Genomic DNA, 72,089 nt, shown 5'->3' with positions numbered 1-72,089 from the left:
GATGGGATTAAAGAAGTGAGCCATCACACCTAAGAGGTTTTAACTCTAGAACAGGTTCACAATATCAGTGTGGCCACGGACCCCTGAACAATGAGCTTTCAGGGGTTTCTCTGTCCAATATCAGATTAAGTCCTTTGGTGTCTCATGCTCAGAACTGAGGGTGACCCTGTGAATGAAGCTCTGTGAAAGAAATCCCTGAGAGGATCTCCACCCCACCCAGAATCCCTTCCCCTTCCGGCCTGGAGATCTGCTAAAACCAATCAATAAGCTGAAAATCCAACCAGGATTAATTGGATGAGATTCAATAATCTAGTCAGATATGAGCTTCTGATTGGAAGGGAGGGGTTTGGAGAGTAGGAATAAGAGCTTCAGAGCAGCCAGAGAAGGTTCCAGAGAATCCTGGACCAAGAGTCACTGCCTGGATCTGTTGACACTTGGAGAGCCAGACCGTTCCATCCAGACGTGCAGAGAGGGTAAGTGACAGCCCCCCCCCCCCTAAGGATGCGCCACCCTGTCTACCACAGCCAGTCTGCCCTGGTGACTGCAGCCCAGTTTGCCGCCACTGGTGCTGCTGATTCTTAGGGATTGAACCCAAGGATGATTTACCACTGAGCCTCATCTCCACAGACCTGTTTTTTATTTTGAATAAAATAAGTTGGTCAACGTCTTGCTAAGGTGCTGTGGCTGACCTGCAACTTGACATTTTGTGGACTGGGGATTGAACTCAGGGCTGCTTAACAAATGAGCCACATCTCCAGCACCTTTTACAATTTTTTGGACACAGGGCCCCAATAAGTTGCCTAGAATCTCCCTAAATTGCTAAGGCTGGCCTTAAACTTTTGATGCTCCTGCCTCAGCCTCCTAAATTGCTGGGGTTAGCAGCACGCACCACCGCACCCAATGATATATATATATATATATATATATATATATATATATATATATATATATATATTTTTTTTTTTTTTTTTTTTTGGCATCAAAGATTGAACTCAGGGGCACTTGACCATTTGAGCCACATCACCAGCCCTAGTTTTGTATTTTATTTAGAGACAGGGTCTCACTGAGTTGCTTAGTGCCTCACCATTGCTGAGGCTGGCTTTTAAGATCCTCCTGTCTTAGTCTCCCGAGCTGCTGGGATTACAGGTGTGTGCCACTGCACCTGGCCCAGTGCAACATTTTTAAGCGAGAGCTATCTATTTGATTTTGAATTGTCTTGACAATTTTCATATATAGTCTATATTCCTTTAAATGACAGTTCATGGAATTTGTGTATTGTGGTTTTACTAGTCATTTTATACTTAGAGCTTAAAACAGGGTGAGGGTGATGCTCAGTATTACAGGACTTCCCTAGTACGAGGACCTGGGTTCAAACCTTATCACCACAAAACAAAGGAATATGTGCGCATGTATGTGATGTATACATTTTATATCAATGTTTTATTACTGGATTTTGGTGTCACGGTTTGGATAGGATGTATTCTCCCAAAGGTTCAAGTGTTAATGCAAGGGGTGAGACGATTGGGTTATAAGATCCATAATAAGTACATTTATCTATTTAACGGATTTGATAGGACTACATACTGGGTGATAAACTCTAGGCAGGTGAGGTGTGGCTGGAGGAGATAGGTCCCTGTGGGTGTGTCTTTGGGCTTATATTTTTGCAACCAAAGGCTTGGTCCCCATCCTCCAGGCTGATCAAATAGCAATGACAAGATATTGAGAAAAAGGAAAAAGGTTTATTGTTTTGCTAGCAAAGAAGAAACACAGGGACTAGTGTCCCAAAGCCTGTGCTTCTGCCTATCCTCAGGAACAGGGGGCTTTTATACAGGTGATTCAAGAAAATGGGATTAGGCAGGAGATCAGGGAGATCATGAACGAGAAGGTTAGAGAAAAGAAGATGCAGGGGTGGGGGGAGAAACATGTAAGTTTCAAAGCCACAAGGGATATAGTGAAAGCATCCCATGGACCCCTGTTAAAGGTTCTTGGCACCGTGCCCACCACCTCCAGGCTGCCCGGTACTGATCAGCTTTTCTGAGGCTCTGTTTGGTCATGTTCTTCTGCCTCTTGAGCAATGGAGCTGGCTGTCCATGGAATGAACCTCTGAAACCAGGAACCCCAAAGAAACTTCCTCTAAGTTCAGCAAGCAAAAGTTCAGATTTTCATTTTTGGGGTCCAATGGGGATCTCACCCAAGGCTATATGTGGGCTCAGTAACCTCCTATATCACTGAGCTACCACCCTCAGCACAGCTCCTAAGCTATAGCTATATCTAGATTTACATCTGTACATGTCCACATATGTTTATGGTTTTGTGTGTGCATGTGTGGTACAGGGAATTGAACCCAGGGTCTCACATGCTTGGCAAGCTCGATACCACTGAACCCCATCTTGAGCCTCGGACAAGGTCTTGCTCAGTTTCCCAGTCTGCCCTTGAACTTGAGGTTCTCATTATTTAAAAAATTATTTTTTGGTAATGGGGATTGAACTCAGGGTGCTTTACCACTTAGCCACATTCCAGCCCTTTTAATTTTTTATTCTGGTTGGATCTTTCACGAGGGCCTTGGGTTTGTTAAGTTGCTGAGGCTGGACTTGAATTTGTAGTCCTACCGCCTCAGTGTCCCAAGTTGCTAGAATTACAGGCTTGTGCCACTAGGCTGGGCATTGGCCCTGTGACATTTCCATTCTCTTTAAGGGGGTCCTAAGTGAGGTTCAGGTTTGGGATGTGGATCAGTGGTAAGGCACTTGCCTGGCATGCATTCAGCCCTTGGTTCACTCCCCAGGATCTCAAAAGTGAGGATGAGTCACCTGTCCATAGAGGGACTGGTGAACCTTCAGACTCCTTGATAACCAGTGGGATTAGTGTTGAGGACCAGAGGTGGACCTGTATACTGGGGATTTGATCCCCACCACCACAGAGCTGTGGCTTACCAGGATTTGGATCTCAGATGGTTGAGGAGGGGTTTTTCAGGCTTGGCCTGAAAGGGTGCTTCTGTTCCCTGCAGATTCAACAGGATGAGCATCAGAACTGTACCCACACTCCAGGACCTGGTGATACAGAATGTACTGCGCAACGAGGCATTGCCCATTCCCAATGTGGAGTACCTGCCCAGGGTGCTTACCCTGCAGTTGTACAAGGAGGCTATAAAGGGAGGTCACATGGAGATGGTAAAGAAGATGGTGCTGTCCTGCCCCTTGGCCTGTCTGCTTGTGGAGTACCAGCTGAACACAAGAGATGTGAAGGCCTTAAAAACCCTACTGAATGGGCTAGACTTGCTGATTTCCCAGAACGTTTACCCCAGGTGAGGGGGGGCCAGGAAGAGACATCTGGGGGAGGCAGGGCAGGGTGAAGGGTGGACCAGGTGGTGCCAGGGAGGAGGCTGCCCTGCCCCCTCCACAGGAAGGGTCCCTGGCTGGATTCAAGGAGAAAGGACATGGAGAAAAATTGGAGAGCAGAGGAGCAGCCACCCAGAACAAGGGGTTCACTGGGGTCTAACGCACAGGTTGGAAGTCGGCGGGTCTTTGTCTATTTTTCCAGCCTCCTTCCCATTTTCTCCATAGGAAATGGAAACTGAAAGCAATCGATTTTCGGGAAGTGAATCAGGACAGCCCCAATGAGTGGTCCAGAGCCCCACTGGGTGCCTGCTCACAAGAGGCCACGTCTCCAAAGGAAAGAGAGAAATGTAGCCAAAGAGCAGTGAAGCCACGCTTGAAGATCTTCATAGATTTCGATCTGGACAAAGTCTTCCAAAGATTCCTTGGCAGCCTCAGGGAGTGGGTGGAGGAGAGGAAGGGGGTGGTCCGTATATACTGCGAGAAGCTACAGATAGGGGGTTTCTACTTGAAACTCTCTAAATTCCTGAGGACTCTGCCACTGTACTACGTGCAGGAACTGGAGGTGAATGCTTAGCACTGGACTCGAGAAATAATGGAACATTTTTGTTTTGTCCTGATCGAGATGAGGAACCTTTGCGTCCTCCATCTCTCCGACTTGAGCCCGCAGGTCTTCACAGGCCGCTCCATAAACAGGTGGTTTTCCCGTAGATTCAGCCTTCAACTGCGGAAGGTGAACAAACTCCGCGAGCTCTACGTGAACAACGTCTTCTTCCTCTACGGAGCGCTGCACAAAATCCTCCTGTAAGCATGAGGGGTGCACATTGCCGCAAATTTTTGCTTACCAAGCAGTTAAAGGGCTTGTGCCCTGGCCACTGGCCATGTCAGGGAAGGAGATGCTGGAGAGTGACCGAGTGACCTCAGGTTCTGGTCCCCTGCTCAGTCCTGAAGGATGGTCTCATCACCACCCACACAGAAGCAGAGGGCTAAACCGGGGTGCATGGTCTGGGAAGTGCCACCATGTAGGGAAGCCAGCTGGGGGGACAGGAGCTAGTGAGGGTGGGTGAGGTTCCTTCCCTGGGAGGCCTGTCCAGCAAAGGAGGTGGGAGACGGGGTAGAGGAGAGGGCGCTGGAGGAGGGAAGCCCCCTCACCTGCACCTTGCGACAGGGAAGCTCTGTGCTCTCCAGCGGGGAGCAGAGGAGCCCCTCCCCCAATAACCCCTTGGGGAAGGCTGCTCTGAGACTCAGGTGGTGATTCTGGAGTTGAGGGTCAGGAGGAGGGATGGAGGGTACAGGGTGTGAGCCTCCCCGGTGGATAACTCCTTTTGGTTTCCTTCATTTTGCCTGGGATTGTCCTTCATACATGACTCCCCCTGACCTCCTGTGGCCAGAGCTGTGGCCTTGGGCTTGGCAGTCAGGGGAGGAGCCTTAGAGATGATGGACCCACCTGATCACTCAAGTGGTGGTGGAAGGCTCACCCTGAAATGGGTGAGTGTAGGAGCAGATTCTGCAACCCACAGTGTCCACCATCATCAGAAGGACAGGGCTACCTTGGGTGTGGGATTAAACTGTTCTCTCCTACAATATCCCAGTATATCCACTTGGTGCCCTCATTCACCAGAAGTAACTCTTTGCTTTCTCTCCAGGAGTCAGACCTCCTTGAAAACACTCTCGCTGAGAGGTTGTCCACTCAAGGAGAAGGATTTAAAGCATCTGTCCATGTGTCCGAGCACTGATCAACTGAAGTGTCTGGATCTCAGCTCTTTTTCCATGAAAGGTATGAGTCCTGAGCCCCTCCTGGTCCTGCTGGAGAAGGTGGCACACACCCTTGAGACCCTGGTCTTAGAGTTTTGTGAGATAACAGAGTCCCAGCTAAATGCCATCTCACCAGCCCTGGGTCACTGTTCCCAGCTCAAAACCTTCAGTTTCTGTGGGAACCAAATCCCCCTGACTGCTCTTAAGAACCTGCTGAGCCACACCGCTAGCCTGCCGCTGGAACAAGTGAAGTACCCTGCCCCTCTGGAGAGCTTTGACGAAATCCTCAGGGATTTTTGGACTGAGATCAACCCCATGAAATTTGACCAGGTTCAGAAGGAGCTGATGCAGCTGGTGAAGGACATCAGGCCTGTCCACTACATCCAGATTTATTCTTACGATTGTGTTCTTCACCTCAAACATACAGATTTTATTGTCTGAAACCCAGTGGCAATTCGGTAGGCAGGGGATTATTGACATGCACAACACATTAGCTTTCTTGGCCTAGGGGTGAGGCTCAGGTAGAGTGCACCCTGCAGGCATGAGGCCGTGAGTTTCATCTCCAGAACCTCAAGAAATGCTTCTTATAAATTTCTGATGGGTTTCATGTGTGCATATGGCCTCAAATTTGAGTCCAGTCTTGACAACTCAGGAAGACCATCTCTAAATAAGGGCTGGGGATGTAGCTCTGGTCAAATGCCCTGGCTTTAATCCCCAGTACCCCTGAAAAATGGGTTAGGGTTGGCCTTCAGGAAGATAGGTATAAGGGCCTTCATTTATTATGCTACTTGGTTTTGGGCTCTATTATTCCATAATAAAAATGTACTAAATTTTCACTGTTATGATGATTTGTGTGTGTGTGGGGGGGGATTTGAATCAAAGGGTGGTCAACAATTAGGCCACATCCCCAATTATTTTTAAGTTAGTTTCCAAGTTGCGCAGGACATAATTAAGTTGCTGAGGGTAGCCTTGAACTTGATACTCCTGCCTCAGTCTCCCAAGCTGCTGGGACCACAGGTGTGTGCTACCACACCCGGCTGCTAATTTGAAATCCTTTGTAAGCATGGGACATAACTGCCATACCTGCCTTGCTGGATTTGAAGCCCTGCTTTTTATCTGTGCCTCTGCTCAGGGCCAAGAACCAAGTCTGAGCTACCAAGACAGACAGCAGTCCTGTAAGCCTGGTGCTGCTTGCTGATTTGTTCAGGGAAGGGAAGGGGGAGGTTAACTCAGAAAGATCAGACAACCGTAGCCAAAGTCAGAGGACAGAAATCACAGGTACTTTAGAATTTTAGTCTACACTATGTGACCAGGCTATTTAAAAGGACTTCCAGTTGCCTAATTCAGACACCACTGGAGGTTCAAGGTTACCTTCTGGCATAACTGAGGAACAGGATTCAAGACTAGGATTGTTTTCTGTTTGGTGGGGGCTCAAAATGGATTTTTTTATTTGGTCATTTGCTGACAATCTGCCCAGTGTGATCCATAAAGCAAAACACTCCTGGACCCCATTCCTGTGGATTTAACCAAACCTTTTCTCCACTATTCTTTTTGTGATCAAATAACTCTCTCCTTGCTCCAAGCATCTGCAGCTTCCAGAAGGAGCGGATGTGTGTTCCGAAGGGGCTCAGATCTGTACAATTATGGCCAGGCCACCATTTGGGAGGAGTGTGGAGAAAGATCAAAGTGCTGTCACCTTCTGCAGCCACAGCATGTTGCCGAGGTCGCTCTCCTTCAAGCAGACTGGCTCTCTCTCCCTCTTGGGGTGAACATCTGCTACTTGCCAGGCAGGAGCAGCATCTGGAGCAGGGGTTCAACAGCTGTGGTGACTAGTTCTGGCTGTGGAAGGGGCAGGCAGGGGGCTCTCTGCTGTCCCCATATGCCCCCTGCTCCCCAATACTAGACTGGCTCCTCCTCCAGGTCTCAGTTGGCATCACCTCAGAGGCCCTCCCTGAATACCCCGTTGACCACCCATGGTTGTTCCATGGAAGGAATGGATCACAGTTGGCCACATTGCACATTCTTGCTTCTTATAGATGGCCAGCCCCAGAGACAGGGACTCACCTGCCATCTTAATCCATGTGACCCTTCCTGACCCCCTGCCTAGCTGCACAGGTGCTTAATACATAGTGTTATGACTGAGCTACATCCCAGTCCTTATTTTTTAATTTGACACAGGGTCTCAAGTTACTAAGACTGACCTCCAACCTGTGATCCTCCCGCCTCAGCCTCCTGAGTTGCTGGGATTACAGCTATGTACCACAGTGCCCTCTGGTCTTCTCTGTATGTGGCCTGTTGCTCATCAGGGCCTCCCCCTGTTGGGTGCACTTTTCAGCCTGGTGGTCTCAGGAGGGCTGAGCTACATGACAGTGGATTCCAAGGGGCAGGAAGCACAGCCTGCCAGATGTGTTAGGCTCCTCTCCAGGGCCCAGTTCAGCAGCACTCCGGCATATTCATATTTTATTCCTCAGAGCAGGGCTGGGGATGTAGCTCATTGTAGATAGGCTTATTCAAACAGCTACCAGAGTTTTTGGGAATACAGAACAAGCAATGCCATTACTAAAACACCTGGCTTATGAGCAAGCGAATCGTTGGTGCAGAGATATCATTAGACCATGGAAGCATGAAGATTTAAACACATATATTAAATTATGTAGAGACATTAATGAACAAGAGCAAGTCGTGGCAGCTGCAGTAAAACAGGCTTTAGATGCCAGAGACATTAATGAACAAGGGCAAATTGTGGCAGCTGCAGTAAAACAGGCTTTAGATGCCAGGCCAAGAACATGCTACAATTGTGAACAAACAGGACATTTTAAAAGGAATTGCCCCATTGGAGGAGGGTTTAACAAAACTAGGTATCAAAGGAGTAGAATACCAGGTATTTGCCCACGATGCCGTAGAGGGAGTCATTGGGCTAATGAATGCCGTTCTCAAACCACCATAGAGGGTACTCCATTATCAAAAAACGAACAAGGACCAGGTGTTTATCCACAATATCGTGGAGAAAGGCATCGGGCTCCATTGCCAAAAAACGGACAGGGGGGCCCAATGCTCCGGGGCCCAAAACCACAAATATACGGAGCACTGGAGGAACCCAGCAACCCCATCAGGGTAGTGCCCAGGACACATTGTCCATCAGATCCCTCATCAGACAAACCAGAGGGAGCGCAGGGTTGGACATCTGCGCCTCCGCCAGAGCAGTACTAACTCCAGAGATGGGAGTTCAAATCATTCCCACAGGGGTGAAAGGACCTCTTCCCAAAGGAACAGTAGGCTTATTATTGGGACGCAGCTCTTCTACTCTAAAAGGACTTATGATAAGTCCTGGGGTAATTGATCCCGATTATGAAGGTGAAATAAAAATTATAGCCAGTTCTCCAAAGGGTATATCAGTAATTTCACCAGGAGATAGAATAGCACAGTTACTAATAATACCCAGCCTACATGATAAATTTTCCAGTCGTACTGTAGAAAGAGGTTCCAAGGGATTAGGCTCCACAGGTGTAGATTGGGCTATGCTTTCTTTAAATTTAGATTCTCGCCCCATGCTAAAACTAAATATTCAAGGACATGAATTTAATGGGCTACTGGATACAGGTGCAGACCTTAGCATCATCTCTCGTCAAGAATGGCCAAAACATTGGCCATTACAACAAGCCACTCAAACGCTTCGAGGCCTAGGAGTGGCGACTAATCCCCATAGAAGTGCAATGGTATTAGATTGGAAGGATCCTGAAGGATGTGAAGGAACTATACAGCCATATGTATTGGATCATCTTCCTGTAAATTTATGGGGACGAGATGTCCTAGATCAATTAGGTTTGACATTAACAAATAACATCAACCAAAATGCACCCACTATTATGACTAGACAAGGTTTTAGGAAAGGAAAAAGATTAGAAAAACAAGAACAAGGTATAGCAGCACCGATACAAATAGATCAAGGAACAGACAGACATGGGTTGGATTTTCAGAAAGGGCCACTGAGACAATAAAAATTACTTGGAAATCAGAAAGACCAGTATGGGTTCCTCAGTGGCCCCTGACTAAAGAAAAGATACAAGCAGCCCATGACCTGGTCAAACAACAATTAGCGGAAGGACATATACAACCTTCTGTATCTCCCCATAATACTCCCATTTTTGTCATCAAAAAGAAATCTGGTAAATGGAGATTATTGCAAGATTTAAGAGCCATTAATAATGAGATGGTTATTATGGGACCTGCTCAATCAGGGATTCCTCAGTTGTCTGCTTTGCCAAAAACCTGGTATGTTTTAGTTATAGATATTAAAGATTGTTTTTTTTCAATTCCAATTCATCCTGAGGATAGTCCACGTTTTGCATTTACTATCCCTGCACTGAATCATGAAGGTCCTGATCAGAGATATGAATGGAAAGTACTCCCTCAAGGGATGGCTAACAGCCCAACTATGTGTCAAATTTATGTTAACAAAGTAATCCAGCCACTTAGAAATCAAAATCCTGAACTACAAATATTTCACTATATGGATGATGTATTATTAGCACACAAAGATAAAAACACATTGCTAGAACGTTATGCCACACTTACAAACTTATTAAAAAATTATAATCTAGAGATAGCAATAGATAAAGTACAATTAAATTTTCCAATTAATTATTTAGGAGTTCTATTATCCTCAACCATGGTCCGTCCACCAAAAATTCAAATACGAGTAGATCAACTCAAATCACTTAATGACTTTCAAAAGTTATTAGGAGACATAAATTGGATAAGGCCTTATTTAGGTATACCAACAGGAGAGTTGGGACCTTTATTTGATATCCTAAAAGGTCCATCAGATCCAAATTCACCCCGAATGTTAACGCCTGAAGCAAGAAAGGCATTAAAAATCATTGAAACATATATGGAAAATATGCATTTGGATAGAATTGATATAAGTTTGCCTTTATTATTTATTGTACTACCAACAAAAAATATTCCTACAGGAGTATTTTGGCAAGAAGGTCCATTATTATGGATACATTTATCTTATTCTCCTAACACTATTCTACTAGGTATCCTGAGGCTGTAGGACAATTAATACTCAAAGGAATAAAAGCAGCAAAGGGAGTGTTTGGAATTTCTCCCAATAAAATTATTACTCCATATACTATGAATCAAATTGATGAGTTAGCTAATGAGTTAAATACTTGGGCAATAATCATGTGCAAATCTAATGTTTCATTTGATAACCACTTACCATCTAATCCTTTATTGTCTTTTTGGTCATTGCATCCTGTAATTTTTCCAAAAATGACAAGAAAAACACCTATCATGAATGCTCCAAATATATTCACTGATGGGTCAAATAATGGTACAGCAGCAGTCATTACCCCTGATCAAACTTTTACATTTTTAGTACCCAAACAATCAGCTCAAAAGGTAGAGCTTAATGCAGTTTTACAAGCTTTTGTGATGTTTAAAGATTCTGTATTTAATTTATTTTCTGATAGTCAGTATGTAGTTAATGCTATAGTATCTCTTGAAGATGCTGGTAGGATTTCCCCTTCTTCTACTGTTTTCTCTTTGCTTTCCACTATACAAAGTCTAATCTGGGACAGAAAAGATCCATTCTTTATAGGACATATCAGGGCACATACAGGATTGCCTGGAGCCCTTAGTTTGGGCAATGATTTAGCAGATAAAACTACACATGACATACATATTTTCTCTACACTAGAAGAAGCTATAAATTTTCATAAAAAGTTCCATGTCATTGCTAATACTTTACAAAAGCGTTTTAAAATAACTAAGGAACAAGCTAGACAAATAATAAAACAATGTCAAAATTGTGTGACCTTTTTACCACAAGTTAATCTTGGAGTCAATCCTAGAGGATTGATACCTAACCATATTTGGCAGATGGACGTCACACACTTGAGCTTCCTACATGACAGTGGCTCCCAAAGGGCAGGAAGCACAGCCTGCCAGGTGTGTTAGGCTCCTCTCCAGGGCCCAGTTCAGCAGCACTCCAGCATATTTATATTCTATTCCTCAGTGCAGGGCTGGGGATGTAGCTCATTAGCAAATGCCCCAGTCTCACTCGCTTATACCAGGCTCAATTCCTTATAAATAATAATAATAAGGAGCGCTGGGTGTGGTTGCACATGCCTGTAATCCCAGTGACTGTGGAGACCAAGACAGGAGGACCTCAAACTCAAGGCCAGCCCCAGCTATTAGCAAGGCCTTAAGCAATAGGGAGACCCTATCTCATTAAAAAATTAAAAGGCCAGGACATGTGGCTCAGTGGTAGAGAACCCCTGGGTTCAATCCCCATTACAAAAAAAGAAAAAAGAAAAGTCATTGTCCTGTGGATGCCAGGGAACCACTGTGAAGCTTCCTGCCCGTCCCATCCAGAGCCCTTGGACTGGCTGTGTCTCACTGGGCACATGATTTCCCTCGTGAGCACCAGTGTCCACAAGGGAAAAGCAGCTAGTAGGACCAGTCTGGCGTGGAGATTTGAAAACTATGGAAAGTACTTGGCCTGCGCTAGGAGCTCCCAGTGGCAGCAGGGCTTCCCTGGCAGGTACAGGGATGTGGCCATTAAGCTGTAGCTCTCTAGGTCAAGGGAAGGACACATTGCCACGTGGGTCTGGGCTCAGCGCTGCCTCCACCCATCCCATCTTCTCTACTTTGAAAGTTCTAAGGTTCCAGCTGTAACTTGTTTCCTTAATCCACCCTCCCTGATCCCAGGGCTGAGATGGAACCCAGGGCCCTGTGCATGCTGGGCTGCCCCACCACTGAGCACCCTCACCAGCCATGTCTATCCAGGACTTGCTCTGGGCAAGGAGGTTCACCACCTGCCTCCTCCCCTGCCCAAACAGACGTGCTGTGGAACCACTGGGAACGAAACTCGGGGCCAGGGCTGCCCATGAGATGTGGAAATGCTTCTTGTTTCTGTTTCTTCTCCTTTTAACATATTTCATTTCTTTTCTGGGCTAGGGGTTGCTCTCTGGTTGCCTTCCATCCTCGGCTGTAACCCCACACACTATCTATAGTCCTCACTCAAGATCCCAGCAGAAGGGAGGGCAGAATTGACGGTGAGCTGACTCTGGGCTTTCAGCGGATCCTCTCTGTGTCCGCAACCCTGTCCTCCCAGCCCCTGTGGCTGCTCAGGCCACGAGAGAGTTGCCCATTGACGGAGGGCTGCGGTCGGAGGCCCCTGCCTGATGTAGAGGGCTGCAGAATCCTGGAGACTCCGACACTCACTTTCCAAATCAGGAACTAACAGATTTCTTTTTTTCTTTCTGATGCTGAGGCAGAAACCACACAGGCTCTAGCATACAAGTAAACAGTTGCTGCACCTGGTGCCATGAGTTCTGAACTCAGGAAGAAAGACACAGAGGTATCCAGGTAGCATTTCCTCAAGAGTCCATTGTCCATTTGCCCCTTTGGAGAAACAGGCCTGGAGAGATCAAAGGACCTGATCACTGTCAGAGCCCTCAAGTCTATGCAACAGTAAGGACAGGAGGGGGGCTCAGGGGTGGGGGGCTTGCCTAGCAGGATGGAAGCCCTGGGTTCTGTCCCCAGCACTGAAAAATAGACACAAAAGCTCCTTAGCAATAAAAAGAATGAACTTTTAATATGTGTAATAAGGATGAACCTTGAAACAGTCATACTGAGTGAAAGAAGCCAAACCAAACAGAACAGGAAAGTTCTAGAAAATGCAAGTTATTTTAAAGTGACAGAAAACATACATCTTTGATAACAGCAGCTTTGAAGTCCATGAGGCATTGGCAATAAATTCCCACTGAGTGTATCTGCAATATCCATTGAACTTGTGTGATGTTAGTAAGGTCATTAACTGTTTCAAGTTCATTATTTCTGTGCCCTGTCTGTGCTTGCTCTGAAGGATCAAGACACATTACCCCAAAATATGCTGCACTGGCCTAAGGACTAAGTGGAGGAGGACTAAGGGCAACTCAGGCGCCCAGATGCAGGTAGAGTTCTCTGCAAGACAGGGCTGTCCTGGGAGGAAGGCCCCAGGCCTGAGGCCAGCAGGGCAGAACTGTTGTTCTCATGGAAGACAGGGCCAACGCCACTGCCGAGAGGAGTCTGCATCCCCAGCCCTCCTGGCAAAATCCCTCTCTTCCCTTACTTCTGTCCTGTATTTCCATCCTTCCTACTCACCACTCTGAGCTCACAAGATTCTTGGCAGAATTCATTTCCCAGGGCTGGGGATGTAACTCAGTGGTAGAGCACTTGCCTAGTAGTGTGATGCCGTGGGTTTCAAGGCCCTAATCAACTTAGTGGGAAACTTTCTCTAAATAAAAAGCTGGGGATCAAATAAATTTAAACAAAGTGTTCACCCATATGTCCTGTTCTCTTTGGTAAACCCAAAGCCAACCCTTCAACTGTTTTTTTTTTTTTCTTTTTCTTTTTCTGTTTTGGCATGCTGGGTTGAACCCAGGCACACTCTTCCACAGAACTACATCCCCTGCCCTTTTTATTTTATCTTGAGACAAGTTCTAAATTGCTGATGCTGGCCTTGAACTTGCAATCCTTCTTCCTCAGCCTCCCAAGTAGCTGGGATTATTTCAAGGTTGAAGAGTTCAAGTCTTAGGGTGGGGCATGGGTGAAGGCCAATCCTCCCCTCAGGGAACATTGGGCAGGTTTTGGAGACATTGTTGGTTGTCTCATCTGGGGAAGGATGCTACTGACATCTGGTGGGCATAGGCCAGGGATGCTGGGTGCCCAGGACAGCCTCCCCACAAAGAATGATGCAGCCCTGGGGAGAAACCAGAAACAGAGTGAGGGAAGCAGGAGAGGAAGAAATGAATACCAGCGGGGTTCCAGGAGCCTCCAGGCTCAGCCCTATCCCTGGGGGACCCTGGAGCATGCACTGTCTCCCAGGACTTGTCCCACCTTAAGTCCAAGGAGTGGGCTTTTGTACCCCAGTCGCCCCTACCCTTAGTCTCTGGCATGGGCTTGAGAGAATGCCAGGAGAGGGCACAGGCCTGTGGACACGGCTCCCCCCTGTGGCTGAGTCCAGTTATGCTCCTGTCTTCCTGAGTCTGCTGTAACTTCACGTTGGCAGCCTGACATTGGCCAAGACACAGAGAGGGTCGAATACTACAAACCAGGGGCATTTTTTTCTCCTCTCGCCCCTGTGGGAAGGGGTGTCAGCCTGGTGGACACTGTGTTGGCTTGAGGGCAAGTGCCATAGAAGGCTGCCCCTGGGCACTGTGAAGCTGGGCAGCGGTGGCGGGGTGGGCGGAGCCTGACCCAGGGAAGTCTCCTCTTGCCAGGCAACTTGGCTGCCTTGGGAGGCCAGTGCCCATCTCACTAGTGGGGAGTGCAGTAGAGGATGGGGGCCGGCAGTGGAGGCAGCACTGGTATAAAGAGCCGGGAGGGAGGGAGCAGCTCCCTCCTGCAGCTTCCTGCTGCCCCCAGCCTGCTCCTTGCCCCACTGTCCCTCCTGACCCCTGTGGGGTGTGGTTGAGGACAGGGCCACACTGAGGAGAGGCTGGGATGGTGGAGGCTGGAAGCACCACAGCGGGAAGACTCATGGAGCCTCTTACCAAGTAGATTTTGAATGGAAGGAGCCCAGCTGGCAGCCTCAGGCCTGGGAGCCAGGCAGCTCTGGTGACCTGCCCTCCCTGGAGCTTTAGAAAGGAGTGGCAGTTCCTTGAGAGTCCTTGGTAGGAGTGTGCTCAAGGGCTCAGGAGGCCTTCTCCCCAGCTCCCAAGGGAGCTCCGCGGCAGCTCGCACCACCCCAGGCCACACCAGACCACATGCCACCTCACACCCCCGGAGATGGCAGAACACAGCAACAAGGGCCACTGAACACACAGAGAAATCGGAACCCTTGTCTGTGGCTAGTGGAAAAGGGCACAGATTTTGTTCCCAGAGGCACCTCCGGGAGTCACCAGGGGACCCAGAGATTCCACCCTCACAGATTCACCTGGGGGGACTGACAGCGTGCTCAGGAGACACTCCAGTCCACGGGCGTCCTCAGCAGACCACTCACAGCTGCCCAGAGGCCGAGGCATCCCATGTCCAGGTCCCACTGAAGGGATAAACAAGGCGTGGGCTCCGCATACTGAACGCTGAGGAAAGAGCTCCTGGGAACTGTCCAGAATAGGAAGTGGACACAGAGGTAGCTGCCAGGGGTTGGGGAAGGGGCATGGGGGTCACTGCTGTTGGGCATGGAGATGAAGTGTTCTGGAGCTGGACAGTGGGGACAGCTGCATGATGATAAGGGCCCCTGGCTGCACCGCTGTGAAGGCTGAGCTTCCAGGCTGGCGAGTGGCTCTCGGGGACAGCACAGCAAGCTCCGGGTCCTGGGCTCCATCCCCAGTGCCACGGTGAACAGAAGAATGAGCGTTAGGTGTGTGACCACATCCCAGTTTTTAAGAGAAGGAAGAAGCCCTGTGGTTTGCATCCTCTTGGTCTCCAGAGAGGGTTGGACAGCCCCAAAGCAGCCCAGCAGAGAGGGGGCGGGACCCTGGTAGGGCAGATCCAGGAGGGAAGAGAAGCCCCAGGGAAGCAGGAGGCGCCCTGTGCCCCTGAGAGGCGGTGATGGGGATGCGTGGACAGGCTGCCCACAGGGCAGAGGAACACCCGTGCCAGGGGGGACCAAGGGCCCCAGCGACCCCCTCCCCTCTCCACTCCAGCTCTTCTGAGCCTCCCTTGGTTTCCCTGGTTCTCTCCTAGAACATCCTCCCCCTGCCCCCTTGCTCCGAACCCTCCCACTTAGCCTGGGCAGCCCATGCTCTCTTCACAATGTCCCTCTCACAACATCAAAGAGAAACAAGAACAGGCTTAGTTAGACAAAGCAGATTTTTATTGCGGGGCAAAAGCGGACCTCCATTCTGGCTTGTGCAGAGGTCACCGGGCATTTTATTTTATTTGCAGTCCTGAGGATTTGAACCCAGGGATGCTCAGGTTTTGGGGTTTTTTCTTTTTGTTGTTGTTGTTGTTGTTGTTTTAAAGCAGGGTCTCACTAAAAGTTGTCCAGGCTGGCCTTGAACTTGCGATCCTCCTGCCTCAGCCTCCTGAGTAGCTCACACCACTGGGCATTTTAGAGGCTGCACAAAGGAGGGGGCGGTCGAGGGCTCAGGGGAGTCAAAGAAGTAAAGAATCACGCAACGTTGGCCAAGGAGAGTGTGATTAGCCCAGGGTCTGCAGCTGGCAATGACAGAAGTTAGGGTCCCACCCTCCTGTGAGGCTTGGAGGCAGAGGCCCCACCTTTCCTGAACACATGTCAAAGAGCTGGTGCCCAAGTCCTTGACAGAGACACACTTGAGTTGCAGGCATGAATTTCACACACATCTCAAAGGGACAGAGGACACTATGCTAAGCCCTTTATGTAGATGCTCTGAGGGGGGTCGGCTTCGGGGCAGGTGCTGTCCCAGTGCTCAGTGTCTCCACCACCCCTGGGCCTGGCCTCCCGCTACTGGAAGGCCTGCTGGAGTCTGGCCATCTCCAGACATTTGGACGGACCCCTTATTGCTGAGTATTCCACAGATCTCACCAGTGACTCTTTCCCTGACCCCTGAGCCATGACCCTGGGATGGCTCCTGCTCTGGGACCCCCTGATGTCATCATACCCATGACAAGGGGTTGCTCCTGTACTTGTCTTCTCTGGCAGGAAACCACCACAGTGGAGGCCTGATGGCCTGCTGCCTGACCAGAGCCTGGCCTGGGGTGGCCACTTAACAAATCCTGAATGAACGAGCGAACCGGTCTTGCATACGAAGCCTCTAGGACAGGGAGGGCTTAGGCAGGAAAAGTGGAGGGAATGAGAGGAAGGAACAGACCAAAGAATCTGGTACCCATAGGTAGTGGCACCTGCCCTCCACAGAAAACCTTAACTAAGCTTCTCTAGAAATCTTCACCATAATTGATTTAAAACTAAGAGCAAGAGTCTCTACAAAAGAGTTCAATGGAGGTAAACTTCCTATTTTCCTGCTGCTCTATTACTTGGCCACTGGCCTGGGGGAGATCAGCACCCAGGTACTCGAGGCCCCTTTACTTCTTTTCCACAAACATGCATCCAGTATAGTAGTACAGTATAGAAGTGTGTCCGCAAATGCAAAATGTGATAATAAAAAGATAAATCCTTTAACAAGGCCTCTGGCCTTGAGCTGGGCTTCACAGAGATGCTACATTTCTAAGATCAGAGAAGTTACCACCTGGGCTCCATGGTAACAGCTGGCAGGGGAGGAGAGAAAAGGGAGAAGAAGCTCTCCCCTTCTCAGGTGTTGTCCTTGAAGGGTTAACTTGCCCAGCACAGGGAAAGAAAAAGCTGCTTTTATGTGAACTTCTGAGGTCTTCCCCTTACATGCTGGGTGTAAAGTTCTGAAACTGCCTGAACTCGGGGTTCAGGAAATTAATTGATTACAGTGAAAGCTGTGCCCTCTGAACTTGGCTGCACCAAATAAAACTGTTTCCTGCTATCTTTGGGGCCCTGCCTTTCTGCACTAGAGGAGGGGCCAAGATAGTAGCCCTGTGCATCAGGAGATGTTTGAGGGGTGGTAGGAGCTGTAGGCTTTTGTTCTTGTGAGTGTGAGTGTGTGTGTGTGTGTGTGTTGGGGAGAGTGCTGGGGATTGAACTCACGCATTCTGGTGAGTGCTCTACCACTGAGCGACCCCCTATGTCCCCCGTGGACTTCTGTACAGGGTCAGGGCTGCTATAGGCGGACCTTTCCTTGGTGGAAATCAGAGAGGGGGACCACAAGTAACAAGAGCAGTTAATTCCACACTGCGCAGTGGACCGGGGCCTCTGCCCTCCCTCTCCCTCCTTCCCACTATCACACTCTTCCCCCCTGGACAAGCAAATCAGTCACTTTAGAAGACACGGGATTAGCAGAGCATCGGGTCTTTGAGGGAGTCCATCAGACGAAAGGCTGACCTCAGCCAGGCTCAGAACCTGCAAGAATCGATCTCTGGGGTATTAAATAACCTAAGCCGTGTCCAGTCTCCTCCCTGGAGGGGCAGGTGGTGGACAAGGACAGATGAAGAACACCCCCTCCCACTTCCCTAGGTTTTAAGCTGTTTTTATATGGAAATCCTGTCCAAGTAATTAACAGAAGTAATTAGGGGTCAGATGGTCACAAATGAAAATCACTCGGTGTCCAGCGCTGGTGCCAGGGCCGGCAGTGCCAAGGGCGAGGGGCTGGCCTCATGACGTGGCAGTCTGACCAGGGCTCTGGGGGAAGGCCAGGTGTCCTAGCAGCCTGAGCTATGACAGAGACAGGCAACTACCAAGGAAGGAAACATAAGCGGCTCCCAGAGCCCCAGGCTCAGGGCCGTGCCCTTTGTAAGGCAGAGAGGGAAGTTTTCCTTTAATGTAGGGAGAGTGAATCTCCCTGTCCCTGGGCCTCACACAGGATGTGCAGCTTTTAAATCCTTGAAAAGGGCAGGAATTTATCACCCATCCATTCATCCCACCCACCTGCCATCCACAACCCACCACTTATCCAAACCTGAGAGAGAGGAGAGAGAGAGAGAGAGAGAGAGAAGGAGGGAGGGACCGAGAGGTGTCAGAGGGGTTCCTTAGGGGAGCTGGCTCAGGCGATCATGGAGGCTGGGATGTCCCATGATGTGCAGAAAGTTGGAGACACTGGGAAGCCTGTAGTTCAGTCCAAGTCCAAAGGCCTGGGGGTCAGGGGAGCCGGCAGCACAAGTTCGGGGGTCAGAATGCTGGAGAATCTGGCGTGTGACGTCCAAGGTCAGGAGAAGGGTGTTGGCTCCAGAAGAATGTGCCAGTGAATTCACGTTTTCTCTGCCTTTTTGTTCTGTCCAGGCCCTGGGCTGATGGGACAATGACTGTCCTCATTGGGTAGGAGCCACCATCCACCAACTGAAAGGCCAGGCTCCGCCAGACACCCCCAGAAAGGGCGCTGTTGCAGCCCGCTGAGTAGCCCTTAGCCCAGGCAAGCTGATGCCTTAAACTAACCATCACAGAGGGTGACAGGGGCGGGTTTCTTTGCCTGGGGTTGGCAGGGAGGGCCTCTCTGAGAGGGTGACCTTGAGAGGAGATCTGGATGCCAAGACAGAGGAAAGACTTGAGGGAAAGCCTCCCAGATAGAGAGGACAGCAGGAGCAAGGGTCCTGTGGCTGGGACCAGCTGGAATTATGCAAGGACCCCAAGGTGGGTGGGGGGCTTCAGGGTGCTAATAATGGGGAGAGGGACAGAAGCAGGTCCCTTTAGTGTAAGGGTAAAAGAAATTGAAGTTAAAGTGTAAAAGTTAAAGGGTAAGAGACCGGGCATTGTAAAGTTTCTAAGCTGCAAGGCCTGAGTTAACATGTAAAGGACCAGGCATTGTAAACCTGCTTCTAAACTGCAAAGCCTGGGTTAAATTCCCGAGGCAGTTAAGACAATGCCCTATTGGCTATTTAGTTGATTTATAGCATTCAAGACCCTGTGTAGCTTGTCACGTAGGCATTGCAGGGCCTGGACCAATCAGTTTGAATGTAACCCCCTCCTTAGGAATGACCTATCACTCCAGCCTGACCTGTTCCCGCCAATGTATGTACTAATCAAGTCTAAGAATTGTTGTTTGATTTTCCCGCGGTGTATGATGATTTGTTAAAGGAGACTGTGATGTATGTAAAATCCCCGCCCTCCCCAAAAAGTGTACTTAAGCAGTGCTCAGCCCCTGCTCAGGGCTCTGGGCTGTTCTCCCTTCTTGAGTGGGCACGGAGCCCCAGCATGCTGGTTCAATAAATCCCCTTCTGCCAATTGCATGAGTGGTCACTTGGTGGTCTTTTTCTCCGACACTTCGCCGGACCCTTACATTAGGACCTCAGGACAGCATCATGGGCTAAGGGCCACTGGGGTGAGCAGCAGGCCCCACTCAAGTGCCCCAGGTGCTCAGGTAGAGTGGAGATACTCTGCTCTGCTTGAATATTTTGTGACTCTAGCATCCTAACCCTTGGGTACAATATGCCCCCCACCAGTCCTTCACCTTCTATGGTTTCAGTTAGCTGTAGTCAACCATACTCTGGCAACATTAAATGGAAAATTCCTGAGATAAACACTTCACGAGTTTTAATAACATTTACTCATTTGTTTGTTTGTTTATTTTGTACTGGGGATTGCTAGTACAAAATCTGGCTTTACCACTGAGCCTAACCCCAGCCCTTTTTATTTTTTCTTTTGAGACAGGATTTTGCTAAGTTGCTTAGGGGGCTTCGCTAAGTTGCTGAGACTGTCCTCAAACTTGTGATCCTCCTGCCTCAGCCTCCTGAATCTCTGGATTACAGGCATGCACCAGCACACCTGGCTAAATAACTTCTATTGTAGTGTAATGCTAGACTTATTATATTTTATTAGGAGTATTGCTGACCTCTTACTGTGTCTAATTTATTTATTTATTTACAGTCCTGGAAATTGAATCAAGGGCCTCACCCATGCTGGGAAAGCACTCCACTGAGCCGTATCCCCAGCCCTTTTTATTTGATTTTGAGACAGGGTCTCACCAAGTTGCCCAGGCTGGCCTTGAAGGGGTGATCCTCCTGCCTCAACCCCCTGAGTAGTTTGGATTACAGATGTGTGGCCACTGTGCTGGGCACTGTGACTAATTTATAAATTAAGGTTTACCATAGGTGCATATGTGCAGGGGGATACATGGAATAAGTGGGGTTGGGCACCCTCTGTGGTTGCAGGCATCCCCTGGGGTCTCTGTGAACAAGGGTCTACTTCAAAGCTTCCACAGATGCCCAGCTAGACAGCTGCGGTGCTTCTGAAAGGCCAGCACAGTGGGCTCCGCTGTGGACCAGCTGCACTCTGCCCCGCCTCCCCACTCCCAGGGACTCGCCCTCCAGCCAGGTCACTTGCTGTAGCTCTTGACCTGGGAACCCTGTGTCCATCTCTTTGGGCCACAGTTGAGGGGCCTGGGCCAAGGTTGTTATTTAATGACGAGTGACAACCTTAGCTCTGGCCTCATCTGTGGGGACAGAGGATTCACAGGGAGGAAGGGACCTGTCCCATGGGGCCACCATAGAGCCCCTGAGGAGGTCCTTGCCTTTCTCACCCCCGAGGTGAAGGCTCGGGTGTGTGCCGAGTCCACAGCCTCCCCGGAGCCCTAGGACTTTCCGGCTTCCTCGACGTCCATCCTGTGCCTGCTCCGGGGCCACGGCTGCTGTGGCTGGGCAGTGGAAGCCCTGCCCCAGGGAAGCTGCTCAAGTTTCTAAACACGAGTGGAGGGAGCCTGAGGAAGGGGAGGTCTTAGGGTCCAGGGAAGAGACTGGAGGCAGACATTAGAGGGCTGGTCCTCAGCCTGTCCATGGGACTAGGCGTGGTCCCCGGCAGCGGGCATGGTTCCCATTTCTGGGACAGGCAGGGTGGCCCTGTCGTGTGCTGGGGGCTGAAAGGAAGCTCAGTGTGTGAGCACCTCCAGAAACAGGCACTTCCCGATCAAGCTCCTGGGCAGGCAGGAATGGCCTGAGGAGGGCCACCAAGGGGCCAGGCAGCGCCAGTGGCGGCCATGCTGTCCTGGGCCAAGCTGAGCAGACATGGTGGCCTCTCGATGGATGCCGTCGGACTGGCCTTCTCAAGAGGAAGTCTCCCTGTCCCCACCTATCACCTGAGGGTTGCAGCCTGGGCCAGGGGGACTCTTGCATTCAGGCAGGAAGGGTGACGGTGGCCAGGACATTATTTAGGTGTTCAGCTGTCCTCATTTGCCTTCCTAGGCAAGTGGGCTCTGGGGGTGGGTGGGTCGCATGTGTGGAAGCAGCTCCAACATTCATCCAGATTCTGAGTGCAGAGGGGCAGCTGGGTCCTTAGGCCACCACAGCAGGGCTGGGGACAGCTACGAAATGGAGAAGCCAGAGGCTGGTCCTTGGAATGACTCTGGGACTCTGCTCTGCTTCCCCAGAAGGCACTCTGGGACTCTCAGGGACAAGGGCAGGGAAGACAGTCGGTGGGCAGGGTGCACCCCTTGCTGCACGGGGCTCTTCCCATTCTGCCAAGAAGTCAGGGTCACTGACCCCCCAAGAGGATCTGCAGCCCGCCAAGGCCACTTGGCTGTGAGGACCGGCTGGTCACTCCCTGGGAGCTGCTGTGGAGACAGCTGACATTCATTCGCTCCGCGGTGGGATTCCATTCAGAGGCCGAGGGGGCCTGAGCACGGTGGTCTGTGCCGGATGCTGAAGGGATGGTTCTTGGAAAACCAGCTCCTGGCTCAGCTTCCAACGGGACTCGGAGCAAAGCGTGCGCAGCAAATGGTCCCAACTGTGGGTGTGAGGATTTCCCAAAAAAGGACATAGTATTTTTCCAGGGCCAAAATATAAGTCACACCCTGGGAAGTTATGTTCATTAAAAAAAAAAAATGATCCCATCTGCAAACAGCAGAGAACAGTGGTCTTTCTCATTTTTAAACTCTCTTTTTTCCACGGAAAAACATTTAAAGTTTGGACGTGTGTTTATTAGTCTGGGGACTTAAGAACAATGCTACCTTGTTGGTTGCAGGCAGGTGACACCCACAGGGGCCTGCAGATGTGGCTCAGGGGTAGAGAGCTGGCCTCACATGCAGAGCCCCGGGTTCTACCCCAGCACCACAAAGAAAAAAGAAAAAGAAAAGAAGACCCCAAGGGGTTTCCTTCTCAGATCACTGCACAGGGTTTGAACAGATCACTTATGCAAATAATGAGTCACTTAAACCTTGAGGCCGCTAAAAAGGAGTTTATAGCCAAGGTACAGAGATGGTGGCTATCTTAGTAAAAAATATTTTTTGACTTTGAGACATTTTTATTCAATTTGTTGGTGTTTGGGGCTGGGGATAGGACCCAGGGGTGCTCTTCTACTGAGCTACAGCCCCAGCTCATATATATACATACATACATATACACATATATGTGTATATATATACACACACACACACACAGTTGTAGATGGACACAATACCTTTATTTTATGTATGTATTTTTTAATGCGGTGCTGAGGACCGAATCCAGTGCCTCACTCATGCTAGGCAAGCATTCTACCACTGAACCACAATCCCAGTCTCACCAGCCCTTAATTTTTATTTTGAGACAGGGTCTCGCTAAGTTGCTGAGGCTGGCCTTGAACTTGGAATCCTCCTGCCTCAGCCTTCTGAGTAGCTGGAATCACAGGCAAGTGCCACACCACCCAGCTGTAATAAAAATAGTTTTAAGACAAAATATTAATGCACTCTTAGAACATTGTTTTTTTTTCACTTGACATTTTATCTGTCTGTGCCCGTTGTTATTACAAAAATCATAAATGTCAAAATTCAGTACAATATCTGCACCAGTAGTTGCCTAAACAAAAGTTAATTTCTATAAAACCATTAACTTAATGCAGTTCTATTAAAAGAGATTCAAAATTCCCTCAGTTAACAAGATATAAATAGTGGTATATATGTTTTAAAGCAGAAAAGCCCCAAAAACCAAGGAGAAAATGTTAAATATTTTGGTCTGACGGTTCCTACAAGTGGTAACTTCCAATACGTATAAAGGAAATGTTCGTGGATAAAACTCTAGAGTGCAAGTAGAAAAACAATCAGAATTTACCCCAGGCTACATCGTTAAGTGGCATTAAGTGGGGGCACCATGTATGGCCCCATGTCACCGTGTTCTACATCTGAAGTCTTCCCTGCAAGGCAAGTTGCAAAGTTTAAATGAGAAGACAGGAAAAAAGACACTTTTTTTTTTTTAAGCTGGGCATTGAACTCAGGGGTGCTTTACCACTGAGCCATGTCCCCAGTCCTTTTTATTTTTTTATTCTGAGACAGGGTTTCCCTAAATTGCTGAGACTGGCCTTGAACTTTTGATCCTTCCTGATAGGAACTGGTGTGCTTTGTTTGGCTCTTTTCTTTGCACAAATCACTACTAGGCATCTCCGTGAGGCTACTCCATGTGCTGGGAAGCAGCCACATCATCAGGAACTCTACAGAGAAGAGCAAACCAGCTTTTCAAAACTACACCCATGTGTAAAAGGTAAATCACCATGCACCCCGTTTATTGCCCCAGTTTATCGTGATTAGATATAACTCACAAAAAGAAAAATGGCAATTTCTAGTGACAATATTAAAACATATGTAGACACTAGCATAAGGAAAATATACATTTATATTTTGTGATAGTGGGGATGGAACCCAAGGGAATACCACTGAGCCTCGTCCCCAGTTCTTTTAGGATTTTTTTTTTTTTTTGGAGACAGGGTATTGCTAAGCTGCTGAGGCTGACCTTGAACTTGCCATTCTCCTGCCTCAGCCTCCTGAGCTGCTGGGATGACAGGCGTGCGCCACCGCACATGGCTTGTTCCCAGGTTTTCAAAGGAATTTTATATCCAGGAAGTAATGGTTTCCCTGAGCATTATGTGAAAACCCCTCTTTTTCCCCCCAGAATAATGTTCATGCTAAAACTGTGGGATGTGGAAAATACTGACCCTGCCTCACTCATGAACCCCTTCAGAGACTGCTGCACAGGGCTGGTACCATGACCCTCGGGAGGCAGTGTGACCCTCGGGAGGCAGGTTGAAAGACTAGAGGAGACAGGGTGGGAACTTCATCCTCCAGAACCCACTAGAACAGGGCCTAGCGCCATGTCCATTGCCTGGGCACAACCTCCTGAGGATTCTCAGAGAAACACACTCTTCAATGGGGCCGAGAAGGGTTCAAGCCTGCAGCTGTGACCCAGAGAGTGGTGCTCCTGGGGATGGGGAACAGGTGATGGCAGCTGCTCCACACAAGCCTGGCTGAGTATGTGGTCAGGCTGTGAGCAGCCAGTGACCGAGAGGTGATGACATTAAGTAGTGTCTGACTCCCGGCTTCTGTGCTCCTCCACTGAGCTCTTCTGGAGTCTTCTCCCCTCCCTGCATGGCCCAATGTGAGTGGAGCCTCCCTCTGTCCTGAGTGAAAACCTTCCCCCAGGAGCCTCCATTCCCATCAGGGTGTAAGTGTCCGCTGGAGCTTTCAGACAGAAACTCTAGCAGCGTCTCATGGCTCGGGATGAACAGTTTCGGGTGCCTATATGGTTTTCTCAACAGAAGAGCCACCTTCCCTGACATCAGAGCCCACTTGGCAGCTCCCTAAGGTGCTGAGGTAACCATGGAGACCAGGAGGCGGCTGCTCACTTCTCTTCCTGCCCAGGGACTCTGAGAAGACAGCCCCTCTGAGCCAAGGATCTCTGGGTCTGCTCAGGGTTGACGAGGGTAAAGAAGGGTAGGGAAGGAGAGGGGAAGAAGAGGAAAGAAAGGAGGGAGGGAGGGGAGAGAAGATGGAGTCAGAACCTGGTTTGAAGGCTACCGATCACAGGAATACTGGTTTTATATCAGCTTGATTGGGCTACAGGGTGCCCAGATATTTGATTAGTTCTGTATGTCCACTGAGGGTGTTTCTGGATGAGATTAACATTGGAATAGGTAGAATGACTTAGATGACCTTCCCTTATGTATCCATTCCACTGAGGACCTGAAGCGAACAAGAAGGTTGAGAAAGGGGACATTTGCTCTCTGTCCCCCTGACTGCTGAGCTGGGGCTTCTCCTACCCTTGGATCAAATGTCACCATTGGCTTCCAGCTCACCAGCCACGGCTCCTGCTCCTCAGCTTCCACAGCTATGTTAACCAATCTCTTATAGTAAATCTCTTTTTACACCTCCTATTGACTCTGTTTCTCTACTTCTCAGAGACCCCTGAAGAATATGCCCTCTACCTGCTCTACAGCAGCTCCCAAGTTACTCTCTATCACAGGAGTTCATTGATTTTCTTTGTGCAGAGTTTCTCTACATGCAATGATACTTTTGGCTCCTTGCTGGTCCTATGTCCTACCCATAAAAATATAAGGCCTTCCAAAGAGAGCAGGACTGTCTTTCTTAATTAAAGCAGTATCTGGTATTTAGCAATCACTCAATAATTACTAATGGAAGCAAAAATAGAGAGATGAAGGAAATATAGCAGATATATTATGAAGCTGGGCACATTGGTGCAGACTTGTAATCCCAGCTCCTCAGGAGGCTGAGGCAGTAGTTTCACAAGTTAGAGGCCAAACTCTGCAACTTAGAACCTTAAAAAGGGGTGAGCTGCATGCCCAGCTCCACCTCCCTTTTTTAAGACAGGGTTGCTGAGGCTGGCCTCACTTGTGATCCTTCTTCCTCAGCCTCCCGAGGAACTGGGATTACAGGCATACACTTTGTTCCACCTTAGCTGAACGCGGTCTCCTACTCTGCTTGGGCCACTATAACAGAACACCACACCGGGGTGATTTATAACCAACACATTTATTTCCCACAGTTGTGGGAGCTGGAATTGGGAGATGGGGGTGTCAGGATTGAGCTCCGATTCCTGGTTCATGGATGGCTGGTTTCTGGCTGTGTCGTACCTGCTGAGGGAGTGAGGGGTTCTCTGGCATCTCTACTCTGAGGCCCATCAGGAGAGTCCCACCCTCAGGACATCCCAAGGGCTTTACCCACCCTGGGGATGAGGAATCCACACAGGGAAGTGGGGGGGGGGGTCACAAAGTCTATTGCACATAGATTGATTTGTTCTCCATACAACATCCCAAGGCTGCTGAGGCCTATTACATGGAGAGAATCCTGCTTCCGTGGAGGAGGCTCTGAACTGGAGGCCCTGCCTGGACTGCTTCCCGGCCTTGGGGGGAAGAGGTTGATCCTGGTCTCCAAGCACAGCTCCGGCCCAGAAAGAAGGGCTGGAAGATGCGTCTTGGCATCTCCTGCAGAGACCCCGACTGGATCCTCCCCAGCCCCGCAGCCTGCACCGAGAGTCGGCCCTGCTCAGGAGCGACCCACCCAAGCTCCCCGGGCTTCTGAGCGCTGCGATGGGCGGGGCCAGCGGGCGCCCCAGTCTCCTTCGCCGCCAAGGAGACTCTGTTCTGTTCACGGAGGGTGTCTGGTGCCTCCCTGTCCTCAGCGCTTTCCCCTCCCTCTCCGAGAGGCTCCGCCCGCTGGGTGTTGCCAAGGGACTCACCCAAGCAGGGGGCTCAGTCGTCCTTGTCCTGGTCCTTGTCCTCGTCCTCTGCATCTTTGTTGGGGGCGCATCTCTGGAAGCACTGCACGACGGTGGCCGGGAAGAAGCTGGAGATGATGGCTGCGATGGAGACCGCCACGCCCGAGAAGATGATGATGAACAGGTCGGTGAGCCACAGGCTGAACTTGCACTCGCTGAAGCTGGCCTCCGACAGCTGCCGCAGCGCCACCCTGCGGTTCTCCGGGGGCAGCGAGCACTGGATTTCATCCAGGCCTGTGGAGAGGCGGTGGCCAGAGGGTCAGCCTCTGCCCTGCCCAGCGGGAGTCCCGCCCCACCCCAGACACAAGGGGACAGGAGCTGGACCGAGCGGAACTGGGACTTCTCTAGACCTCAGAGTCACCATCGTGGGGAGAATCAGGACACGGTTCTTCCCTGGGTTCCTGGAGGGTTAGGGGCCCTTTGGGTTTGGAGTTAGGGTGGCATGGGGGGCGCTACACTCCACTTAGGGCTGGGGACCTCTCTAGACCCGGTCACAGGGAGCCATGGTGGGGGAGCAGGAGGTGGCAGCAGGTGCAGGGACTAGGAGCAGGGCCCACCCGGTGGCAGGACCCTCCAGGTTGTAGGGCCATCGCCCCACTGGATGCCACGCTCCTCTCCACCGTCCTCAGGGCAGACAGGAAGAGAGGCTTGCCACCGTGTAAAGTCCCACCACCCCGACACAGGAGAGGGGAGGAAGAGGAGGCAGCTGGAGGGGGCCTTCCGGTGGCATCTGGTACTTTTTATTTTTTCTACTGGGGACTGAACCCAAGGTTGTCATCCACCACTGAGTCACAGGTTTCATCAGCTGCCGAGGCTGGCCTTGAACTTGGGATTCTCCTGCCTCAGCCTCCTCAGCGAATCACTGGGACAACAGGCATGTGCCACCACACCCAGATGGAGTATTTGGTACTTGGAACTTGAGTGAAGCTTCCATGTGCTGAAGAGTCACCAGAAGACTGTGCTTGGATGCAGGCTCCCCAGGGATCCATCCAGAGGTGGGGAGGGGGGCGCTTCTCTGCATTTTCTTTCTTTTTTTTTTTTTTAGTACTGGGCATTGAAACTAGAGGTGCTCAGTCACTGAGGCACATCCCCAGCCCTTTTATTTACATTTTACTGAGAGACAGGGCCTTGCTAAATTACTGAGGCTGGCTTTGAACTCCCGGTCCTCCTGCCTCAGCCTTCTGAGCCGCTGGGATTTCAGGGAAGCACCACTGCGCCAGCCCACTCTGCATTTTCTAATAACTGGGGGATTCTGTTGTGGCCAGAGGCAACTTTGAGAAGCTTCACTATCCAAACATCCAAGGAAGGGGCCTGAGCCCACCCCTGATATGACCAGAGGAGGCCTCTTGAACTCTGCTTTCTGTATTGGGTTGACTGTAGGATTTCACTTGAGTGTTTGACTAATTTAAGAAGAAGCCTCAAACCCTCCAGTCTAGAAAAATGTTAAAGCCCGAGCCCATGCTGAGTAAGGGCTTGCTAATAATAACCACCATCTCCACAAGGATCACTCCATAGGACTCACCCAAGCTCTGTTCTGAGCACCTGACTTAGATGAACTCATTTAATCCTTACAACAACTCCGTAGAAAGGCCTCATCGATATCAGCCCCACTTTTCAGATGGGGAATGGGCTCAGACAGGTGAAGTCACTACTCAAAGTGGGACAGCTAGTAAATGGCTGAGCCCCGATTCAAACCCAAGCAACCTGGCTCTGGAGCCACTGTGCCTCCAAAAGGAAGAGAAAAGGAGAGAAGCCAGGAAGAGAGGGCAGGGTGGGAACAAAAGACTCTGGCACTTCCTCCCCAGGGCTGCCATCAGGAAGCCACCTGGTCATAGGAGACGCAGTTTCCAGGGTAAACAGTTCATAACATTTTAGAGACACCCTCTGATGACTCCCCCGTTTTGGTGAGCTGTTACTCTTGGGGTCCCCCGTCTGCTATGAGTGAAGTAGGAGGCGGTCAGAGTGGCAGGCAGGTGAAGTCTGTCCCTACCCTCGACTTAGATGAGAAGGGCAAAGATGAAAAAGGGAAGGAGGGCACTCGTGGTTCTGCAGTGTCCCCATGGTCCTCAGAGACCAAAGGAAGATTGGGGGTTCAAACTTGGAGAGACGCAGCTTGAGAGGGCCTGGGGGTCTCACTGTATAAGGGGGCAGAGAGGACTGTTTTAAAAGGGGTTTAGGAACTCAATATGGGATGCCCTCCAGGTGGGCCACCAAACAAGTGGTAAGAATGACCTGATAGAGTCCAGTCCATTTTGCAGAGAACTGAGAGGAGGTGGTGGGCTTTTGGGAGTGGGAAAAGTACCAGGTCACCAGGAGACAGAGTGGGAGAAAGAGAAGAGGCAGAATTGGCTTTGCCAGAACAACATCCCTGTGTTGCCAAAGAAGGATCCTAGTGTATGCAAGAAGGGGCCAGAAAAGATGAGGATCAAGGGGTAGTGGAGAATCAGAGGGTGGTGAGCTGAGCAGGGAGGTGGGCTGTCCATATAGAAGCTCAAAGGGGAGGTGTCGAGTGGCTTCTTTGGGAGGGCCTGTGACAGAGGAAGAGCCAAGGAAGGAGTTTAGTTCAGTCGAAATGTAATTCAAGGGACAGTAGATAAGGAGGGAGGCTCTCTTTGCCAAAGTGAAGGCTCTGATGGGTGCAAAGGGTTCAGCCTGCTGATATTGGGAGTGGAGGCTAGAGAGACTATTGTGTACCCTGCCCCGTGAATTCCCTCCTGAAGGAAGGAGGAGACATCTGTGAACCAAGACTCAGAGTGAACTTGCCAAGGGGAAGGGTTGGGAAGGTCGAGATCTTGGTGCTGGGCCAAGATCTAAGTTAACTTTTGTGTCTCAAGAAGAGACTTGTCACTGCCATCTCTAGGGGGTAGACTTGTGAGGAGGAGGGGAGGAGAAGGGTACAATCACTTCCCCAAGGGAGCCGATGTGTGGATAAAGAAGAAGAGCCCTACGTGAATGTAGGAAGGTGAGTGGTCATTCTCCAGGACCCTCAGGCCATGGTCCAAAGCAGCTGAAATCCCCATAGGGGTGAGAAAAGCTGTTGGGGTCAAGTCTGCTCTGCAAAGAGAGGGACAGGATCAGCAAAGAGGGAGACCAGGTGTTGTGATTGGGCAGAAAATGGAGGAGGTTTTGAGACAGATGTGAATGGGCTCATGGTGTGAGGTGATAGAAGGACTGGAAACATCCATCTCAGAAGCGGGTCATTGGAAGGCACTGGCCACATAGTAGGGGATGGTCGTAAGGTAAGGGTGAGCGTCAGGGGAACAGCAAATGAGTCTGCATGGAAGCAACTATGAGGGGAGAAGGAGAGCATAGCCCCCAACTTTGTGAGGATGTCACTACCCATAAGAGGAAAAGGACACTTTGGATTGACCAAAGAGGAATAAGTAAACATTAGAGAGCCACAAGCACACACAAGGCTAGGTGTCTGTAAGGGTTGGTAGCCGGCCCCCAGAACACCTTGAGGACTGAATATGTAGCCCTGGTGTCTAGGAGGAAGGAGAGGTCCTACCTGACATATGCAGTGTTACCCTGAGTTTCCATGGAGTGATGGTAGTGGTTGGGTGATGGGGACCTGGATCTTTTCAGTCCTCTGCAGCCAGTCCTAAGAGTTGGAAAGGGGAACCCAAAGGGCCAGGTGGCTGGGGGGCCCCCATGTGCTCGGGGAATGTGAACAGCCCAGTGTCCCTCTTGATGGCATTTAGGACAAAAATCCAGAAATTATGAGGCTTGGGACATGTACGAGCCCAGTGACCCATCTGACCACATTTAAAACAGGGTCTGAGTGGTCCTGAGGGACCGTCCCATGGGCCAGTGACACCAGGGACAGATGGCTTGAGTGAGCATCTGCTATCTCTGCTTTCAGGCCTTCTCATCTCTCTCATTATACACCTTAAAGGTCACTTCCAGAACCTCAGCTTTGGGATTTAGAAGCCCCCTCTCAAAGCATGTGTCACAAGGAGACAAAATTGCAATGTATGCAGTCCAGGGGAGAAATAAAGAATGTCCACATGCTTCTGCCCCTTTCAGTGCTTTATTCACTCAAATTACTCAATGCAATTTTTTTAATATTTATTTTTTAGGTGTAGATGAACACAACACCATGTCTTTATTTTATGTGGTGCTGAGGATCGAACCCGTGTCCCGCCCATGCTAGGTGAGAGCTCTACCGCTGAGCCACAATCCCAGCCCTCTATAGGTTCTTAATCAAGAAAATGACAATCCTTAATGCTAGGCACTGCAATGGACATAATCAATTCACAGAAACCAATTCTAGATTAATTTTAAGCACTGCAAACACACTTAATCATGATAGGCTAATAAGAGACCTTCCCTCTGCATGCTTATTCTTCTCAAGCCTGCTTGCTGAGCCAATCCCCACAAACACCCTTTACTTAGGGGAACCAAAGAATGCGTCTCCCTCCCTGTTCTCATGGGTAGGTTTTGGGAGTCTCTGCTGTGTCTCTAACAACTCTCTTCCAATTTATTCTTTTCTTTTTAGTACTTATAAGGTTCTTGCTTAGCACCTGGATGACCATCTTAAATGACAGCTGCCATTTTAAGGAAAACATTTCACTTTCCCACCCAAGGGAGTTACTGAGAAAGGCTCATCACTCCCTCATACCAACCAAACCCTTAACCACCTTCATTAGGGCGCACTGAGCTCTGATTCCTGAGCTTCCCCCATAAAAGTCCCAGAACTCAGGTCTGTTCTAACTCTCTCTCCTATGGAGAGATGGCCTTCACTTGTCAAGTCTGAAAAATAAACTCATGTGTATTTCTGCCTGGTCTCTGTCTTTCATTTGTTGCTTATCTATCTTTCATTCCTTGCTTTCCCTTCACCATCATCCCAAGTTTTCAGTTTTATTTTTTTTTGAAAAGAATCTTTAAGGACATCAATTTTTATGCCAGTGCATACCAATTAAATATAGAAAGTATAAATACAAATTAAAGAATGCATATCTGTTAGAGTCTGTAAACAAGTCAGGATGGCACCTGGCATTTTGCCAGAGAAATGTTAGAGTCTGTAAACAAGTCTGGATGGTGCCTGGCAAAATGCCAGAGGGAGTGGTTTGTGAAGTAACGCCAGTGAGCCATTAAGTGTGGAGATTCCTGATTGGTTGACTGCTGTACCTAGTTTATGTTAATTAGATAAGCTGTGTGGAATGTATAAATACCGCTCCTGTCCTACAGTAAACGGCTCCCACTCCTGCTGTATCAATGTACACAAGTTGTTCATCACCCCCCGGTTATTTTGCCCAGCCAGCCGGACTGCGACACATATCATTATGTTCATATGGGCTCTGGATCTCCTCTCAGATAGACAATTTTCTTCAAATTAAAACTCCCCCCCTGGAGTCACATCCATATTGGGTTTACTTATTCACTTATTGTTCACATACTTTTGTGGTTCTGGGGATGGAACTCAGGTCATTCCCCATGCTAGGCATGTGCTCTACCACTGAGCTATGTCCCCAGGCCCTCGGTTATCTTTTATGAAGTTCACTCATTTCTGTAGGAAAGCATGGGTTCTGGGTCCCTAAATTGTACAGGTGAAATTGGCCAATGTTCCAGAAGGGGAGCTAGACTCTTTGATGCAGATGCACAAAGGAATGTGCACCTTTCAGTAGCACTGCAGGGAGTGGAACCCAGTCCCCTTCTGACCTGGCCAATTCTGACCTTACACACCCAGTCCTGTTTGTCATGACATCCTACATTTGTGGGCTGTCTCACAGCACAGATGAACCTAGAGTCAAAAGATGAGGAGCTCAAAGAGCAGTCTGGGTGCTTTATTCCCAGGGCTGTGTGGGGACACATGCAGCTCACAGTACTTATACAATTCAAGGAGTCTGGACACACCAGAATATCTTCAAGTCCCTTTTGGGTCATGAAAACCCTTAAAACAACCAGTAATGACACATCTCATATTGCAGATTTCCTTGCCTTTATTTGATCCTAGAATCCAGCAGCAGAGCAGAATGAATGCAGTTCAGAAGTTCCCCCTCACCACACACGCAAGTTAGACACAGAGTGAGAGGAAAAGAAGTGTCATAAAGAGGGGTGAGGCACACAGATCGCTGTGTGGGGGACAGACGGGCTTGCTGTGTAGGACCTGGACTCTGCTGTTGAGGGCCACAGCCGAGTTGGGATGACTGACGCATGGCATTTTTGCCAGAAGTAGTGGTTGAGAGGTGACGCTAGTGAGCCATTAAGATGATGACTTTTGAGTTCTGGCGGAGTTCCCGTTGAGTTCCGCTTTAGCTCTCGCGGGGATTCCCGGAGAGTTCCCATTGGTTGGGGAAGTGCCGGAGGAGAGTATTTCCAGTTGCTGGTTCCTGGAGGAGCCGGGTTGCGTTCGGGGGAGTTCCCGGGAGCGTGTGTGGAGTGTGCTGGTGGATTTCAGAAATAAAGTTTGTTCCTGCTTCAGCGGCTCGTGATTTGTGCCCAGCCAGACTGCGGAATTTGCCGGCCCATGTGGGGAACACCTGAAGCTCGGAGGTAAGTGAAATTGCTCGCCCCTGAGGGAAGGCGAGACAATGGGTGATCATTTGAAAAAATAATGTGTTCTTCTTTTAATTTTTTTTTTTTGTTTCAAGCTGCCTATCCATAGAACTTTCTCAGGCAAACTGGGAAAAATGGTTCACTCATTTCTGTAGGAAATATATATATATATATATGAATATATAGCAGGATCATATAGCAGGAGCAGTATTTATACATTCCACACAGCTGAAGGTTTGAAGTTGTTCACCCCTGAGGAAGAGATAAAAATAGACCACATGTGAAGAAAATAGGAAAATTGGTACAACAATTTTTTGTTCTGTTTTGGTTTAATTCTGTTTCGGTTTGTTTTGTATTATCATGTTGGGTTGCATTATCGGTATAGTAGATTAGAAAATAGTAAAAAACAAACTGAAAGAGTGTTACATAAATTGTTAGAGGTCCAGACTATGGTAGAAAACTTGTTAGATCAAGCAAAAGAGAAGGCCTCGTGAGCTAGTCAGATAGAGGAAGAAAATTTAAAGGAAGAGAGCTTAGAGGACAAACAGCTATCGGGGGGAAGCTACAACAGGAGGCTGCTACTAACTGTGTTCTATCACCAGAGGGTGTAATTCAACCAACATCTCCACCTATGGAGAGAGCTGAGTGGCCCTCAACCCCCGAAGTTGATAGATGGGATCCCAAGACAGGACCTCAAAGATTAGCATGCCCTGTACTTGAGCGGGCAGGAGGGCAGCAAATTCACCGTGCTTTAGATTACAAAATGGTGAAGCAGTTAAAGGAGGCTGTAACAACTTACGGTCCCCAAGCACCCTTCACTGTAAGCATGGTTGAATCTATTACCAACTTGGACATGATGCCAGCAGACTGGGCTAGCATGTGTAAATCTGTGCTAAATGGAGGACAATATTTGTTATGGAAGGTTGCCAATGAGGAATTTTGCATGGAGACGGCTAGGCAAAATGCAGCAGCCGGTTACCCTCAAAGAAATCTAGATATGTTGTTAGGAAAAGGACCTTATGAGGGTCAACAGCAACAAATTGAATATGATCCTGCTATATATTCACAAATTGTTGCAGATGCAGTTAGGGCATGGAAGGCTTTACAAGGACATGCAGATTTACAAGGTCAATTATCTAAGGTAATACAGGGAGCTAAGGAACATTATGCTGAATTTGTAGATAGGCTTATTCAAACAGCTACCAGAGTTTTGGGGGATACAGAACAAGCAATGCCATTAATAAAACAACTGGCTTATGAGCAAGCAAATAATTGGTGCAGAGAGGTCATTAGACCATGGAAACATGGATATTTAAACACATATATTAAATTATGTAGAGACATTAATGAACAAGGGCAAGTCTTGGGAGCTGCAAAAAACAGGCTTTAGATGCCAGGGCAAAAATATGCTACAATTGTGAGCAAACAGGACATTTTAAAAGGAATTGCCCCATAGGAGGAGGGTTTAACAAAACTAGGTATCAAAGTGGTAGAATACTGGGTATTTGGTCACGATGCCATAGAGGGAGACTGCTGGTAGCAGGCCCGCCCTGGCCCCTGGGGACTCAACCCCCAGTTCTTTGTTATGCATGTCAATGTGGCCAGCTCACAAGGCCGTGACGTGGGCTTACGGTTCCCTGTTTATCTGCCTAGAGCATATGTGTCTCTCAGGAACATCTTGACCTGCTCGAGCCTCCTGATAGGGGACGGTCACGTGACAGTAACCCAAGGACATAGTTATTACTCTTCCCTCCTCACTTTTGAGTAATTTCCCGCAGCTGTTAAAAAGATATATAAGGGGAACAAATTTGGCAATAAAGCACGCACATGCTCCCTCCTGGATGAAGAACCTTGGTGTCCTGTGTATTTTTTAACCCCGCCGTCCCTCGCCGGGCTCGGCTCCATTAGCCAGACGTGGCAGGAGACATCGGGCTAATGAATGCCATTCTCAAACCACCATAGAGGGTACTCCATTATCAAAAAATGGACAAGGACCAGGTGTTTACCCACGATACCGTGGAGAAAGGCATCCCGCTCCATTGCCAAAAAACTGACAGGGGGGCTAATGCTCCGGGACCCACAACCACAATATATTGGGCACTGGAGGAACCCAGAAACACCATGGGGGAACCCAGCAACACCATCAGGGTAGTGCCCAGGACACATTATCCATCAGATCCCTCATCAGAAGAACCAGAGGGAATGCAGGGTTGGACATCTGCGCCTCTGCCAGAGCAGTACTGACTTCACAGAAGGGAGTTCAAATCATTCTCACAGGAGTAAAAGGACCTCTTCCCCAAGGAACAGTAGGCTTATTGTTAGGATGCAGTTCTTCTACTCTAAAAGGACTTATCGTAAGTTCTGGGGTAATTGATCCTGATTATGAAGGTGAAATAAAAATTACAGTTAGTTCTCCAAAGGGTATATCAGTAATTTCACCAGGAGATAGAATAGCACAATTTTTAATAATACCCAGCCTACATGATAAATTTTCCAGTAGTACTATAGAAAGAGGTACCAGGGGATTAGTCTCCAAAGGTGTAGATTGGGCTATGCTGTCTTTAAATTTAGATTCTCACCCAATGCTAAAACTAAATATTCAAGGACATGATTTTAATGGGCTATTGGATACAGGTGCAGACCTTAGCATCATATTTCATAAAGAATGGCCGAAACATTGGCCATTACAACAGGCTACTCAAACGCTTTGAGGCCTAGGAGTGGTAACTAATCCCCATAGAAGTGCAATGGTATTAGATTGGAAGGATCCTGAAGGATGTGAAGGAACTGTACAGCCATATGTATTGGATCATCTTCCTATAAATTTATTAGGACGAGATGTCCTAGATCAATAAGGTTTGACATTAACAAATAAAATCAATCCAAATGCGCCCACTATTAGGGCTAGACAAGGTTTTAGGAAAGAAAAAAAAGATTAGGAGAACAAGAATGAGGTATAGCAGCACCAATTCAAATAGATCAAGGAATAGATAGACATGGATTGGGTTTTCAGAAGGGGTCACTGAGACAATAAAAATTACTTGGAAATCAGAAAGACCAGTATGGGTTCCTCAGTGGCCCCTGACTAAAGAAAAGATACAAGCAGCCCAAGACCTGGTCAAACAACATTTAGCGGAGGGACATATACAACCTTCCATATCTCTCTATAATACTCCCATTTTTGTCATTAAAAAGAAATCTGGTAAATGGAGATTATTGCAAGATTTAAGAGCTATTAATAATGAGATGATTATTATGGGACCTGCTCAATCAGGGATTCTTCAATTGTCTGCTTTGCCAAAAACCTGGTACATTTTAGCTATAGATATTAAAGATTTTTTTTTCAATTCCAATTCATCCTGAGGATAGTCCACGATTTGCATTTACTATCTCTGCACTGAATCATGAAGGTCCAGATCAGAGATACGAATGGAAAGTACTCCCTCAAGGGATGGCTAACAGCCCAACTATGTGTCAAATTTATGTTAACAAAGCAATCCAGCCACTTAGAAATCAAAATCCTGAACTACAAATATTTCACTATGTGGATGATGTATTATTAGTACATAAAGATAATAACACATTGCTAGAATGTTATGCCACACTTACAAATTTATTAAAAAATTATAATCTAGAGATAGCCATAGATAAAGTACAATTAAATATTCCAATTAATTATTTAGTAGTTTTATTATCCTCAACCATGGTCTGTCCACCAAAAATTCAAATACAAGTAGATCAACTCAAATCACTTAATGACTTTCAAAAGTTATTAGGAGACATAAATTGGATAAGGCTTTATCTAGGCATACCAACAGGAGAGATGGGACCTTTATTTGATATCCTAAAAGGTCCATCAGATCCAAATTCACCACGAATGTTAACACCTGAAGCAAGAAAGGCATTAAAAATCATTGAAACATATATGGAAAATGCATTTGGATAGAATTGATATAAGTTTGCCTTTATTATTTATTGTACTACCAATAAAAAATATTCCTACAGGAGTATTTTGGCAAGAAGGTCCAATTTATCTTATTCTCCTAACACTATTCTACTAGGTATCCTGAGGCTGTAGGACAATTAATACTCAAAGGAATAAAAGCAGCAAAGGGAGTGTTTGGAATTTCTCCCAATAAAATTATTGATCTATATACTATGGATCAAATTGATGAGTTAGCTAATGAGTTAAATACTTGGGCAATAATCATGTGCAAATCTAATGTTTCATTTGATAACCACTTACCATCTAATCCTTTATTGTCTTTTTGGTCTTTGCATCCTGTAGTTTTTCCAAAAATGACAAGAAAAACACCTATCATGAATGCTCCAAATATATTCACTGATGGGTCAAATAATGGTACAGCAGCAGTAGTTACCCCTGATCAAACTTTTACATTTTTAGTACCCAATCAGCTCAAAAGGTAGAGCTTAATGCAGTATTACAAGCTTTTGTGATGTTTAAAGATTCTGTATTTAATTTATTTTCTGATAGTCAGTATATAGTTAATGCTATAGTATCCCTTGAAGATGCTGATAGGATTTCCCCTTCCTCTACTGTTTTCTCTTTGTTTTCCACTATACAAAGCCTAATCTGGGACAGAAAAGATTCATTCTTTATAGGACATATCAGAGCACATACAGGATTGCTTGGAGCCCTTAGTTTGGGCAATGATTTAGCAGATAAAACTACACATGACATACATATTTTCTCTACACTAGAAGAAGCTACAAATTTTCATAAAAGGTTCCATGTCAATGCTAATACTTTACAAAAGTGTTTTAAAATAACTAAGGAACAAGCTAGACAAATAATAAAACAATGTCAATATTGTGTGACCATTTTACCACAAGTTAATCTTGGAGTCAAGCCTAGAGGATTGATACCTAACCATATTTGGCAGATGGACATCACACACTTGCCAGAATTTGGAAAATTAAAATATTTGCATGTTACAGTTGATACTTCTTCTGGATTTTTGATGGGCTCCCTTCATGCCAGAGAAAAAACTAAAGATATTATAGCTCATTGCTTACAAAATTTTGCCACTGTGGGCGTTCCAAAACAGTTAAAAACAGATAATCGTCCTGGTTATCCTTCTACCTCTTTTAAACAATTTTGCTCATCATTTGGAATTACTCATAACAGGAATTCCATAGAATCTTCAGGGATAAGGCATAGTTGAAAGCGCTCATCAAACTATTAAAACGTACTTATTAAAGCAAAAAGTGGGAATTGGAAAGGGGTATATATCCCCCAAAGATAAACTTAAAATAACCATTTTTACTCTAAACTTTTTAAATTTGGATTCTTCAGGGCTTAGTGCTGTGGAAAGGCATATGTATCCAAAAAATGTACATAAGCCCAAGGTACTTTGGAAGGATATTCTAACAGGACAATGGAAAGGTCCTGACCCAGTGATTGTCTGGAGTCGGGGTTCTGTTTGTGTGTTTCCACAGGGAGAACAGCAGCCAATTTGGATTCCAGAGAGACTATCCAAATCGATTTCTACAGACCAAAAAGAAGATGATTTGACTCAAATCCATAACAGCTGATATCCAGAGCTCCAGCTTGGCTATTCTTACATCTGCGACAGTGATTCTCCCACACCTGGAGGCTAATGAATAATGAACACCATTAAGGCCTATTTCAAATGTAAAACACCTTGAGGCTTGCTTGTGGGAATACCTTCAGAACCATATGCAAGTTACAGGAAAAAGGATGGGATATCCAAATAAGAGTCAAACCCAGGTGGTAACCAGGATGCTTTTTTCAATATCTATTTTATTATTGCCTTTTCCCACATCATGAAGTTTTATTTTATTTTTGGAACTCATACAGACCTAGGTTAATGTTTTCCTGATCAGTTCTGTTTTTTGACTGTGGAGTTTTTAAACATTGCAATGGAGATTTCACCTGTGAAAAGCTACAAGGCCTTTACTATTATGTTATGTGTTGTATGTATTGTGTTATGTGCACACTTCGGTTTTGTGTTGTATGTTTGTATGTGCGTATGTCATATATCATATATGAGTAGCGCTCATGAAAAAATGGATCCAAATATTTTTTTTTATTCACATGATTTATATGGATTAATTTAAATTGGGTAAACAGCTGTTGAGGATTGTTTTAATATGTGAACAAAAAAGGAGGTTAACAGATCTGTTTGTTTACTTTCACCTTTGCTTTTCATTATATTTAATAATTCTGTTCAGGATAATGTAAATTGTTCAGAAAATTGTTCTCTTAGTACCTGTTGGAATGTTACATAATTTTTTTTTTTAGCCATCATTGCCAGAATTCCTATCTTTATCCCAGTGCCAGTGAAGACAAAGATAAAAAAACCAAACTACAGCTTCTTCGATAGCTATCACAGTAAACTGTATAAACTGATGCATCAATGAATAATAACTCAACAAGTAATGCTCAATCAAGGAGTCGATTTACTTTAGGAGGAAATGGACATATTGATAGATTCCTCCTTGAACTGCTTGCAGAACTTGTCTGGACTATGTATCACTTGTATGCATTGTGAACTATCTGTTGCAGCGAATTGTGGTAGTGCTGGTGTATCTTTGCAGACAGTGTCATCGGTGGTACAATTTTTCCAAAAAGAGCCGTCATTTGGCTTGGTGTCGTGGCATTTTGTATCCTCCTCCCTTCTGCTAGTGATGGTCTAAAATTTGGGGGCCAACAGAGGTGAGGCAAAGAACCTCACCCCCCCCACTGGTGCAAAGGCCAAATTTGGGGGCCAACAGAGGTTATGCAAAGAACCTCACCCTCCTACTGGTCCAAGTCCTATCCACAAGTATGGCTGTATGCTGGACTGGTAATCATTGACGGGTATGATCCAATTGCAGTGGTACCAACCTAAGACAGGAGGCTGACGCCTTGAGGTCAGCTCATCTGATGATGGGTAAGGACCATATGTAGTATTGGAGAGTCTAACAGGAACGGTCCCTAAGCCACATTGCTTGTTGTTTAATTAAACAGAAGTGGGGAGATCTTGAGGGCCACAGCCGAGTTGGGGTGATGCATGGCATTTTTGCCAGAAGTAGTGGTTGAGAGGTGACTCTAGCAAGCATTAAGATGATGACTTTTGAGTTCTGGCCGAGTTCCTGTTGAGTTCCGCTTGAGCTCTCGTGGGGATTCCCGGAGAGTTCCCATTGGTTGGGGAAGTGAAAAAGGAGGGCATTTCCAGTTGCTGGTTCCTGGAGGAGCCGCGAGGCATTTGGGGGAGATCCCGGGAGTATGTGTGGAGTGTGCTGGTGGAGTTCAGAAATAAAGTTTGTCCTGCTTCAGTGGCTCATGATTTGTGCCCAGCCAGGCTGTGGCACTCTGCTACATGTTCCAAGAGTGAGCTGCAGTCTGCTTACATATCCAACTGGGTTCTAGTTCACTGTGTTTAGAGAAGCCTTCAGGCCCAAATTAGAACACATACACAAGCAGCTTTAGGATAACTCAAAAGAAGATTGGGTGGACCTCCTTCTTCTCCTTGGATGGGAAGCTAAGACTAACATCACTGCATAATCCCACAAGCCCGAGTCCTCAGCAGGAGTCGTCATTTAGGGGACCTTGATCTAGGACCAGGCAGCACAGGCAGGGCAAACCTTTTGCCCACAGCCACGTCATGCTTACCCATCCTCTGATCATCCGCTAATTGATAACCTTGTGTCCCTGGGTAGGGAGAGATGGGAAGTGTTAGGGGAAGATCTGTCAGTTATGTGCAGCTTTCTCCCCCACCAGAAGGCGGTAATTTATTAAGTTTAGTTTAGAAACATTTGCAACTGTTATCTACATATATAATTCTTTTATTTTGATGAAAGCTAATTTGGATGGTTTCACTGGCAATGACTACATTATTTCAGGAAAAGACTTGGTAGCAGGATGACAGGCAAGGTTTTGTGAGGCCCAAACACCCTATTTTATTCTCATTGCTTCCAAAGACCAAGACGCCAAGTTTCTAGGTCTATGTGGAGACCCACAAGGATAGGCGAACCTTGAGTGTCTGGGTGGCACTGAGGTCACCTAAGAAGGACGTTTTGAAATTTTACTGTCCACTTAGAATGCTACAGGCCTCCTGTGTTAACCTACATGGATTATGCCACAGTGTAGCCACAGATAATGACCTGATTTCAGTTGGATGCTTTGAGTTTCTGGGAATGAACCTCATTGATCACCAAGTACTTGGTGGTATTTCTCCATCAGCCCCTGGAGAATTCCAGTGTCAAAATCAGAAAACTAGGTAAAACCATCATGGAAGATGTCAGAGGACTAATCTTGAGATTCCGTTCATTTCAGACTATTTATTTATGAACTATCCATGAAACAAAATAGTTTCTTCATGTGTGCATGAAGCCTAAATCCCATTCTAAAAACCCAGGCCCCTTGTGATGACTCTATACAGACACATATGGCTCTATACAGAAGGTCCAATCTTCAGGGGCTTCCTTCCAATGTAGCCCTAGCATCTGATTCATTTCCCCATCCACACTTCAGGCACTGTCTGAAATGCTGGGCTCTGAGTTTCCTTCATGATCCCTCTAAATCCTGGTTATACATCCAATTGCATAGAGGGCAACTTTTTATATACACCCAACTAGGCACCTGTTGGACAGAAACAATGATTGAGGCCCTGGTTGTAGAGGAAAATGTGGCCACATTGAGGACAAGGCAAAGTATAGAAAATAAGGACCTGTGGCTGCCTAAAGTCCTTCAATAGTGCTGTGAGCTCAGCACAGAGTTGGGAACATCTCCCTGGGTGGATGGCACCCTGGGCATCGTAGCTTTCCAGAGGGGCAGGGTATAGCTCTACGCTCAACTGGCTCATCCTTGCAGTGTGACAGAGCAGGTCCTTGAGGACCGACATGGAGATGCCATTCCGGAATAAGCACAGGGTCCTGAGATGGGAACAGCGGCTCAGGGCAGGCAGGATGGCTTGGATCTGGGATTCCGTGATCTCACAGGCTTCCAAGTCCAACCTGTTCAGGGTGGCTGCAACAGTCTCCAGCAGAATTTTGAGGGGCTCTGGACTGAAATTGGTCAGTTTGATGTATCTCAGATCCAGGTGTCTGAGCTGGCTGGTGTTTGGGCAGCGGGAGAGATAATTCCAGTCGGAATCTGAGAGCGGGCACTTGGTTATCGACAGGGACTCCAGGGGGGTCTTCAGGTGCCTAAGGAGGAACCAGGCAGTTAGTTCTGAGGGAGAAGACAAATTGACCCAAACCCAAGGTCACTGTGACCATCTGAACATGGTTGACATTTTGTAGAATCTGCTCATTCAGGTCACTCCATTTCAACCTGAAACTTTCCCACTACTTGTGGACCAGGTGGGTCCTCCATCTGTATGAATGTCACCCTCAATGACAAGCAGAAAGCCACAAATCTAGCCCCAGGAAGTCGGGAAGAGTCATGTACCAAAGACAAATCCGGGAAAGATGTGTCAAAACACCCTGGGGTTAGCCCCTGCAGGGCTCACTCCCTGTCCCCTCAGCAAGGTCTCACTCCCTGCTCTTCACTCACAACCCCTGAGTCATCACCGGGAGCTCAGACCTGCCTTCCCCAGGAGGGCATTAGAAGTGGGCTCCTCTGCTCCCAGATGGAGGACAACAGGGCTTCCTTGTTGAACAGGTACAGGTGTGGGGGCTTCCCTCCTTCAAAGTCCTCACCTCTACCCTGCTTTGTACCCCTGTCGCTGGACAGGGCTCCCAGGGAAGGAAACTCACACCCACCTCACTAGCTTCTGTCCTCATCAGCTGGCTTCCCAGCATGATGTCACTTCCCAGACCATGAACCCTGGTTTAGCCCTTTGCTCTAACACAGGTTAGGAGATGGAGCTTCAGGATACAACAGGAACAGATGATGGGTTATTTACCTTCCAGTGCCTTATTCACCATGAGAGTGTCAGTGGCTGGCACACAGTAGGTGCCCTTTCAGATTGCCTGTTACTGCTCTGCAGAGTAAAATCACCACACTTACTCACCCTAGCACCTGTTCCAGGTGGCCCTCGAGGAGGAGGACAGCATCCACACAGAACTTCCTCAGGCAGTCCATCCTGCGGAACTGCGAGGTGAGCTGGGAGAGCAGCCACTCCTGCTCCTCTGGGGAGGTGTGGGCAGGCATGCAGACCTCGGAGACAAGCAGCTTCCTCAGGTTCCTCATCTGGCCCAAGAAAGGAGCATAAGCAGCCAAGGTGGAGGGCACCCAGGTGCAGTGCACTTCCACCTTCTGGACAGAGTCCAGCTGCAACAGTCTCAGGACCGTCCTGGTGTGGCGGGTTGGTTTCCCAAAGATCTTCAGCCTATTGCAACACAAGTGCAGTCTGTCCCTTCTCTGTGTGACCAATAGGAACAAAAGAGTCAGGAATTCATCCAGGGGCCCCTCTGTGAGGCACAAGTCTATGAATATCTTCAAGGGGAGCTTAGCTGCCATTGCTGGATCAAGTTTCAATGTTCGATTCTTCTTAATGTCCTCTGGTGAGCAGGCATCGACCACGGCTCCAGACCACGTCCTCCAGAAGTTCCGAGGAACCATCCGCAAATCCAGCACCTGCAGTTTCCACCTCCTGCGGGGACCACAGCAGAGTCTCAGCCCTGAGGCCCCTTCCTTCCCCTCTCAGCTGCTGTTCCCTGCTCCACCTCTTCCTTCTGTCTCACTTTTCTCCACCCACTTCCCTCCAATCCAGCCTGGCCCCCACCTGTACCAGCTGAGGGAGGGGCAGGTACAGCGTCATTCAGGGGTCAGCACAGCTGCCACAAGCACCTCCACATCTGGAAGCCTTTCCCAGATGGGGCTCAGCATGGCCAAGGCCTCTCCACCCCTCCTTGCTGGCAGCACAGGAAGCCTGTGGAGCACACTTCAGCACCCACTCTCCCTGCCTATACCCATCCCTTCCCTGCACTGAGGGTGCTCCCTCCCAGGCCACCTGGGTCCCCCTTACCTGGGACGATCCTGCTGGGCAAGCAGCATGTCCAGCCCATCCAGTGCCACTCGAAGCATATCTAGCTGTGACTGCCTCATCAGGGCCCCCAGGGGCAGGCAGGTGAAGGGCCAGGCCTGCACCATTTTCTTCAGGACCTCAGTGTGTCCCCTGCTGAAGGCCTCCACAAAGAGTGGTGGGAAGAGCTCTATGGGCAGGTCCTCCAGATCCAGGATGGCCCTGGACTTGTCGCTCAGCAGGCTGCACCCTGCCAGCTCCAGCAGGGTGGGTGGGGACTGGATGCTCATCCTGGGGAGTCTGAAAGAAGAAGGACCCTGGAAAATGGTCCAGAGAAAAGGCCACTATCCCATCCATTGCCTGCCACTGGGAAGGGGGTACTGGGGAGTCTAAAACTCACCTCAACCTTAATGGGGAAAGCCTTTGCTTATTACTTTGTCCTTATAAAATGGGAATTGGAGTGTCATGTGACTTAATGCAGTAGGATCCTCAGTTTCAACAAATACAGAGGCTCAGAAAGGAGTAGCCCTCACATGGGTGATGTTATTTTTAATTTCAAAAAATTAAATGGGCAATTATAAAGCATGTGCCCATATTATAAAACACTTGGAAATTACAAGAGAGTCTCATGGATGTCTGTTACACATGTGAGATTCTGTTACCTTAGGGGGGAGATCAAGAAAACAAACAGATCAGAAGAACAGAGTCTGTGAAGTGTTGCATGAGATAGTTTGAAGCTTTTGGTTTATTTGTTTAAAGAAATTATAAAATTACAAACTACATAAGCCTTAAAGTATAATTTGGGGGATGAGGTGATATTGGCAATTGAATTTAGGACAATCAACCAGTAAGTCACTGCCCCCAGCCATATTTTGCATTTTAGTAGGAGACAGGGTCTCCCTGATTTGTTTAGCACCTGGTGCTGCTGCGGCTGGCTTTGAACTCTAATTCTCTTCCTCCTCAAACTCTGGAGGTGTTGGGATTACAGGTGTGTGCCACAACGCCCAGCAAAACAGTATAATTTTAAGGGCACACAAAATAAATATTGTTATTATCAGAAAATAGAATTCCAATCAATTATAATGAAATAGGATTGCAACCCACTTCCTTGGTTAAGTAATTTTAAATTGGCTTTTCCAGGAGCTCAGTGGAAGAGCACTTTCCTAGGACATGTGAGGCAGTGGGCTTGATCCTCAGCAGCAGGTAAAAATTATTCAATGTTGGGCTGGGGACATACCTCTGTTGATAGAGTGCTTGCCTCCCATGCACAAGGCCCTGGTTCAGTCACCATACCACCAAATAAATAATTGGATAAATAAACTATATTGTCTATTAAACTTTAGAAAACAACAATTGAGAAAAAGAAAAAGTGTGGGGTGTGCGTGCACAAGCCTGTAATCCCAGGGTCTCCGGAGACTGAGACAGGGGGATCATGCGATCAAAGTCAGCCTCAGCAAGAACAGGCACAAAGTAACTCAGTGAGACCCTGTCTTTAAATACAGCACAAAACAGGGATGCGGATGTGGCTCAGTGTTTGAGTGCCCCTGGGTTCAATAGCCCATACCAAAGAAAGAAAGAAAGAAAGGAAATTGAAAGTGACATAAACCAAAGTGGAAATCCTAGTGTTCAGGATCAAGGTAAAACTACACTGAGAGGCAAAATCGACGTTCTAAATTGGTTCATGAGAAAAGACAGGGAAAAAAATTGTTTCTGAACCCGCACAGGTGAGGCGGGAACAGGGTGGTGCTCAGGGTAGTGAGGGACTTACCTGATCTGTCCAGGTGTGCAGGGTTCTCGGAGCCTCAGCAGGCCAGGCTGGTTCTCCTTGGGCTCCAGGACTCTTGTGTTTCTCTTCTGGCTCCACAGAAGCTTTTATGAACCTCTCTGACCACGCCCCCACCTCCATCTGATTGGCTGGCATCCAATCAGAAAGCAGTATCTGATCAGGTTCTCCAGTCTCCACCCATTTAATCCTTATCGGATTTCTTCCTCCAGATTGATTGATTGAATCCAATCTCATGAAAGTGCGCAGAATCTGGGAGAGTGTGACAGTCAGGGATGCGTCCTTCCATGCACTCCACACCAGGGACTCAATTTTGTCCATATGTGAAACTTCTGTTCCTCCCGTGAGACAGAAAAGCACTGAGTCCCTAAGAAAAAACAACACCTGAAAATAGCTTTCAAAGGGGTCTTTGGCCATAACAAAATTATTTGAATTTTTTTTTTCCAAAAATTCCATAGTAAAAACAGCTTTTGGAAGACAGTAGTGTCAGCCACGAAGACCACAGAATGGGAACCATGTTGACAACAGTCACACAAGTGTCGAGTTACCTTGCAGCAAATCTGGGCACACTCAGAGAGGAAGAGCAGACAAGGAGGGTGGAATCAGTCTTCTAGACTTAGGGCAAGACTTCTCCTGTTTGTCTGTCTGTACTGGGGATTGAACCCATTGGTTCTCAACCACTGAACCACATCCCTGCCCTTTTTATTTTTTGCTTTTATTTGGAGATAGTGTCTCACTAAATTGCTTAGGTCCTCACTAAGTTGCTGAAGCTGGCCTCAAATTTGCCAATCTCCTGCCTCAGTCTCCTGAGTTGCTGTGATTATAGGCATGAGCCTATATGCCCCATCAGACTTGGAAAAGTCCGAAATCCACCAAGGGTGGAAACTGTGGGCAACTTGGGAATGGGAGAGAAAGACAAAGGGTTGGACAGCAGGTGTTCCTGACATCAGGGAGGCCACCCACTGGAGAGTCTTCCTGCAGAATCAGGGACCCGAGGGCACATCTCCCAGGCCACCTTTGTTCCAGGCAGTTTCCAGGGCTCTTTAGGCTGTGAGAAGTTCACAGGCAAAGGAAAATTTGAAGCATCTGAGTAAAAAGTAATTCAGGAATTGAGGAAGGAGAGACGGAAAGAGAGGGAGTGCTTGGCTGATGAGCCATGTGAGGGGAGGACTTACAGGGAAGATGTAGAAGGAATGGTTTGATTGGTGGCAGATACAGAATTGCATTTCTGCCTTGTTGTTCTGTCTTTGTGTTAGTCAGCTTTTTCGCGCTCTCACTACAACACCCAACCCCAACAACTACAGAGGAGGTAAAGTTTATTTGGGGACTCATGGTTTCAGAGGTCTCAATGCACACACAGCAGATTCCATTTCTTGGGCCCTCACCTTCAAGGTGAGGCTGACCATTATGGTGGGAGATTGTGGCAGAGGGAAGGTGCTCACATTATTAGAGAACAGAGAGGAAGAGAGATGGTCCCTTGCCAGATACAAAATATACACATCATATTCCCATCCCCAATGATCAGCTTCCTCCAGCCACACCCCACCTGCCCCCTGTTATCACTCAGTTAATCCCATTAGGAATTAAGTTACTGACAAGATTAAGGCTATAAACTAATCATGTCTCCTCCAAAACCATTGTGTCACAGGTGAGCTCTTGGGAGACACAGCATCTAAACCGTGATGGTCTTCTTGGGTATCTTGTTGGAAAACATCCTTGCTCACATCACAGTTGGATTCTTACAGTTGGCTGAGATGATCTTTGGTTTCTGTTTCACCTAATAACTTACCACAAATGACCCACATTTAATCTCCTATGTGTGCAGTGAAGTAGGACTAAGGCTATTTCAAAGACCTCATTGCTTTTTAGGCTCCACAACAATTGAAATCTAGTCTCTCAATTGAATTCTAAATCTCTCTGCCATTTGTCTGTGTGTCACCAGCTGAAAGGGTGACTTCACGCCACAGCCCTGCCTTCTCTTACCACCCTTGACTTGGTGCAGGAGGCAGGTAGATGTTACTGTCAACCTGAGTCACAACAGACAGTAGCTCTCCAAAGAACAAGGGTAGTCAGACATAATAGGGCAGGAATGCAGGACACCCAAAGAAAGATGAGTCAGAGCCCCATCCAGGAGGCAAAGGGAGACAGGGTGTCAAAGGCAGCTTTGAATCAATTCTCACTGGCTCCACAGATTCAGTACCAAGGGTGGCCTCAGTTCAAGGACAACAGGCAGCGACTGGCCAGGTGTCCTCCTACATCACATGGGGGTACAGGTTGGGGTAGGTTTTATGCACAGCTGAGGTTGTGGCTGACTGGTTTGTGATAGTTCCTACCATCAGGCAGGACTGCCCAGGGACCCTCCCTTCCCAGAACCCTGCTTCCCCTTCATCAGGGTTTGACACAGTTCCTGCCTGGTGATTTGAGCACCATTATGTTTCCCCCTTGGAATGAAGATTTTTTTTTCCTCTGGATGCATCACACAATTGTTAGGGTTTGATTCTCTCTCCGTGCCAGGATGAAGTCTTCCTGGTTGGTCCAGTCCCCCATTAGAGGGAATTAATAGATGTGTAGGAATCAATGTTGAAACTCATTGAGCCACATTTGAACAAGGTGGGTTTGGAGGGAGTAGCTCTCAGTGTCCCTCCACCAGGAAGACACTGTTAAATTCAATTTTGCCTGTTCATTAGGCCTTGGGTATCTCATCTCCAAGCTCCAGCCTTTATTATTCTAGGAAGAGTTAGACTTTGGAGAAATGTTATTAGTACAGCTGTTCATTTTTAAAAAATATTTAGGCCTAGAATTTATTTATTTTTATTTTTTATATTTTGGCATTGGGGATTGAACCCAGGAGAGCTTTACCACTGAGCTACATCCTCAGCTTTTTTCATTTTTTTTAATTCATTACTTAGTTAATTAAATTATTCATTTATTCAGTTTCGGTACCAAGGTTTGAACCCAGGGGGACTACACCACTGAGCTACATTCCCAGCCCATGTTTTTTAAAAAAAAATTGTTTTGAGACAGGTTCTCACTAAATTACTGAGACAGGCCTTGAATTTGAGATCCTTCTGCCTTAACCTGCTAAGTAGATAGTGTTATGGGGAGTCCCTCCAGAAAGCACTCTAAGTCTGAATTTCAAATCAAAGGAGACCTTTACTTACCTGACTAGGGACTGTCACCCACCACAGAGACTCAAGCTCTGTGAGAGGACAGCAGCTTCCTAGTCCATCCAAAAACAATATAAGCACTAAATCCACAACTCAGTGACTTTCTTAGTGTCATGTAAGCTAGCCAATTATAGAAATTAAAACATTAATAAGTGGGGCCTCTGGGCTCTAGGCAGGACCAGAATTTTCCAGTCAGCAAGCCAGCACATTCGCTTTGCAGTTCAGTTGAGCATGGTCCTGGGTTCCAGCAGGAGGTAGACAGTCACATCCTGAATTTGGGTGGGGGTCGGTGGGGCGAGAATGTACTTCAAAGTCATGTAGACCCACAATAGCATTCAAGCCCAGGATGTAGCTCTTCACGACCACCACTGCCTCCTGAGTAGGGTACAATCTGTGGGGTACAAAGTACAGAATGGCATTTTTTTTTTTTTAAATAAGAAAACAACTGTCATTTCAGTTTCTCAGAAACAGCTCTTGTAACAGTTGTTCATAGGAGGCAGCAAAATGGAGTCTCAGGCCTGTCTATGACAGTTCTTGCTTTATAATTGTCTTATCTCACTTTTCAAAATTTTGTTCCATCATCTATATTATTTTACTAATCCATAACCGGTAACTGACACACTTATTGATTGTATTTATCAGTTCGCCAGACAGCAGATGGGATTACAAGTGTTCACCACCACAATCTGTTTTGAATTACAATTTTGAAAAGGAAGAGCATTTGCCTAGCATGCATGAGGCCCTGGGTTTGATATCTAGCAACAATAAAAAAGGAAATGAATAAATAAATACATAGATAGATAGATAGATAGATAGATGAGAGACCTGTATTCAAGTAAACTTGTTAGAGGATTTTTCTTTTTAATCAATTAATCTGATTTTAGTTATATTCAGGGGAAAAAAAACAAATGATAGCTCTTGATGATAAAAATTTAGATTTTTAACATGGTTAAAAATCTGTTGGGAATTTACTATAACCAGATATTAACAAGGTGATTTGATTGGCATACCTTTTAATATAGAGTCCAGAATTATGTCTGAAAACATATGAGTTTTTTATGAATTTTTGCCATTTTAAAGCAAGTATTAATAAAATATCCAAATAAATATAACTTGAAAAATTATATCATATTTGACAGGACTTCCCATCATATCAAATTAGGATAATTGCCTTAATGTCTCTCTTCTAGAAATCCCTTGAGCAACTATGGAATTCTCTAGAACATCCCAATGTTAGCTCAAGGTCAAGTGACAATGTAGACTTTGATCCTAGAGAAGTTACTAAATAATCTCAAAAGGTTTAAAGCACTTCATGAAACTTGGGGTCCTAGATCATTATAAAAGATAAGTCATTTAACCAGAGTCCTGAAAGATATTTAAAGTGAATAAGGAAAGTTATGTCCTATGAAATAATACTTCAACTTTTAACAGAGATGATTCAGTTTTCCTTTTCCCATGTAATCAGAGAACATGATAAAAACAACTCAAAGCCTAAAAACTTACTCTCCCTTCCTCCAGTACTGAGCATTGAACCAGGGGCACTCTACCACTAAGCTACCTGCCCAGTTCTCTTTGTATTATTTTCAAACAGGCTTACCAAATGGCCAAGTCTGGCCTGAATCTTGCCATCCTCCTGCCTCAGGCTCCTGAGAATCTGGAATTACAGGCATGGACCACCTCACCTGGCTTAAAATGTACTTCTTAAAGAGCAGCTGTTTGAGAGATGTTCAACTGGAACATTCCACGTGGAAGCCATTACTCTTTAATTGTCTTTGGAAACATTTGGCCACCAATTTCAAAATGTGCTTGAGAAGAAACCATAATAGACTCATCAGCAGTGCAGAAGAAAGGCTCTCCTGGAATTTCTTGGAATTTGCAGGTCCCATTCTGTGTTTTATTAATCTCTTGAGAGACAATGATAAAAATCCTATGATCTTGTTTGGAGAGTAAGGAGTTTAGAAGCATTTTTTTTTTTGTGTGTAATGTTGTGGTTTTGTCAGTCCTCCTGTAAGTCTATTATCAAACTATCAAGCTCAAGGACCTTTTTCTGCCCTCCACTTTTGTGAGGTTTTGGTACAAATAGTTCCATTTTGATCCTGCAGTCTTTCACAGTAGCATCATCAGCTGGGATACTGTGGCCACGGAATATTCTAAGCTATTACATGGTCAGTATTGGCTCCCTTGAGTTGTCTAAATCTGATGACAATCACTTGGCATGCATGAGGCTGCTGGACTGTGTGTGTGTGTGTGTGTGTGTGTGTGTGTGTGTAGTACCAGGGATTCTGTACTTGGGGCACTTTACTACTGAGTTACACCCCCCCAAAATTTTTATATATCTATTTGAGACAAGGTCTGACTATATTGCCCAGGCAGGCTTGGAATCTCCCATCCTCTTGCCTCAGCCTCCGAATTTACTGGGATTGTAAGTGTGCACCTTAGTACCTGGCCATAGAGCATTAAAAACTTTCAAGAGATTACATTGCACCGGGGAGCAAGTGCCATAACTAAAAGGAGAATAATAGCCTCAGACTGCAAAATTCCTCTGGATGAATGTTATACCAATACCGAGACCCTCAAATAACTCTCAGACCACACATTGCCATTCCAACTAAGCCTTTATTGCTGGCCATCATCAGACACTCTGCTCTCTAAGAGGGAGATGGTCAGAGTAGCACACCACCTTCAGTGATGCCTCATATTTAAGCCAAAAAAAACCACAAAAGGGAGATTTTGGGGGTCTAGCCAATGTAAGGGAGCATGTTGAATATGAAAAGAAGAGCAGTGTACTACAATTTTATTGATGTTTTTATATTAACCAAGTTTTATACTCTGTAAGGTGGAACAATACTCTAAAATAACAGTTGCTGTTTCAGCAGAGATGTCCAAACCTTCATTTGTCCAGTTAGTTGCTCTAGAGAATAAAACTTAACAGACACCATGTAATTAATATTTTAAGAAGTGTTTGTCATTTTATATGTAAATCAAACTTTGGTTTATATCAGCACATTAATATTTGCTCTTAGGGAATAACCTTGAATCCTTTTAACTATTTGTGTTACATATATAAACAACTTAGTTATAAAGAAACATTGTAATATTTAACCTTTATTTATAGATATTTATATTACTTACTTAGACCCTATTGTTTACTTAGATGTATTATAATTATATTTTACCACATAAAGACTTTCTGACCTGGAAACATGTTTATTTTACTAAATATATTTTTTATATTTAGAACCTTATAATAATTTTTACTCCATGGATCCCTCTTTTTGTTTATACCTTGAAATAACCCTTATCAATTTCTGACTTTAGACAAATTACTCCATTTTAATAACAGGAAATGTATTTACAGTACTCTAATTGAAATGCAGTTGAAACCTCTTGACTTTTTGTATATAGAATTATACCCGCTGGGAGTTTTAACTTTTAGTAACCTTGTTTTTGTGATAACGTAGAGTAATTTTAAATTTTTTAAATTTACCAATATATGAAAACACCAACAGTGCATAAAAATATTTTACCTTATGGAATTTAAGGAATTAAGATTACTTGATATTATATTTAACAGTTAATATTTAAACTTTGTAAACCAATGAGATGTCTCTAACAACACATCCATGATTAATTTCATATAGGTCAGATCTAATTTACATTTTTTTAAAAAGGTATAAAACAAGTGCATTGAATAGCATTTGTAATTATTTCCAATTGAAGCAAAATCCTAGAGACAATGGATATTAGACACTTTATAGACATTAACTTTTTATTAACAACTGTTTGACCACCTAGAAACAAATCTGTAACTTGTTTAAGTTGCATTAGTAACTTTAAAGACATTTTTACCTTTATTTATTTACCCAATTTCAATTGAACGTTTTAAATCATATGAAGCAACAGTATTTGGATCCATTTTTAAAATTTTAATTTATGAGCTCATATGTCAATTTTTAGTATCAAATATATGTAGACACAGCAATACATGTTGACGGACAGTACACTGGTGCACCTACACAAAACAGACAGACAAAAGCCTTGTAGGTTATTTGTTAAAAACCTATTAGACTGAGAATTAACCCTTGTGAATTGGCCTTAGAACAAAGCAGAATGTAATCAGAAAAACATATTAACCTAGGTGTATCAGATCAAAATTATGAATTTAACAAATATAGACTTTCAAAAACCTTCCTGGCCTTCTTCCTGAGGTGGCCCTGCTGATTAAAGGTGAAAAGAATTCAGGGAACATAGACAAATGACAGGGCCTTATTCCTCCCCTGAAGGAACTTCCCAAAGAGGAACTCCATTGCTCTCCTCAGGAGAGTCACCCAGTTGGGGTCCCATTGTATGGTTACATATGAGAGTCCAGTCTCCATTATCCACTGAGGGTGGGAACTGAGAGCTCTTTGGGAAGTTGGGGAGCAGAAGATATGTGTCAAAGGCAAGTGTCTCTGATATGGTTTGAATATGAGGTGTCCTCCAAAAGCCTCTGTGTTAATGCAGGAGGTGAAATGATCAGATCATGAGAGATCTAATCCAATCAGTGGGTTAATGCATCAAATGGATCTCTCTCTCTCTCTCTCTCTCTCTCTCTCTCTCTCTCTCTGTGTGTGTGTATTCTGATAATTAGTATGTTTTCAATCCTAGAGAACCATTGACAAAATGCAGTTTCAGAAGCCCTCTCTGGCTGCTGAGGTCCTCTGACAATGACTGGTTTTAGCTGGGTTTCCATAACCCAGGGATGTGCCATCCCAACCAGGACACAGTTCAACTTTCCTCCTCAGGGGTCTTCCTGGGTCTTTTCCAGAGCTTTGGATTGTCCAAGGCCTTTTTCAAATTCAAAGAGTCCTGTTTTTTCTGTCCTACAGTCTTTCAGTCTGATACCTTGTCAGGACTCTCGAGATAATCTTATGACCCAAGCCACTGGAGTGAGAAAAGGTGTCGGGGGATGACCAGAGTGTCTGGCTGGGAGGTTCCCACAGAAGGCACATAGGAGACCACTCATCACCTGGAACTAGGGGAGAGCAGGGAGCTGGGGCTGGAGAGGTGGCCCCAGGCAGGGCTTGCTAAGTGGCAGTTGGCAGGCTTGGGCAGGCTTGGAACATGGCCTGAGCTCTGTTTTCATTTCCAGAAGGCTGTTGAGGGGACCATGCTCCCCAGAGGGAATTAACAAGAAACAGAGACACCATCAGAGGAATCATTGCCACCAAGGTGAGAAAGACTGGCTTGCACTTGAGTGACCATGGGCAGCTTGGCAGACCCTGGAGGTGGCCCTGGGCAACTTGACACAAGGTTGCCCTTTTGCACCACACAGAGGAGTAAAACTTCTCCTGGGCACGGGATAAACCTGCAGTGGCAAGGGTAGTAAGACTGGCCTTGGGGGAGTTGGGGAGTTGAGGCTCGGAACCAGGGGTCACAGGAGCTCTAGTCCAGGAAGAAACAACACCCAGCAGGACAGCTAGATTCACCAACAGTCGGGGTCCAGTTTTCTAGTTTCATCTCCCCAGGGCCCGCCAAGATGCCTCTACCCAGGTGCACCACCAGGCCCTACACACCGTCCAGTAAGAAAAACAAACAAACAGGAAATCACTTTTGGGTTTGGGGAAGATTGGTTTTGAATTAATTTTCATGGCTGCTCTCCACAGTCAGCGCCAATCACAGAAAAGTGTAATCTGAAGCAAGAGCCACCTGGAAATCAATGTCAAATGACCCAGTAGAGGGCAGGCTTGTCCCAGGGTATCCCCTTTCCTATCAAGTAACTTTCTACTGCTGGGTTCTGGAGCCAGATGTCATTGTGCCCAGTAGAGGGAATAGGCAGCTTGTGGGTGGACTCTGTCTTAGGTCAGGGTTGTCCATTTTCCCTTAGCTGTTTTTCTTTTCTTTCTCTCCTCCTCCTCCTCCTTATTCTCCTTTTACCCCTCTTTCTCCTTTCGATTCTTCATCTTTTTTGGTACTGGTGTTTGAACTCAGGGTACTTAACCACTGAGCCACATCCCCAGATTTTTTCTATTTTTATTGAGGCAAGATCTCACTAAGCTGCTTATGTCCTTGTTAGGTTGCTGAGGCTGGCTTTGAACTTGTGATCCTTTGCCTCAGCCCCCTAAACTGCTGGGATTACAATCATAGGCCACCATATCTGGCTCCTTGCCCTTTCTTATGCGGAGACAAGATCTCACTTTGTTTTCCATACTCATCTCAAACTCATGATCATCCTGCTGTAGCCTCTTAAATAGCTGGATTACAGACATGGACCACCATGCTCACTTTAAATGTAAGCAATGCTAAAAGCCACATATACTTTTTGAGAACATTGGCAAGTAAGAGATGGAAAATGCTAAATCTGAGATGAGGCTTGATTGTCATGTGTATCTTGTACACGTGACAGCGTGCCACTTTGGAGTGGAGTCCCGGGAAAGAAATAGATCAGAAGAGAGTCCAGCGTATGAAAACTATTGTGTGTTTCCAGGTTTGGTGACCTGCACCTGTAATCCCAGCTACCCAGGAGGCTGAGGCAGGAGGATCACAAGTTCCAGGGCAGCTTCAGTAATTTAGTGACACCCTAATCCACTTAGTGAGACCCTGTCTCAAACTGAAAATATATAAATGAAAAGGAGATATAGCTCTGTGGTGTAGTGCACCTGGATTCAATCCCCAGAACCAAAACAAAAACAAAACAAAAATGCAATATGAAAAGGAAAAGAAAAACAGAAGGAAAGAAGTTTCATATGATCTAAGACAAAGCAGAAATCAAAACTATTGGGACAATGGGAAACTGCATGTAGAGAGACTAAGTCTGAACCTCTGGTCATTTGAAGAGAAAGAAATGTGATATTCTCTTTGCATCACAAACTATGTGCCACCATGTTGGGTTTCTTTTTTGGTACTGGGGTCTGAACGCAGTGGTGCTCTTCTACGGAGCTACATCTCCACCTCCTTCTAATCTTATTTTGAGACAGGATCTTGCTAACTTGCTGAGGCTGGCCTCCCACTTGTGCTTCTCCTGCCTCAGCCTCCGGCGTTGCTGGGTTTGCAGGCATGTGCTGCCACTCACTAGGGAAGACTGTCTGAGTGTAGACCCTCTAAAGGTTCTGTTTTGAGCTCAGTTGTCCTACACCACTACACCACATGTTGCCAAATGCTCTGTTCTCATCCCTGATGCTAATGTAATAATGAGGACACAGTTTTGAGAAAGAGGAAAGTGAATGTTTACTATTTTGGTATCAAAAACAGAAAAAAATGACGGTCTTCTGTCCCAAAGGCTTCAGGTTTTTTTTAATTGATTTAAAAAAAAAATAAGTGACAGCAGAATGCATTACAATTCTTATTACATGCATACAGCACAATTTTTCATATCTCTGGTTTTATATAAAGTATGTTGACACCAATTTGTGTCTTCATACATGTGCTTTGTATAATAATGTCCATCACATTCCACCATCCTGAGTTGGTGGGATTAGAGGTTGTGCCACTGTGTCTACTACAATCCACATTTTTTAAAACTCCCCATCCCAAAATTTTATTCAGCAAAAGAACAAGGTACTTCTGTTTTGTACCTCTCTTCTTACCCCTGCCCCCTTTCGTACCAGGAGTAGAACCCAAGGACACTAAACCACTGAGCCACAGTTCTAGCATTTTTTAAATTCAGTAAATACAAGTTATAGGAAATGAAGAGTTTAATTATACAAAATGTTGGGCAATTATGCCTTTCCTATTAGTTCAGTCCCCTGATTTCTGAAGCTTATTGTTTTGAGGTAAGATGAAACATTGGAATGTTCCATGGAAAACTTAATAGAGACACAATTCCCTGCATTACTGAACCCTAGGCACTGAATGAAATTTACCAGTTGCATTTGGTAGTCTTATTTGTCTCTCAGAAATGCCCTTAGTGGTCCCAGGGGTGTAGGTCTCTTTGTGCCAACACTAAGCAAATGTCAGGGCCATGGTGCTTTTAATACTCAAGGCTGCTGTCCCTGGTTCTTTGTCGTCTTCTGTAACTGATGTCTCTGTTCACTTCTGCCTCTGCTCACACTTCTGTGCTACTGCGTCTCTCATCTGGGCTCTGAGGCTGTAGGTCTTGGATTGAACATGGTTGAAAATAAGTGCATCTGGGCTGAATGTGTAGAGACTTTTTTCTTGTCATTATTCTCTAAACAGCACAGTGTAAACCGCTATGTAATGTTCGCATTGTATTAAATGTTATAAGGAACCTCGAGATGGTTTAAAGCACACAGGAGGATGTGCATACGTTATATGCAAACACTACATCATTTACACCTGACCTTGAACATGTGCAGAGTTTGGTATACAAAGGGGGTGGGGGGGTGGTCATGGAATCAATTCACTGTGGATACTCAGTGAAGGCTGTACTTGTCCTTAGGCTAGGGAGTATAATTTTTCACATATGTATTTACTCTCTAGGTCACTTGAACCCTACATATTTTCACATATCAACAATCATTGGTTTTGTGATAGGTACCAGGGATTGATCTCAGGGGCACTCAACCATGGAGGCACAACCCCAGCACTATTGTGTATATATTTTAGAGACAGGGTCTCCCTGATGAGATTAGTGCCTTGCCATTGCTGAGGCTGGGTTTGAACCCATGATCCTCCTATCTCAGCCTCCTGATACACTGGGATTACAGGCATGTGCTTCTGTGACTGGCAACCATGGTTCTTAGTATCAAAAACTAACCTAGGTACATTTAAGCAGAGAGACAACTGTAAGCATGTTGTAAAGCCCACAAGATTACTGGGAAAGCTGGGACAGTGCTGTGGAAGTGGGCAGGGACCAAGGGAAGCTGGCTAGTGTTGGGATGGGCAAAGGTGTGACATCTGCAGTGGAGGGGAGAAATAAATCATATTCTCACACTAATGCTTTTTTCAATGCTTTATTCACTCAAATCACTCAATACAATTCACTGTATAGGTTCTTAATCAATAAAATGATAATACTTAATGCTGGGCACTGCAATACACATAATCAATTCAAAACTAAAAGTTCTAAGTTAACTCTGAGCACAGCAAACACTTAATCATGCCAGACTCATTACAGACATTCCCTCTGCATGCTCAGCTCAAGTGCCAGGTTTAGAGTCTCAAGTCTCAGGGTTGAAATCCAGTGGATGCTCACTCACTCAGACCACAGTGATCAGGTCAGGAACCAATGAAGGCTTCTTCTGGGCTGGATGTGACGGCTGATTGAGGAGACAGTCTTAAGAGGAAGTCACCATTCTCACCAGGGTCGAAATGTGGCTGTAGAGTTTGACAGCAGTGAGGACAATGCAGAGGATCAGGCAGATGATGAGAAGTGGGACGTCAGCGCCGGACCTCATCGGGGTCTCCAACATGTGGCCATGAGTGCAGCTGGCTGAATATCTGTTCACTTGCTCCATCATTTCTACTAAATGTTGGGGCTCTGCTCACCCTTTCAGTCCCTATCAGCTATTACCTTGTTTCTTAGTGACAGCTTTCAATCTGAGGTCATGACGTCTAGTTTGACAGTTTCTGCCCTGAACTTTCACCTCTGACTCCCATCAGGGTGAAGGCAAATGACAGTGACTTCATTCTGAGTTTTAACGGGGTTGTGGAAAGAGACTTGTCTTTATCAGCTGTGCCTGATTCATAGTAGAGGGCTCTGGAGGTTGTGCCTGGTGGACCTGCAGGTTCATTTTCAACTGGATTTACATAGGCTGAGGCCATTCTTAGGTTAAGGCCATCCTGACAGCCAGCTTGGACCACAGCTTGGACCCCCCACAGACACCCTGATTAGGACCTGCTGCCAGGTGACAGCACAATTGGGGCACAGGCCACACCTTAGGCATTAACCCCAAACCACATCAGGAGGCAGAAAAATACAATTGACGTTTTCATTCCTATCAAGTGATGGTGGACCCTGTCTTACTTGGAGACTCCCATGTTGGGTGGGGAATTCCTTGACACAGGAAGGGCTTTGTTTCAGTGGCCAACTAAACTACACCTCAGCTACAAACAAAAACTAACACGTATTACCTATCTATATATGTATGTATGCACCATCTCTAACCTATTCTATTACCCCTGAAGTGTCCTGTTGTCCTCCGTCGCCAGAGTTCTTGAGAGTTCAGAGAAGGGGAACGTGATGGAGATGTACAGGAACAGACCTCTGCACATATTTATGTGTGCATATCCATTTTTAACTCTCCCAGGCTGTCCTCCCACTCCAGCCAGTACTGCTGCACTAAAGGCCAGTGTAGGGGGCCACCTCTGAAGGCAAATGACAGTGACTTCATTCTGAGTTTTAACGGGGTTGTGGAAAGAGACTTGTCTTTATCAGCTGTGCCTGATTCATAGTCTCTACTCAGCATTGAAACCAAGGAGATTTTGGTGTGGCATTCAAGTCATTCCATGGCTTATTACAGAAAGCACATGACCTCAGTCTTCCCTCAGTTATAGAGAGTGCTCTGTAGCTCTGGGGTTGGGTGTTACCTGTCAAGCTGGGACAACCCACTCATTGCTTTATTTGGTTAAGCGTATTCTATGGAAAAACTTTTCGTGTATACCCCATGGGAATAAAAAAAACATTCTCTCTCTCTCTCTCTCTCTCTCTCTCTCTCTCTCTCTCTCTCTCCTTCCAGTGTGGAAGCAGCACCCTTAATATCTCAGAGCTGGCCCACACTTTTATTTCAAAATTATTTCTGTGCTCTGTGATTTCTTGCTGTGTCTCACAGCCAGCTTTCTGTAGGAAGGGAACATAGCATATCTTGTCAGTGCAGGCCACAGGCAAGAGCACAGGTTCTTGAAGGTGTTGGATCTAATGGGAAGTCAGCCCTTTTTATATTTTATTTTGAAACAAGGCCACATGAAGTTGTCTAGGGCCTTGCTAAGTTGCTGAGGATAGCTTTCAATTTGCAATCCTCCTGCCTCAGTTTCCTGAGGGATTCCATGCATACAGCAGTGTGCCTGGCTTACATAACAGGGATATTTAAACTTTCAAATACCTAATAGGAAAGTTCATAACAAAATGGTGAGTGTTAAGCATGGCCACAGTAAGAGGTAAGGAATGCATGAAATCAGGAGAAAGAAACCAAGGCAACCAAAGCACAAGTTACAAGGAAAAAGACGGAATCCAGAGTACTGGTAACAGAGGGAGGTTCTGTTCAGGTTAAAATGCTCTTTGATAACTATAAAAAATATCTAAATTCCAGAGGAAGCCCAAAGGAAAAACCAAAAATGACAGCATGTACACAAAGGACAAAGAAGGAAATCCAAACTTATCCGAGAAGAAAACACCAACCCACAGAAACAGACTAGAGAGTAGGGAGGAAAAGAGAGAAAAAGAACTAAAGGGAAATCAGAAAAAGATACTAAAAACAAATAAGACCAGTCAGAAATAATTCTGTATCTTCCAAAATAACCCTTGAATTTAAAGAAAATAAACTCCCCAATGGATTTTCTTTTTCAATGGACTCAGTTACCTGCTGTCTACACGAAAGTCACTTCACCTCAGTACACACACAGAGTGACAGTGAAGGGATGGAAAATATATCCCACATGAAGGAACCAACCTAGAGCAGGGAAATGGATGGCATTAGAGCAGATTATGCTAAGTGAAGGTAGCCAATCCCTAAAAAAACCAATGCCAAATGTCTTCTTTGATATAAGGAGAGCAACTAAGAATGGAGCAGGGAGGAAGACCATGAGAAGAAGATTAACATTAAGTAGGGATGAGAGGTGGGAGGTAAGGGAGAGAGAAGGGAAATTGCATGGAAACTGAAGGAGACCCTCATTGTTATACAAAACTTTGGAGGCTGAGGCAGGAGGATGGAAGATTCCAAGCCAGCCTGGGCAACATAGTCAGACCCTGTCTCAAATAAAAATATAAAAATTTTGGGGGGTGTAGCTCAGTAGTAAAGTGCCCCAAGTACACAATCCCTGGTACTGCAGAATCAAAACGGAATTATTTGTACCAAAACCTCACAAAAGTGGAGGGCAGAAGATGGTCCTTGAGCTTGATAGTTTGATAATAGACTTGCAGGAGGACTGACAAAACCACAACATTACACACACAAAAAAATGCTTCTAAACTCCTTACTCTCCAAACAAGATCATAGGATTTTTATCATTGGCTCTCAAGAGATTAATAAAACACAGAATGGGACCTGCAAATTCCAAGAAACTCCAGGAGAGCCTTTCTTCTGCATTGCAGAGTAGTCTATTATGGTTCCTTCTCAAGCACATTTTGAAATTGGTGGCCAAATGATTCCAAAGACAATTAAAAATAGTAATGGTTTCCATGTGGAATGTTCCAGTTGAACATCTCTCAAACAGCTGCTCTTTAAGAGGTACATTTTAAGCCAGGTGAGGTGCTTTAAACCTTATATTGTGAGTGTTCGGAAAAATGGAAAGAGATGTCATATGTTCAGTCCTTCTCCTTTCCATGTCCTAATCCCTCTCTCTTCAGCTCTTGCTCTCCCACACAAGTCCTCTCAGCCCTCACCTCCTCTATACCTTCTTCCAAAGGGACAGAGGATTCTATCCAGGACTCCTCTTCCTTTGACCCAGTGGGTGAGACACCCACCTTGCCACAGTTCTCTTTCTGATGAAGCTACCACAACTGTTCCCTTGGCCCTTCCACCTTCTCTCCTCCTGCTACACGCTCACAGGTGGCCACTGCCCAACCCACATCTCTGTGTCTGATACACGAGGTGGCTGGGGTAGATGGTATAACCCAGGTTCATGTGCCTTTCTCTTTGTCAGATGTTTCCCAGACAGAAAAGGGCTTGGTTCATACTTCAAGCCCCACCACATATATCAAAGGGGTTCAATATCTGAATCAATCATATAATTTGACCTTCCATGGTGTCCATATGGTCTTGTCTAACACCCTCCTGCCTGAGGACCATAGGTGAGTTTGGGAGCAAGCTAGAAATTATGCTGAATACATTATACATCAGATCTCCCCTGCCCATCTGATTGACATTGAAGCAGTCCCTGACCAGGACCCAAACTGGGATTAGAATTTTCCTGAGGAATAACTAGTAGAAACCAATGCATTACTTGCCTCATGGCAGGACTTAGAAAGGCAGCCATAAGGTTATCAATTATGAAACACTCCAAGAAGAATTCCAAGATAATAATGAAAACCCTTCAACATTTTTAGATCACTGACTAAGGCTTTATTACAATATATTAATCTGGACCCTGAGGCTCCAGATGGGAGACAACTACTGAGGACATAATTGTTCTTCCAGATTTTCCCTGATATTAAGGCCAAACTTAGACACATTGAGACGAGGCCCATAACTCCCTAAGGGAGGTTCTGGAAGTGACCTTTAAGGTGTACAATGAGGGAGATAAGAAGACCTGAAAGCAGAGATACCAGATGCTCCCTCAAGCCATCTATCTGGCCTCAGCATCTATGCTTGGTTCCATTGGCCCAAGGAAGTGTCCCTTGGGTCTGCTTAGACCTGTTTTAAATGTGGTCAGATGGGTCATTAGGCTTGTACATGCCCTAAGCCTTGTACGCCTCTGGGTCTTTGTCCTAAATGCCATCAAGAAGGACACAGGGCCATTGACTGTCTCCAAGCCCATAGGAGCCCCCGGACATCCAGCCCTCCTGGAGTGGCTGCAGAGGATTGACAAGACCAAGGACTCCATCCCCCAACCACTACCATCACTCCACGGAAGCTCAGGGCACTCTAGATCCCAATGTTTTCAGGGATCTCTTCAATTACTATGAGTGTTAAAGAAATAAATTCAGGGTAACTCTGCATATGTCAGGTAGGCCCATCTCCTTCCTCCTAGACACTGGGGCTACATATTCAATCCTCAAGGTGTTCTGGGGGCTGACTACCAACCCTTACAGACACCTAGCCTTGTTTGTGCTTGTGGCTTTCTAATTTTTACTCATTCCTTTTTGGTCAATCCACAGTGTCCTTTTCCTCTTATGTGAAGGGACATCCTCACAAAGTTGGGGGCTATGCTGTTCTTCTCCATCATAGTCGCTTCCATGCAGACTCACCTGCTGCTAGCCTGACCCTCACCCTTACCTTAGGACCATCCCCTACTCTGTTGGCCATTGCCTTCCCATGACCTGCTTCTGAGGTGGACGTTTCCAGTCCTTCTATCACCTCACACCATGAGCCCATTCACATCTGTCTCAAAACCTCCTCCATTTACTGCCCAATCACAGCACCTACTCTCCCTCCTTGCTGATGCTGTCCCTCTATTTGCAGAGCAGACTTGATCACATCCTTTCAACAGCTTTGCTCTTTCATCTGGGTATTTGGGCTGCTTTGGTCCCTGGCCTGAGGGCCCAGGACAATGACCACACACCTTCTTCCATTCACCTAGGCCTCTTCTTTACCACACACTGGCCTCCCTTGGGGAAGTGACTTTGCTCTTCCTCAACCTTCCTTCTCACAAGTCTATTTCCTAGAGATGGCAGTGACAAGTCTCCACTCTAGAGACAAAAGTTAACTTACATTCAGCCATAGAACAGGTAATTTCAGGCTGCCATTCACCTGCGTCTCACAGACAAATTACTCAGGCTTAGTACTAAAGAAACTGTGGAAACTGCTTCTTGGAGCCTGCTCCTATCAGAACATACACCGAGCCCTGAGCGGCTGACCTCCGGCTCCCAGATCTGCTGTGGCCCAGGGCTAAAGAACCCGTGGAAACTGCTTCTCGGTCCAGGTCCTGATGAATACTGTGGAGGTAAATACCAACTGAGCCTTCATAGGCAGTGGCAACAGGATTGAGACGGGGCTTGTGAGGGCCGGTGAGGACTCACCCGTTGCTTTGGTCACCTGGCAAAGGGAACGAAATGCTGCCATTCGCATGGGATACCAACATGGTAGAGATCTGATGTCATCAGAAAGCGGCGGAGGAGAGAACTTAATCGATACCAGTGGCGACAGAAACAGTTGGTCTCCTGGTAAAGAAAGTGAGTCACAAACACCCGAGTCTCTTTCACTTTGTCATCAAGCCAGAGGGGCAGAGCAGAGCTGCCGCCCGCACCCGGAACAGGCCCAGCGGCCTGACAGCGCGGTAGCCACGTCACCCCAATTGGAGTAGGGGCAGAGCAGAGCCGCCGCACGTGCCCGCAAGGTAGGCAGACCTGCGACCGACCGGCAGAACAGGCCCAGCGGACTGTGGGTATGGTAGACACGTCACACCAACTGGAGGAGGGGCAGAGCAGAGCCGCCGCCCACGCCTGCAAGGTAAGCAGACCTGCAACCGACCGGCGGATCAGGCCCAGCTGCCTGCCGGCGTGGTGCACAAGTCACCGCAGTTGGAATAGGGGCAGAGCAGAGCCACCGCCCGCACCCGGAACAGGCCCAGTGACCTGCCGGCGTGGTAGTCACAACACCCCAATTGGAGGAGGGGCAGAGCAGAGCTGCCGCCCGTGCCCGGAACAGGCCCAGTGACCCGCCGGCGTGGTAGACACATCACCCCAATTGGAGTAAGGGCAGAGCAGAGCCGCCGCCTGCACCTGCAAGGTAAGCAGACCTGCGACCAACCAGCAGAACAGGCCCAGGGGTCTGTGGGCGTGGTAGACAGATCACCCCAATTGGAGGAGGAGCACAGCCGCCGCCCGCCCCTGCAAAGGAGACTTTTCAAGTATAAAAGAGCAATATAAATATATAGGGGGAAAATTTCAAAAACACAACAGTTTCACCAAGCAGAAAGAAACGCGAGCAATATGAAAACACAAGGAAAAAAAGGACCACAAGCAATGCATGTCAACTCAACTTTAGAAGAGGTAATAGCTGCAGCAGATGGAATGTCAGATAAAGAATTCAGGATATACATGGTTCAGATGATCTGGAGTCTCAAGGAAGACATTAGACAGCAAAATCAGACAATGAAAGATCACTTTGACAATGAATTACATAAACAAATCCAAGAAGCAAAAGATCAACTATACAGGGAGATAGAGGTTATAAAAAACAAACAAACAGAAATCTTAGAAATGCAGGAAGCAATAAACCAACTTAAAAACTCAATTGAGAATACTACCAGCAGAGTAGAACACTTAGAAGATAGAACATCAGACAATGAAGACAAAGTATTTCAACTTGAAAAGAACATAGACAGCTCAGCAAGACTGTTAAGAAACCATGAGCAGAACATCCAAGAAATATGGGATAACATAAAGAGACCAAACTTAAGAGTCATTGTGATATAGGAAGGTATAGAGGTCCAAACCAAAGGAATGAGCAATCTATTCAATAAAATAATACAAGAAAACTTCCCAGACTTGAAGAATGAGACAGAATCCCAAATCCTAGAAGCCTACAGGATGCCAAATGTGCAAAATCATAAGAGATCCACACCTAGACACAGTATAATGAAGATGCCCAACATACAGAATAAGGAGAGAATTTTAAAAGCTACAAGAGAAAGGAAGCAGATTACATTTAGGGGTAAACCAATCAGGATAACAGCTGATCTTTCAACACAGACTCTGAAAGCTAGAAAATCCTGGAATAACGTATTTCAAACACTGAAAGAAAATGGGTTCCAACCAAGAATTGTGTATCCAGCGAAATTAAGCTTCAGGATGGAAGATGAAATTAAAACCTTCCACGATAAACAAAAGTTAAAAGGATTTGCAGCTAGAAAACCATCTCTTCAAAACATCCTCGGCAAAACATTACAGGAAGAGGAAATGGAAAATAACAATGAAAACCAACAGTGGGAGGTAGGACAGTAAAAGAGGGAAAAGTAATCAAAGAGGAAAACAAACCATGTTTAGTAACATAAATACACAAATATGGCTGTAAGAACAACCCATACCTCAATAATAACCCTAAATGTTAATGGCTTAAACTCACCAATTAAGAGACACAGGCTAGTAGAATGGATCACAAAACAAGACCCAACAATATGCTGCCTACAGGAGATGCTTTTCATAGGAAAAGACATATATAGACTGAAGGTGAAAGGTTGGGAAAAATCATATCACTCATATGGGCTTCAGAAACAAGCAGGAGTGTCCATACTCATATCCAATAAAATAGATTTCAAGCCAAAGTTAATAAAAAGGGATAAAGAGGGATACTACATACTGCAAAAGGGAACCATACACCAACAAGACATAACAATCATAAATATATATGCCCCAAACAAAGGTGCAGCTATGTTCATCAAACAAACTCTTCTTAAGTTCAAGAGTCTAATAGACCACCATACAATAATTATGGGAGACTTCAACACACCTCTCTCACCACTGGACAGATCTTCCAAACAAAAGTTGAATAAGGAAACTATAGAACTCAATAACACAATTAATAACCTAGACTTAATTGACATATATAGAATATACCACCCAACATCAAGCAGTTACAATTTTTTCTCAGCAGCACATGGATCCTTCTCAAAAATAGATCATATATTATGTCACAGGGCAACTCTTAGACAATGTAAAGGAGTAGAGATAATACCATGCATCTTATCTGATCATAATGGAATGAAACTGAAAATCAACGACAAAAGAAGGAAGGAAAAATCATGCATCACTTGGAGAATGAACAATAGGTTACTGAATGATCAATGGGTTATAGAAGACATCAAGGAGGAAATTAAAAAATTCTTAGAGATAAATGAAAACACAGACACAACATATCGGAATCGATGGGACACATTGAAAGCAGTTCTAAGAGGAAAATTCATTGCTTGGAGTTCATTCCTTAAAAAAAGAAAAAACCAACAAATAAATGATCTCATACTTCATCTCAAAATCCTAGAAAAAGAAGAGCAAAACAACAGCAAAAGAAGTAGAAGGCAAGAAATAATGAAAATCAGAGCTGAAATTAATGAAATCGAAACAAAAGAAACAATTGAAAAAATTGACAAAACTAAAGTTGGTTCTTTGAAAAATAAACAAAATCGACAGACCCTTAGCCATGCTAATGAAGAGAAGAAGAGAGAGAACTCAAATTACTAGCATACGGGATGAAAAAGGCAATATCACAACAGACACTTCAGAAATACAGAAGATAATCAGAAATTATTTTGAAATCTTATACTCCAATAAAATAGAAGATAGTGAAGGCATCGATAAATTTCTTAAGTCATATGATCTGCCCAGATTGAGTCAGGAGGATATAGACAACCTAAACAGACCAATATCAATTGAGGAAATAGAAGAAACCATCAAAAGACTACCAACTAAGAAAAGCCCAGGACCGGATGGGTATACAGCAGAGTTTTACAAAACCTTTAAAGAGGAACTAATACCAATACTTTTCAAGCTATTTCAGGAAATAGAAAAAGAGGGAGAACTTCCAAATTCATTCTACGAGGCCAACATCACCCTGATTCCTAAACCAGACAAAGACACTTGAAAGAAAGAAAACTACAGACCAATATCTCTAATGAACCTAGATGCAAAAATCCTCAATAAAATTCTGGCGAATCGGATACAAAAACATATCAAAAAATTGTGCACCATGATCAAGTAGGATTCATCCCTGGGATGCAAGGATGGTTCAATATACGGAAATCAAAAAATGTTATTCACCACATCAATAGACTTAAAAATAAGAACCATGTGATCATCTCGATAGATGCGGAAAAAGCATTTGACAAAGTATAGCATCCCTTTACGTTCAAAACTCTAGAAAAACTAGGGATAACAGGAACATACCTCAATACTGCAATCTATGCTAAGCCTCAGGCTAGCATCATTCTGAATGGAGAAAAATTGAAGGCATTCCCTCTAAAATCTGGAACAAGACAGGGATGCCCTCTCTCACCACTTCTGTTCAACATAGTTCTTGAAACACTGGCCAGAGCAATTAGACAGATGAAAAAATTAAAGGCATAAAAATAGGAAAAGAAGAACTTAAATTATCACTATTTGCAGGTGACATGATTCTATACCTAGCAGACCCAAAAGGGTCTACAAAGAAACTATTAGAGCTAATAAATGAATTCAGCAAAGTGGCAGGATATAAAATCAACACCCATAAATCAAAGGCATTCCTGTATATCAGCGACAAATCCTCTGAAATGGAAATGAGGACAACTACTCCATTCACAATATCCTCATAAAAAAATAAAATACTTGGGAATCAACCTAACAAAAGAGGTGAAAGACTTATACAATGAAAACTACAGAGCCCTAAAGAGAGAAGTAGAAGACGATCTTAGAAGATGGAAAAATATACCCTGTTTATGGATAGGCAGAATTAACATCATCAAAATGGCGATATTACCAAAAGTTCTCTATAGGTTTAATGCAATGCCAATAAAAATCTCAAAGGCATTTCTTGTAGAAATAGAGAAAGCAATCATGAAATTCATATGGAAAAATAAAAGACCCAGAATAGCAAAAACAATGCTAAGCAGGAAGTGTGAATCAGGTGGTATAGCGATACCAAACTATACTACAGAGCAATAGTAACAAAAACAGCATGGTACTGGTACCAAAACAGGCAGGTGGACCAATGGTACAGAATAGAGGACACAGAAACCAATCCACAAAACTACAACTATCTTATATTTGATAAAGGGGCTAAAAGCATGCAATGGAGGAAGGATAGCATCTTCAACAAATGGTGCTGGGAAAACTGGAAATCCATATGCAACAAAATGAAAGTGAATCCCTTTCTCTCGCCATGCACAAAAGTTAACTCAAAATGGATCAAGGAGCTTGATATCAAATCAGAGACACGGTGTCTGATAGAAGAAAATTTGGCTACGATCTACATACTGTGGGGTCGGGCTCCAAATTCCTCAATAGAACACCCATAGCACAAGAGTTAATAACTAGAATCAACAAATGGGACTTACTCAAACTAAAAAGTTTTTTCTCAGCAAAAGAAACAATAAGAGAGGTAAATAGGGAGCCTACACCCTGGGAACAAATCTTTACTCCTCACACTTCAGATAGAGCCCTAATATCCAGAGTATACAAGGAACTCAAAAAATTAAACAGTAAGATAACAAATAATCCAATCAACAAATGGGCCAAGGACCTGAACAGACACTTCTCAGAGGAGGACATACAATCAATCAACAAGTACATGAAAAAATGCTCACCATCTCTAGCAGTCAGAGAAATGCAAATCAAAACAACCCTAAGATACCATCTCACTCCAGTAAGATTGGCAGCCATTATGAAGGCAAACAACAACAAGTGCTGGCAAGGATGTGGGGGAAAAGGTACACTTGTACATTGCTGGTGGGACTGCAAATTGGTGCAGCCAATTTGGAAAGCAGTATGGAGATTTCTTGGAAAGCTGGGAATGGAACCACCATTTGACCCAGCAATTCCCCTTCTTGGTCTATTCCCTAAAGACCTAAAAAGAGCATGCTACAGGGACACTGCTACATCGATGTTCATAGCAGCACAATTCACAATAGCAAGACTGTGGAACCAACCTAGATATCCTTCAATAGACGAATGGATAAAAAAAATGTGGCATTTATATACAATGGAGTATTACTCTGCATTAAAAAATGACAAAATCATAGCATTTGCATGGAAATGGATGGCATTAGAGCAGATTATGCTAAGTGAAGCTAGCCAATCCCTAAAAAACAAATGCCAAATGTCTTCTTTGATATAAGGAGAGTAACTAAGAACAGAGTAGGGACGAAGAGCATGAGAAGAAGATTAACATTAAACAGGGATGAGAGGTGGGAGGGAAAGGGAGAGAGAAGGGAAATTACATGGAAATGGAAGGAGACCCTCAGGGTTATACAAAGTTACATACAAGAGGAAGTGAGGGGAAAGGGAAAAATAATACAAGGGGGAGTAATGAATGACAGTAGAGGGGGTAGAGTGAGAAGAGGGGAGGGGAGGGGAGGGGAGGGGGATAGTAGAGGATAGGAAAGGCAGCAGAATACAACAGACACTAGTATGGCAATATATAAATCAATGGATGTGTAACTGATGTGATTCTGCAATCTGTATATGGGGTAAAAATGGGAGTTCATAACCCACTTGAATCAAAGTGTGAAAGATGATATATCAAGAACTATGTAATGTTTTGAACAACCAACAATAAAAATAAATAAATAAATAAATAAAAGTTAACTTAGATCTTGGCCCAGCACCAAGATTCTCGATGTTCCCATCCCTTCCCCTTGGCGAGTTCACTCTCGGGTCTTGGTTCTCAGCTCCTCTGTGGAGCTCATGAAAGTCCTGGCCAGGCACCGACTCTCTATGGCAAATCCTGGAACTAGGGAAGTAGCGGCTGAGGACTCCCTTCTCTCACTCCCAGGAAGGCTTCAGCTCTGGAGCCAGAGAATTGTGTGGTGGTGAGCCCTTTTCACACTGTCCCCTCTCTCACTCTGGTTAATCCGAGGGCTGGGGATGCCTCCTCACACATGTAGCCCGACTCCATTTGGCTCCTGAATAATTCAACTTTCCATTCAGTCATGGCCCTTTTATGACTTGGACAATGATCACCTAATGGCACCTTGGAGCCCAATATTTTATGGAATCTTTATAACTTTTGAAAGCACTCAGGACAATGGAAGGAAATCCCTTCTATGCAGGCTTTCTCCTCTGTCCAATCTAAGCCTTTCTGGGCTCCTCTTGATTCCTCGCCCAGCTTCTACTTGCCACTAAAGATCTGGATTCCTCCAGAGACCCTCCTTCTAGACAAACAAGGACCCAGAACCCTCCTCCCTTCTTCTATTGGCATTGAACATTGTAAAGCCCTGAGCAGCAATGTCCCCGGCCAAGGCCACACTGAAGGTAACATTGAAATACAAAGGACAGACTGGCTGGATGAGAGGCCTAAGACTAAACAAATAAGTGTCAATTTAACTTTTCCCTTGGCTTCAATACAGAAGAAAACTTTCTCTCTCTCCCCATCTCCCTGACCTCACATGCCCTTTTCACCTTTATGTGGTTGAAAAGCAGGGGTTTGCTCTACATGTCCTTGGACACATGCTGGGGCCAACCATTGCCCTGGATTATTTATCTATTGAAGGGTCTTGACCCTACTGTTTGGAGATTGGCCCCTCGTTGCTGCATCCTCTGGACTCATTAAGGAGACAAAGAAACTCATCTTTGGGGCCCCACTCAGCATCCTGGCTCCCCCTCACCTAAAGGAACTCCCCACCTACAAGGGCTTATATTCCTTACCCCCCTGTCTCCTTTAATCTCTACAGGTTGTTCTGGTGGAAGGTCCTACTCTTAATTTCCCCACCTGATCACCTTTAAACCCTGAAACTCTCATTCCTGCTCCTCAGGACTCTCCTACCTCTTCTCCTCTTACCCATTCATGCTTAGAAACTCTGGGGGAGCTCCTTCCCCACCCCTCCCACACACAGGAAGGACCCTCACTCCACGCAACATACACATGGTTCACAGATGTGAACCATTATTGTTGCTAGGGATCAAACCCAGGGCCTCATGCATGCTAGGCAAATTGTCTACCTTTTCAAATTATAATTTTAAAAAGGTGTGGTGCCGCGTCCGGCTAACGGAGCCGAGTCCGACAGCAGCAATAATTGTGCTATGCGTTCTCCGGGAGGAATAATAACTATCCCTTGGGTAGCCTCGGCAACAATTTTTAACTCCCCGTGGTAATCACCATCAACCACACCTGTAAGAATTTTGAGCCCTTTATGCAGAGTGCTGCCTCTTCCCAGTATCAGTCCCACAATTCCCTCCGGCAAAGGGCCAAAGACTCCAGTTGGCAGGGTC

The 72,089-nt window shown here is 45.9% G+C and overlaps 1 protein-coding gene across 1 annotated transcript; it reads right to left on the bottom strand.

Moving 5' to 3' along the window:
• Positions 1-41,110: 41,110 nt before the first annotated feature.
• LOC124103344 (PRAME family member 12-like) lies at positions 41,111-44,775 on the bottom strand. The gene is made up of 4 exons (XM_058584188.1): positions 44,489-44,775; positions 43,532-44,113; positions 42,322-42,722; positions 41,111-41,226 (listed from the first exon to the last, which is right to left on the bottom strand). Exons 1-4 carry the CDS (start codon positions 44,773-44,775, stop codon positions 41,111-41,113), a joined length of 1,386 nt encoding a protein of 461 aa, XP_058440171.1.
• Positions 44,776-72,089: the final 27,314 nt, after the last annotated feature.

This window comes from Marmota monax, unplaced genomic scaffold (assembly GCF_021218885.2).
Source record: "Marmota monax isolate L192 unplaced genomic scaffold, Marmota_monax_Labrador192_F-V1.1 WCK01_AAM20220418_F8-fsc01294, whole genome shotgun sequence".
Lineage (NCBI taxonomy): Eukaryota > Metazoa > Chordata > Mammalia > Rodentia > Sciuridae > Marmota > Marmota monax.
Note: the sequence above shows the minus strand (reverse complement) of the source record. Positions and strands in the feature narration are given on the sequence as shown.

What these genes read in the sequence shown, in the direction of transcription:
- LOC124103344 (XM_058584188.1), bottom strand. Translation starts at nt 44,775, where the DNA reads ATGAGCATCCAGTCCCCACCCACCCTGCTGGAGCTGGCAGGGTGCAGC. An exon ending in GCCCAGCAGGATCGTCCCAG is followed by an intron (nt 44,114 to 44,488) that starts GTAAGGGGGACC and finishes TGGTCCCCGCAG; the next exon opens with GAGGTGGAAACTGCAGGTGC. An exon ending in CACCTGGAACAGGTGCTAGG is followed by an intron (nt 42,723 to 43,531) that starts GTGAGTAAGTGT and finishes GTTCCTCCTTAG; the next exon opens with GCACCTGAAGACCCCCCTGG.